General features: G+C 32.0%; 6 protein-coding genes across 13 annotated transcripts; 5 read left to right on the top strand and 1 right to left on the bottom strand.

Moving 5' to 3' along the window:
- The first annotated feature begins 7,021 nt into the window (after positions 1-7,021).
- On the top strand, positions 7,022-8,371 carry LOC137838903 (uncharacterized). Its single transcript, XM_068648112.1, has 5 exons — positions 7,022-7,095; positions 7,190-7,288; positions 7,348-8,044; positions 8,137-8,202; positions 8,306-8,371. The coding sequence occupies exons 1-5, from the start codon at positions 7,022-7,024 to the stop codon at positions 8,369-8,371; spliced, it is 1,002 nt and encodes a 333-aa protein (XP_068504213.1).
- A 2,867-nt stretch (positions 8,372-11,238) lies between these two features.
- Positions 11,239-20,357, top strand: LOC137837990 (LEAF RUST 10 DISEASE-RESISTANCE LOCUS RECEPTOR-LIKE PROTEIN KINASE-like 2.5). The gene is made up of 6 exons (XM_068647187.1): positions 11,239-11,591; positions 12,425-12,487; positions 13,575-13,691; positions 14,795-14,944; positions 16,293-16,331; positions 19,202-20,357. The coding sequence occupies exons 1-6, from the start codon at positions 11,462-11,464 to the stop codon at positions 20,278-20,280; spliced, it is 1,578 nt and encodes a 525-aa protein (XP_068503288.1). The 5' UTR covers positions 11,239-11,461; the 3' UTR covers positions 20,281-20,357.
- A 1,912-nt stretch (positions 20,358-22,269) lies between these two features.
- On the bottom strand, positions 22,270-35,060 carry LOC137837989 (LEAF RUST 10 DISEASE-RESISTANCE LOCUS RECEPTOR-LIKE PROTEIN KINASE-like 1.2). Of its 4 annotated transcripts, none has more exons than XM_068647186.1 (4): positions 34,310-35,060; positions 23,840-23,872; positions 23,464-23,739; positions 22,270-23,370 (listed from the first exon to the last, which is right to left on the bottom strand). In XM_068647186.1, exons 1-4 carry the CDS (start codon positions 35,043-35,045, stop codon positions 22,445-22,447), a joined length of 1,971 nt encoding a protein of 656 aa, XP_068503287.1. In that variant the 5' UTR covers positions 35,046-35,060; the 3' UTR covers positions 22,270-22,444. The 4 variants fall into 4 exon arrangements, with proteins under 4 accessions (XP_068503287.1, XP_068503283.1, XP_068503284.1 ...); XM_068647182.1 differs by lacking the exon at positions 34,310-35,060 and adding an exon at positions 31,212-32,298; XM_068647183.1 differs by lacking the exon at positions 34,310-35,060 and adding an exon at positions 28,550-30,349.
- A 3,535-nt stretch (positions 35,061-38,595) lies between these two features.
- LOC137837987 (LEAF RUST 10 DISEASE-RESISTANCE LOCUS RECEPTOR-LIKE PROTEIN KINASE-like 1.2) lies at positions 38,596-42,986 on the top strand. 5 transcript variants are annotated; one of them, XM_068647180.1, is made up of 6 exons: positions 38,612-38,816; positions 39,881-39,947; positions 40,033-40,237; positions 40,361-41,173; positions 41,295-41,387; positions 41,892-42,986. In XM_068647180.1, the coding sequence occupies exons 3-6, from the start codon at positions 40,069-40,071 to the stop codon at positions 42,698-42,700; spliced, it is 1,884 nt and encodes a 627-aa protein (XP_068503281.1). In that variant the 5' UTR covers positions 38,612-38,816; positions 39,881-39,947; positions 40,033-40,068; the 3' UTR covers positions 42,701-42,986. The 5 variants fall into 5 exon arrangements, with proteins under 5 accessions (XP_068503280.1, XP_068503281.1, XP_068503279.1 ...); XM_068647178.1 differs by having other exon boundaries at positions 38,612-38,888; XM_068647179.1 differs by lacking the exon at positions 39,881-39,947 and having other exon boundaries at positions 38,596-38,816.
- A 7,702-nt stretch (positions 42,987-50,688) lies between these two features.
- LOC137837982 (uncharacterized) lies at positions 50,689-53,375 on the top strand. Its single transcript, XM_068647172.1, has 8 exons — positions 50,689-50,834; positions 51,221-51,289; positions 51,438-51,610; positions 52,285-52,377; positions 52,470-52,569; positions 52,675-52,779; positions 52,919-52,972; positions 53,082-53,375. The coding sequence occupies exons 2-8, from the start codon at positions 51,221-51,223 to the stop codon at positions 53,154-53,156; spliced, it is 669 nt and encodes a 222-aa protein (XP_068503273.1). The 5' UTR covers positions 50,689-50,834; the 3' UTR covers positions 53,157-53,375.
- Positions 53,376-57,763: 4,388 nt separating this feature from the next.
- Positions 57,764-62,455, top strand: LOC137837986 (wall-associated receptor kinase 17-like). The gene is made up of 5 exons (XM_068647176.1): positions 57,764-58,176; positions 59,528-59,825; positions 60,120-60,941; positions 61,056-61,148; positions 61,387-62,455. Exons 2-5 carry the CDS (start codon positions 59,642-59,644, stop codon positions 62,193-62,195), a joined length of 1,908 nt encoding a protein of 635 aa, XP_068503277.1. The 5' UTR covers positions 57,764-58,176; positions 59,528-59,641; the 3' UTR covers positions 62,196-62,455.
- The last annotated feature ends 201 nt before the right edge of the window (positions 62,456-62,656 follow it).

Raw genomic sequence — 62,656 nt, 5'->3', positions numbered from 1 at the left:
CGCACCAAAAAACACGGGGCGGGTTCCCTTTTCTGACCCGCCAACCCACTTAAGCCCGTCCCGCATAACCCGTGGCCCGTGCGGGCTTACGACGGGGCGGGGCGGGCTGACCCGCCAACCCGCTTATGTGAAAACTGATGTGTGTTGTGCATGTGCTGCTCCGCTAGTGCCCTTTTTTTTTCCCCCAAATTCATTCACACACATTCAATTTGAAACCCTAAAAAATACAAACAACAAGCATATGCAACCGCAAAGCTGTCGTCGTGCCTATCTTCCTCCACAAACACCACTGTTTGTTTTCGCCGTCCTCCACCACCCCGCCAGTCGCTGCCATTCTTCCTCCACGAACACCACTGTTTCCGCCGTCCTCTACCGCCAGTCGCTGCCATTCTTCCTCCACGAACACCACTGTTTCCGCCGTCCTCCACCGCCAGTCGCTGCCATTCTTTCTCCACGAACACCACCGTCAGTTTTCGTCGTCCTCCACCGCCAACACCAATCTGCGACCGTCGCCCTCCACCACTATCAGTTTTCGTCGTCCTCCACCGCCAACACCAATCTGCGACTGTCGCCCTCCACCACCGTCTTCCTCCAAGTTCTATCTCTTCCTCCTTAACCTTCCACCATCTGCAACCGCCATTTTTACTCATGAGAATTTTTTTTTTCCATTACTTTTTTTCTGCAGTTTTAGGATTTTAGTCATTCAAGATTTGTGGAGCAACAACTTGTTTGTATTTGTTATTGTATTGGCTTTGTAGGTGACAACTTTCTGCTTTGGGGTAATTTTTAAATTCTACATCATGTTGGTTATGTTGCATTTATCTCTTTGTATCTATGGTTATATTTAGATAGATTCTTATGTTTATGCTATTAATTAATCAGGATCTTAATTTTGAAATTGGAATGGCTGAAGAAGAGGATATTAATATTCCCGAATGTGAAAATGAAATTGAGAAAGATGATTTTGAAAATCAATCTGAAACTGTTGAAGGTGACAAAAAGAAAAGGGATAAGACTACCACCTCTGATTGTTGGAAGTACTTTACTAAGATTGGGGTGGATAAAGATGGAAAAGAAAGGGCAAGGTGCAATAGTTGCAATAGAATATATCTAACTGGTGGAAGAAAATATGGCACTTCTCATTTAAATCGTCATATTATGAAATGTGATAAAAGAAAAACTGAAGATGTGGGTCAAATGATTTTAGATATGCAGGGAAAGTTGAAAGGAAAAAAGATAGATCAAGTTGTACATCGTGAATTGTTGTCTAATCTAGTTATTAGACATAATTTGCCTTATAAATTTGTTGAGTATCCTGAACTTAGGACTTGGATAAGCTACTTGTGTCCTGATGCAATTATGATTTCTAGGAACACTGTTAAGGCTGATATTGGGAGAATGTATATAAAAGAAAAGACAGTGCTTAGGGAATTGCTTGTTTCTATTCCTAGTAGGATATGTTTAACTTCTGATTTATGGACATCTATTAATACTGAAGGTTTCATATCATTGACTGCTCATTTTGTTGACCTAAATTGGAAGTTAAATAGCAAGCTACTCAACTTTTGTCATATGCCGCCCCCCATACAGGTTTTGAGTTGTCGAAGAAAATTTATGATTTTTTACAAGATTGGGGATTAGAGAAAAAAATATTTTCTATCACTTTGGATAATGCTTCTACTAATGATGTTCTCCAAAATACTCTAAGAAGCCAACTTCTTTTACAAAACGGTTTGATATGTGGTGTTGAATTCTTTCATGTTCGTTGTTGTGCACATATATTAAATTTAATTGTTCAAGAAGGACTAAAGGTGCTTGGTGAGGCTTTGAACCAAATTAGAAATAGCATCAAATATGTGAGGGGTTCAGAGAGTAGAATGGTGAAATTCAAACAATGCCTGAAAAAGTTTAGTGATATTGATGCATCATGTGGTTTGTGTCTTGATGTCCCTACAAGGTGGAACTCAACTTACTTGATGCTTCAAAGTGCTCTTAAATAACGTGTTTTTGGAAGTTTGCACTTGGTTGATGAATCTTATAAATATTGCCCTTCAGAGGAAGATTGGCAGAGAGCCGAAAAAATTTGTAAGTTCTTGTTACCCTTTTATGATATCACTACCTTGATTTCTGCTACAAGTTATCCAACTTCCAACTTGTATTTTTTACAAGTTTGGAAAATTCAAAGCTTGTTGATAGAAAATGTGAAAGATGAAGATGCACTAATTAAGAATATGGCTGAATTGATGATAGTCAAATTTCAAAAATATTGGGATGAATATAGTGTTGTACTTGCATTTGGTGCAATTTTAGACCCAAGGATGAAGTTAGAAACATTGAGTTTTTGCTTTGAAAAAATTGATTCATTGACTTGGGAGTTGAAATTGGAAAACATCAAGCAAAAATTATACAAACTTTTTGCCGAATATTCTAGCAAAGGTTTGAGAGCAACAACATCAAATACTCTAAAGCGTAAGCAAGGACAATCTTCATCCCCATCTACTTCTAAACCAAGTCTTTTTTATGTAAGTTGCTTACTTGAATGTACTTCAGTTCATTTTTTAGTTTTTGTTGTACTTGCCCCATGTTACTAACTTATTACATCTATAATAGGAATTAAAAATGCGCAAGCTTCAAGTAGCTAATCAAAGTGGAAAAACACAACTTGACACTTATTTGAATGAGCCAACTTTGGATTTTGATTTTTTGGAGCATATGGATGTGTTAGAGTGGTGGAAAAATAATAGTCAACGTTTTTCGGATCTTGCTTTAATGGCTAGACATTTGTTGAGTATTCCTATAACCACAGTTGCATCAGAATCTGCATTTAGCATTGGTTCTCGAATTCTTAACAAGTATAGGAATTCTCTTTTGCCTGAAAATGTGGAAGCAATTATTTGTACTTCTAGTTGGAAGCACGGATTTTCTGAAGGTAATTTATTTATTTTAACCAATTCTATTGTTATTGTATTATTTTTGGAAGCATGGATTTTTTAGGGTAAATTCATTCTTTCATTGTCATTGTTCAAATGTATGCAGATGATGGAAAAGATTATAATTATCAAAAAGTAGAAGATGAAAGCTCTTCTAAGGTTGCATCTAATGTTCTTGAAGTGGAAGAAGATGACATAATAGCAACTGCATAACAAGTGTTTGATGTGATAACTGCTCTTGATAGTTAATTATTGCTTATTTATTCAGTGTTGTTTTTGAATTCATCAAATCTCTTGTAACTATTGATGATGTGTATTTGTTTTTTGGCCACCTTATACAATCAATTTCAGAATTTGTGAGGTGTATTTGTTTGTCATACTTTCTAGTACACCGCAGGTTGGATTAATTCATAATTTCATATTACATCTATATATAATATTTTATTTATAAAAGTTATGCGGGCCAGCTCGCACGCGGGGCGGGCCTATGCAGGACGGGCCAAAGCGGGGCGGGCCAGCCCGCTTTGCCACCCCTAGTTACTATTCTAACTAATTATTTTGATTTTTAAAAATTGGTTTTTATTTCATGATTTTCTTTGTAGTTTTGATTTTTAAAAGATAAACTATAACATAAAAATATAAAATTGTTATAATTTTGTGTAAATTAGTTTGCAGTGGGTAACACTTCAAGGTTAAACAATTTAAACATTGTATATGAGTTTAATCCTTTGGTAAAATAATTTTTACTCATTTTATTTCCTTTTAAAATGAATTAGATTAGCATAAAATTAAAATATTAAGACACTGAATCAAATCAAGGCAAAGATTAAGAAAAACAAGGACTTAGTTAAGATATGCTTTTGCATTCATGGTAAAAGATTGAACTCGGTCAGATTTTAACATGTTTACGATGGAAACCATATTTTACGATGGAAAATAATTTTTAATTAATAGAATGAACAATTAATTTAAAATCAAATTGAAATCTATTTTTTTATTGTAGTTTTTTAGTTTCAATTAACTAACTTGATAAGTTCTTTTCAATATTATTTTAAAATAGATAAATTAAATTTACGAAATTAGAAAATAAAATTTAAATTTAATTTATCAAATAAAATATACTATTCACAGCACACAAATATCAAAATTACTTTTATAAAATAAAATAATAAAATTTAAATTTACTTGACAAAATAAATATTTTACAGAATTTTTTTTGAAAAATTTAAAATACTTTTTATGTGATTAACATATTTGAATTACTTATTTAAATCATCAACTTTAAATTTTTAAATTTAGTGTCTAAATATATATATATTTTTTAAATTATTTAAGATTTTATTTTGCAACATAACTTTTAGACAACATCATAATTAATACATGTATATATTAAAAATAAAATTATATAATAAATATATTACAGTTTGTTATAAAAATGATCAAATTTTGTCTCTAAATAAAAAATTATCCTTCAAAATAATTATATAAGTTAATTTTGTCATATCAATAAGTGTTAGTACTCAATTAAATAATATGACACAGATAGCTTTTTGAATATATATTTCTTATTTTTAAAATATTTTATTATACATAAAATATGTTATAAAATTATTTTCTACATTATTAATACTAGTGGAAATACATGAACGCGTTAATATTTTTTATTTTTATCATTAACATTTTCAAACTCATAATAATACTACAACAATAAAGAAAAAACGATTTAATATTTTATACAACAATAAAGAAAAAAGAATTTTATATTTTATATTTATTAATAATTCTCAATTTAACGGAACAAAATAAAAGAAAATGAAAAAATGATCAATTTGATAAAGAGGAATAAAAATTTTGTCTGCCTCCAAACAATGAGTTTAAAGGTCTGGTTGCGAAAGGCAGGACAAACAACAGGTTACCATTTCAAATCCAAGTTACGAAGACTCAATCTTCCATAATAGTCATTTTTTCATAATGTAGCAAACTTCTTCCCTGCCTCACGCGAGAAAGATCGTGTCAGAAATCATACACTGTAAATTCTATTGGCGAATTTGGAAAAGCTTCGATGTCATATTAGTGATGAGAAGAATAGGTGATCTGTGAAGAAGGGTGTTATTGGAGTGAAGAAGAATAAGTTGTTTTGCTCCTCGTTCATATGTCCATCCAGATCGCCCATGTCAGACATTCGAAGATGGTCATCCGCCAAATACTATTGATGGAGGTCACAATCACAGATTGAGTCATCTATGAAGAAACAACTTTTGTCATTCACTCATATTTTTTTGCAAAGCAAGAATAAGAAGTCAAATAATAAGAAGGAATAATAACTATGATTTTTAAGAGAGATGAAGACATGAGAAAAAATCTGTTCCACGTCGTACAAAACATTTAATAAATTACTCCACATTCAAAATTTGAAATTAGTAACTACTTTTTACAAAATGATAGAATATTAATTTCAAAACTAAAAGAAAAAAACTGTTTCCAATTAAATATAAGAATAATTAGTTATTTATTAAATACTTAAAAAAATAATGAAATAACTTAACTGTCCAAGATAAAACAATAAAATAAATATTAATATAAGAATAAAATTAATAAAAATTAAAAAAACGTTAAAAAAATATAATAATATAAAAGTATTTATCTTTATTATAATTAAAATTTATAATTTGATTATGGATATAATAATCGAATTCAAGTCACATATAAAAAAACATAATTATAAATGTATTACTAGTTTATATTATGTTTATATTTTGATATGGTTTAATTTTATGTACACAATAATTTTTTTAAAAAAAATTAACTTATAAATTATGTATTAAGTACTTAATATACAAATTTATAAATTTTATTATATAACAAGATTGAATAATAGATAATATAACTATGATAGTTTTTTACTTTTTTTTATAAATTTTTATAGGTATTAAAAAGTGGACTTTTTAAGTCTAATTCCACCTCACAAAATTGATTTATAAGGTAATGTTTACATCCACTTATAAAGAATAAAATGTTCTAATCTCTAGTCGATATTGGATCTCCAACACATCTCACTCATAGCGAGAGTGATAGCTTATGCGTGGGAAAAACTATTGTGGGTGAAAACTGATTTTCTAGGTGAGCAATCAAAGGCCAAATAGTTATCATCCAAAGGAACAGATGCTTTCTGGTGAGTATCAAATTCAAAACTTGAAGAAGAATGTGGTTCGTAAATGGGTTGAGATAACCCTGAAGTATCCCTCTTAATTTAATTTATTCATTGCTGATAAAAAAAAAATCAAATTCAAAACAATCTGACGAAGCAGATGTTAATGAAGTAGCCCCATAACCAGTATCATCCTTGCTAGAACAACTGCTGAAATGGCCGCTGGTTTAAAGATTCTTGTCACCAGCATACGAAGATCCCTTAGCAGCATTTATTTCATGTGGATCATACCATTGAAAATTCTAAAAGTCATCTTCACCATCTGTAATAACAATCTTTGCAAAGTACTTATTGGGTGTAACAATATCATCTAACCAAACTTATTGCTTTCAAAACGTTTTGCCTTATTCAAAGAGAGATCCTCAAGTCACCTCTTATACCCCGTTAGAAGTCAGTGTGTTGCAATTTGTTGACCATACCTTGTTCATGTGTGAAGACTCTTTTAAAAGTGTTTTGACTATAAAAGAAATTCTAAGGGTTTATGAGATTGGTTCTGGACTGAAAATCAACTTTTATAAATCTAAACTACTTGGCATTAACATTGAAAGGAATGCCCTACGCCTCTTTGCAAATACCTTAAATTTTTCTCTCATGGGGGTACCTTTCAAATACTTGGGAATTGTTGTTGGAGGTGACCCAAGAAAGGCTTCCTTCTGGGAACATATCCTTAATAAGCTAAGAGAAATGCTGAATACATGGAAAGGAAGATTCATGTCATTGGCGGGTAGGATTTGCTTGGTGAAATCTGTTCTACTTGTCTTTTTTTAAAGCTCCAGCATTGGTGCATAAAAGAATTATAAGTATCCAAAGAAGCTTTTTGTGGGCGTGGAGAAGAGAGAAGAGAACTATTGCATGGGTGAGTTGGGAGAATTTGTGCAAACCGATGGAGAAAGGGGGTTTGGGGATCAAAGATATTAGGAGGTTTAATCATGCTCTTCTAGCCAAGTGGAAATGGAGGTTAGTGAGTGATGAACGAGGGAAGTGGAAAGACATCCTTGAGTCAAAATACCTAAGGGGAAATCTTTGAAGACCGGTGTGGGCAAATCTTCAGTCATGGTGGTGGAGGGATCTGGCCAAGGTATGCGGAGAGGATGCAGAAGAAGGGTGGTTCCAATCAGCTCTTCAATGGAAAGTTGGCTCAAGAGATAAGGTCAGATTCTGGGAGGACCTACGGATAGGGAGCAATAAGTTGTACAACTTGTTTCCTAGATTGTTTTCCCTATCATTGGACCAGGGTAATAGAGTGGGAGAGATTGGAAGCTGGGAAGGGTCGGAGTGGAGGTGGAGGTTGAGGTGGAGAAGGGAGAGGTTTGTGTGGGAAACTGTACAAGGAGAAGAATTGTATAGGCTTATTTCTGCAGGCTCCATTAAGAGGGAGGATAAGGATAAGCAAATATGGAAAGGTGATGCTATAGGAGGTTTTTCGGTGAAATCAGCCTATGACTGCCTTGGAAATATTGAGGAAGGGCAAGTTAAAGGTATTCTCTATCATCTTTGGTCCACTAAAGCTTTTCCCAATGTTCTAACCACTGCTTGGAGGATTCTATTGGATAAGATGCCAACACGTAGTGGCCTTAGTAGGAGAGGAGTGCTAGTGTCACATATTGGGTGTGAGATGTGCAGGGCTATAGAGAAGACATCTCAACACTTGTTCTTTGAATGTGCCATTGCTCAGCGGGTTTGGTATCTTTGTTTTAGGTGGATAGGCATCCTGGGAGTTCAACATAAGGATCTGAAGGTTCACTTTGAAAGTTTTGATTTGGTTCACTTGAACTCTAAGCAAAATCAGTTGTGGAAGGGAATGTGGGTGGCAATTGTGAATGGTATTTGGGAGCAAAAGAATACGGTTATTTTTAAGCAAGGAGTACTTGATGCGGAGGAAATATTCCAGATGGCTCAACTAAGAGTGTGGCAATGGATGAAACATAGGGACAAAAACTCTTTCTTCTCCTTTCCTGATTGGAACTTAAATCCTATGTTGTGTATCAAAAGTTGTAGGTGAAAGGGTCTCTTATGAAGAAGGAGGGATCAATGTACCTAGTTAACGGGAGGCTTTTAGGTGATGTAGGATGTGCTCTTCGAACTCCCTGAACCATATGCTTGAATCAGAAAGGCAACCTGTGTGTTGTATGGGTCTGCTTTTTAGCATTTGAGATGGTTTATGCAGGGATGGTTTATGAATGTGTTGCAGGTTTTTGCCTCTTTGCTTGATTTTCCAGCAACCAAGAATTGAGCAGGTGGAGCAAAGTGAAGGGAAGGGGAAGGAAAAGAAGGATCTTGATTTTTCATCACATGCTAAATAAACCCAAGCTGAAAAAGCTGATGAAGTTCCTGAGGATCCCAACCTATATAGCCTATCTTTCGCTTGGTTTATTGCTTATGTTCATTTGGTTACGTGGCTTGCTGCTACATAATCTGTTCTAGGTGTAGGACGTGTAGCACATTTTTTTATACAAAGTTGGCTTTTTTAAACTCTACTGATGTTGCTTGGTGGCTGACATGTAACAAAGAGTATTATGAAGCTTTAGGAGGATTTGGATTTATGAGGAAGTTGGGTGTTGGATGTTGGGTGGTGGAATGATGTTATAAGGTCAAAAACCTTGGTCTTCAAGCTACGCTTAAGTATTTGGAGGGGAATTTCCCAACTTCTCTATAGCCAAATCTGGTTGTGGGTGTTGTTTTTGCTGCTGCAGGTCTGGTAGGAGAGGCAGTTTCTATGATGTACTGTTTTTGCTTGTTGTTCCTTGTGGGTTTGTATGTAGCTATGTTATGGTATTAGGAACAGTTTGAAAATGGAGGTGCAAATAGTGGAGGGTACCTCGGTGAACCAATAAAGGATGCTGCATAATTGTGCAGCAGGTCTTTCTTTTGCTTGTTAGTTTGTAAAAGGGTTGGGATACCCCTAAAGTATCCCGATTTATTTAATTTTATTATTTGTTGATAAAAAAACTCATTTTTGTTAATTCTTTCAAATTCAAACTCAAGAACACTGGACAACACAACACTTAGGAGAACAATTTAGGGTCAAACGAAAACAAAAGCCTAATTGGATGCAGAATTACACAACAAAAGCAGTCACTTAATGCCAAGAGGCGTATCTCCCAATTGAATCTCACCAATTACAATAGCAACAAATTGTATTTAAATCTAACCCTAGATTCTTCACTCGCTTCGAAAATTATTAAATTGAAAACAATACGACCACTACAGTTTCGTCGGGTATGAGAAGCAATCAAACCCCTCAGGTAATTAACAAAAAAACCCACTAGAAATTGAAATATCAGAAAACCCTAAAATTTGACCAGTTCGAAACCCTAGACACGTGAATAAGTCCAGAAATTATCAGGAATTGGGAGGAAATATCAAGTGAGTAAGAACCAAAACCAGGAATTTTGGATAATACACAAGGAAATACAACGATCATGTGACCTTGAAAAACCTAATCGAAACCCTAACCTAGAAAACGACAAGGATTGAGAAAAGAGTGACAATTTTGAAATCAAACGGAAGAACATATCGGGAATTAAATGAATTAGGGACTCGATTGAAGAATTAGAAGCAATAACTAAAAGGAGATGGAAGATCGAAAGGGAGATCATCTGCTTCCTCATATTGTTTTGATATTGATGTGTTGGAGAAGATGTGTAGGAGATCCCACATTAACTAGAAATTAAGAGCATTTCATTCTTTAACTGGATGAAAACATCACTATAAGCCGATTTTATGAAGTTGAGTTATTAGGCTTAAATTCTACTTCTTAATATGTATCAAAGTCACTTTGTTAGTTAGGCTTATCAGATCACTCACTATCGGGCCGCGATCAGACCATTCATAATATGTTGTCCCACACACAAGCTATCATTTTCGACGAGAGCGAGGTGTGTTAGAGATCTCACGTCAACTAGAAATTAGAGCATTTCATTCTTTATAAATAAGTGCAAATCTCACTTTATAAATCCGTTTTATGAGATTGAGTTAGGTTTAAATTCATTTTTTAATAATAGATGTCAAGATCAAATTCAACAAAAAATTTAGATAAAATCACATATTTTAATATTACTTCAATGTACTCTACAATTTTTTTTTTTTTTATCAGCAACTTCAATGTACTCTACATAAAAACTCATTTTTAATGAAACAAATGTTGTAATTTTGAGATAAACAATTCTAATAATGATTACCACATTTTACATTATAACTTGTTTATTTAAAATTTAAAATTATTTATATTTTAAAATTGTTTGTAATGTTTTATTTACATACGATATTTATTTACTTATTTAATATGTTTTAAAATATACACCTTACATTATATCAAGTAATGTAAAAAAAACAAATGATAATTCAAATTAACATGTATAATTTTATAACATCTTTTATTATAATTATTTTATGATATTATTATTCTAATTCAAATATATTATATAAAATTAGTTTTTTTTTATATATATATATATATATTATAAAATTTACTTTTATTATAAACATTAAATTTATTCTCAAAAGACTTGTGTTGTACTGTTTGAAAGAATAGCCTATCACCACTGCAATCTAAATGGCAACAGAGAGATTCTGCATATTTTTTTTTGGTAATTTGTTAGGACTCTTTCTTCCTGCACCTCCTTACCTTCTTCTCTCACCTCCATAAATTTTCAAATTTCCAAAAATACCCCTCTATAATATTCTAGATTATGTAATTCGGAAGTCATTTTTTAAATTTGTAATTACCTTCCGGATTACATAACGGTAGCCTTTTTTCAGATACATGATTACTTTTTTCAAATGAGTTTCCAAATTACATAATCCGGAAACTACTTTATGAGGTGATACAAAAAGGAGAAAAATGTATTTTCATGGAGATGAGAGACGAAAATATGATTTGTTAGGTGTGAAGATCAATGCAAGTGCTCCTAATGGTTGTTTTGATATTGGGGGAATGTTTATCCAACGATAATAATAACATGTCAATTAAAATTATTTGTTATTATTTTTAAATTGTTTTGTTTTCATCAAACTAAATTTATATAATAAATATATTATATTTTAAAAATAAATCCCGGATTTGTGTTTACATATGAGAGAAAATTCACGGTACCTTCTAAGACGGATTAACACGTAAACCATGGATCGAAATGCTTGTAAGTTGACTTGGTCGGGGAAACAAAGCTAGAGTGTGGTCCCTTCTTCACTTCTTTCCAGCTGGAGAGCATTTTCTTGAACCTTTCAACTTCATTACACTAAAAAGTAGACATTATTGGATCTACTCGAATTCTGTGCCCATGGAATCCCATTAAAACGTAAGACAGACACTTAGCTGTTTTCTATGTATGCAGATGAACTGAAACTAAACATGTTCCGCACTCTCAATCTCTTCTTTCTGTTCTCTGTAACTGCAACGCTTGTTCTTCCAACTAACTCTGATGTCAACTTCAACACTTCGTCTATGCTTCTGGGTACGTATACATCTATGCAACCACATATATCACAACAAATTTATGTTTTTCTGTTTCCTTCATTCAACTACCCTAAATTATAACCATGGTTATCAAACTTGCGAGTCAACTCGTTGACTCGTCCGAGTTTACGTGCCCATTTTGCCTTACCGAGTTAACTCGGTAGTAAACTCGTTTTTTGAGTAAACTCGGTGGACTCGGCGCAAACTCGGTGAAATCGCAGTGGACTCGCGACTCTGGTCCGAGTTGGCGAGTCCAACTGGGTCTTTTTTAAACCCCCAAAACGGTGTCGTTTGTCGAGTTCTTCTATGGAGTGCGGCGGTAGATCGAGCGGAGCGTGTGGTGGTCGCGGGTTAAAGGTGGTTGCGTTGCGGTGTCGCGGGTTGCAGTGGTGGCGTCGCGGTGGTCGCGGGTTGCAGGTGGTGGCGTCGCGGTGGTCGCGGGTTGCTGCTTAGGTTAGAGATAGGTGGTGTGAAATTAGGTTAGAGAAGGGATTAGGGTTTTGTGCTTTTTTATTGGGCTGCTGCAGAATGAAGGCTGTTTTTTTAATTGTGTTTTTTTTTTAATTGGGCTTGCTGCACATTTATTTTTTGGGCAAAAATTGAATTTAAAGCAGCAGTATATTTTTTAAGGAATGTGTGGGAGGGAGGGGATAAATTCAAGTGAGGTTAATAAAACTGCATCTTCTAATACAAGTAAAAATTTCTAGGAAACTATTAATTTTTTTTTAATATAAAAGTAGACTCTTACGAGTCTACAGAGCTCCCACGAGTCTAGACTCGCGAGTTTGACAACCTTGATTATAACCATATTATTCATGCTAATGCTTGCAGCTCAAAACCACTCAACCGTAAACAAAGTTGGTGATGTCTTCACGGCGTGTGGTGATAGAAAAAGTAAGAGAACCTTTATATCTTAAGTAATTTTAATCATGCATCTTCAATATGTTTATTCTTTTTGCAAATGATACACACTTTGACCTTGTTGATGAGTCCCAGCTCCCAGCTAACAACTGAAAAGAGTGTTGATTCATTGTTTGACAAAATGTTATATACATATAAGATTTAGGAGTAGGATATTTCTCTAAAAAATTACTCTAAAGTTAGTGAAGGTGTAGTACAAAAAGTAGAGCTAAATAATTCTCCAGAATTATGAAAAAAAATGGTTAAAGGTGAGGGAATGAAGGCAAAGTGAGGGAGAATAGTCAAGAAGAAAATAATGTGGATAGGGAAGAAGACATTGCACACCACTTGTTGAGTTTTTCTTACTTTACTTATATGTCCTATTCAATTCAAATTCACTAAATCTAAATAGAAGTAAATTATATTTCACTTTTTTAGAGATATTTAAATGGGTAAACAGTGCATGCAACGGAAGCGTAAGTGATTTTTATTTTATCATTTGCTTTAATAACTAATGGCAATGTAGAAATTAAATTTATTATTTTTATAATAATTTTTTAAAATTTATTAATATTACTTTTGATTGATTATTAATATAATTTCTATCATAATAATATATAAAAAATTAACTCTTTATTTCCTTTTAATGTAAAACTAGTTTTGAATGCAAAACTTGGGATCTTTAGTATTTGAATAGCTTTAAAGATGACAGTGGCTGGCAATTTTATTTTATCTAAAAAGGTAAAAAATAATAATATAATCTTCAAAGTTAGATTTCAGGCTGAAAAAAGTTGTATCTTATTATACTCAATCATGAAAAATCAGTTTGTAAGAAAACTAACATGTACAGAGAAAAGAACAAAATTTTTAGAATAATTAAAACATGGAATTTAAATACTACTTAAAATAGTTGTATATTTTGTTCTTTAAATAATAAAATTTAAAATGAAATAGAAAAGTATACAAAATATTTCATATAAAAAAATTATGAGACTCAATAAGAAAATTCTTTTAAATTTTACTCTTAAAAGTGAATGTTTAAATTTAACTATAAAAATGGGTGTTGAAAAAATGTAAACAGATTGCAGTAGCAGCAGCAGAGTGGATAATGATTCTGCTTACGTGGCGCGAAGACTGGAGACAACTGTTGTTAGTTACCACCAGTCAGCAAACACCACTGCAATTACTAATGCCAGCAGTAAGTAGTCCTATAATTCAGATTATTCTGTCAGTTTTTAATGTTGTCCTAGAATAATTTTAATATATTAAACAATTAATATATTTTAAAATATTAAAAATAGTATAAAAATAATATCAAAAATCCAATAGAAAAATTAATTCATAGATATTGTATTATATTAATGTTTTCGTTCAAAATATATTATATTAACAATCGAAAGTACATATACATTATTGTGGCGGTGTGTTTACATTTTTAAATTTGTTGTACTTTTTTTATTAAATTAATAATATGTATGTTAAATGTATAAATATTATTATAAATTTTAATATATATTTCTATATATTATTTTGTGATAATACATTTGTCTAAAGAAGAAATTAAACAAAAAAAAATAGTATTTATGGTCTATTTTAAAAGATATTTTAAAAAAATCAGAAAACACATTGTGTTTCGACTAGTTGTAAGTAAATTTGTTATAATATAAGTAAATATTCTATTGTAAGTAATTATTTAATTTTAAAAAAGTAGTTATTTTAAAGAATAAAATTGAATTGGGTATAAAAAAAATTGCACCATCTCCTTATAGACATTAATATTTAACAATGTCTCTATACATAAACGGTTTGCTAACTCAAATTTATCTTTGAACATTTAAACTCTCAATTACTAATTTATAAACTATAAATGAGAATAACAAAACTCTTCATACTTTTGATATTATTATATTATATTATAATAGCAATTAGAGTTTAACTAATTTAATTTGCATATTTTTTTCTTGCTAGTGAATTTGTGAATTTTTGCTTTTCTCTTGTTTTATTTTTTGATAATATATTTATTTAAGATTACATTTGACACATTATTTTAATCAGTTTGTAACTTTTCACTAGCCAAGTAGTATTTAACTTATTATTAGTGAAATAAACAAATTCCTTTTACTTGTTAAAATCACTTACTTAAAATGATGTTTTTTAAATAAAATAAATTGGGTAACTTTATTCGAGAAAATCAATGAGTCATGTGAGTTGTTAAATTATTATCTCAAATGTTTTTTTTTGTTGAGGTAGAAAATCACATGAGCTTGTATTAATAATTTTGGACCAAAAACTGCTTAATAGATTGCACTGCTAATCGAAGTTGTACCGGCAACTTAACAACGACAACTTCATCATCACCACCGCCTGTGTCAACACCGCTCGCACCGCCACCTGCACGTCGATCACCATCAATTTCATTATCACCAACACCAGCACCAGTAACACCACCAGGTAAACCCTAAACTCTAATAAAGAAAAGGAAATATTTAATAAAACAAAAAAGAAAGATGAAAATTTAATAAAAGCAGAATTGAAAATATTTAAATTTATTATATGTTTTATATTTAATTATTTTTTTAAAGAATTTAAAATATTGTATAAGAAAATTTGATTTCTATAAGAAATTTAAAAAATTATAGGAAATTAGTTGAATTAATTGAAATTAAATTATTTAAATTTCGTTTAAAAATTTAAAATTTAAAATTCTTCTCTTAAATTCATGTCATTTATTTTCATTTCTTTCTTCTATCTCAATATTTTTACTATAGACATCGGTAAATGTTTTTTTTAGTCTAATCTATGTTTATTTTTTGAATTAAAATATCTGGATTATTTTAATGTTGATGTTAGGGCATATTTATTTTGTAACCAACTTTAGTTAAATTTTCTTTAATTTACTTTTAATGCTTTTTTTTAACTAAACTCAAACATTTTTTAATTTATGTTAATTACGTTATTTTCAACTGATGTCAAATGTCAGTCTCTTTTACATCACTACATTTGGTTTTTGAACAACAAAGGTAAGGTAAAGATTATTTTTCGATTAATGTTAGTTAAAAAAATTTATATATTAATTTAAAAATTATTATATAAATTTGTATTAATTATAGAAAAAGTTTTAGATATAAATAAGTTTTTAATCTCTAAAATATTATATAAGTAGTTGATATAGTGACTAAGTATTTTTATTTCTAAATTTTGAATATTCAATAATTTTATTGTAATGTAGTAAGAATTATTTTTTTTTTAATTTTATTACAGGATATTGTTATTTTTTATTCGATAAAAGCAGACCTTCCTCAAATAATGTCTAAGATTATTTTTGGCAAATTGTGAACTAAAATTCTTTAGTTGATGTCTGTCATGATTATTATTTTTTGCCTACAATCATTCTCTTTTTTTATTAACAACAATTTTTTTTTCAAAATTAATTAAGATTGTTCTCAATATTAAATAGTAATTTTCATTAAAGTTAATTAAGAATTTTATTTTTATTTTTTTAATGAATTTTAATTAAAGTAATATCAATTAAATTTAACTAAAAAACTTTCATTAATATTATGAAATAATTTAATATAAGATTAATTCAAATTTAATTTATTTAAATATTTTAGAAATTATGAAATTCCTTGTCATATTTATGATAAGTTGTAATGTAATAATTATCTTCCTTTTATCAGTTATTTATTGTTGTAAAATATGATATTTTCCTCTCGTATATAATCTTTCAATACTCATGTTACAACACTTTAAGAAATAATTTTTATTGTCACTATGCTCTTTTTTTATTGTTGCGCAGGTAACCGTGACCACACATGGACAATTATAATTATTATAGGTAATAGATGCATTATCCTTTTATATCTCCTAATTTATTGTTTTATAAATTACATTCATGATAAATTTTTAATCCACTTAAACTCTAAATCTTAAATCTTAAACCACCGCATAAGAGATTGTCGTACATAAGAGATTGTCGTGTTATGGACAACTAACCCACTCAAAGTTGCACCAACCATATATTCTTAAGTTACTATCTTCACATAAAATAATTTCTCCTTCAAGGTTTTCTTTCAAATATCAAACAGCTAGCAATATAGCATATTAATGCTCTTGTCTTGGTTGTTGTAGAAATTGAGAAAGAGTATGCACACAATATGACAGTTATGTTATTGTAAAGCAAAGATAAATAATTCATTCCACCAATCATTTTAAAACAAATATATAGATAGATCTTAGACTGATAGATGATTTTATGGTTGTTCCAACAAATGACAAGGTTATTAGCATAGACAAGAACTACAACAAATCTGATTTCTATACACATAAATCATTAAGGGATTGAATAAACCAACTTGGTAAACCAACATCTAGGAGCTTGTTTCAATATGTAAAGAGATTTTCTAAGTTTGCACACCATTCTAGGTTTTTGAACAATAAAATCAAATGATAATTTTATGCACACTTCTTTCTAGAACACCTTGTGCAAGAATCATTATGCACACCCATTTGTTGTAGTTAACACATTAGATGGTGTACGATTTATCAAATAATCTATAGTTAAAACACACTTTCCCCAAAAGTTAATAGGAAGTTACCATGAAAATGCAAACTACAAACCACATCTAAAATATGATGATGTTTTCTTTAATCCTTCAATTTTGTTTTGATGTTCTAATGCAAGATGTTTAAAAAATTAATTCCATGATCAAGAAAATAACTCTTCATGCAACTGAATTACGTCCCATTATCACTCCTAAATACATTTATTGTTTGTTGTATTGTTTTTCTACACATGCAAAGAAATTTAGTGATCTTTGTGAGACTTCCCTTTTATTAACAAGTAAATAAATTTAAATAACTCGTGAAAAATCATCAACTATTGTTAGGAAAAAAAACACCACATGAAGAAGGAGTTTTATATGGCCCCAACAAATCACAATGAACCAGTTTAAATGTCATGTTTGTTTTGTGATTAGTTAAAGGAAAAATTTTCATAGTTTGCTTGTTCTAAGACATACATCACAAGCCTTATTCAAAAATTCACAATTTTTTCTTCCGCTAATACTATTAATTAACTATGTGATTTTCAATAAAGGATGTCCCTAGCGCCTATGCTAGAGGTTTGCATGGTTCACTTTATCAACTCTAAAAACCCATGATCCTTGAATTCCATGAAAAAAATAGAGTCCCCTTCCTTCATTCACTCGCTCTAATCAATATCATTGAAGTGCAATCTTACATAAACACTATCTATTTGTGAATTGTGAGATAGATATTCAATTACAATTCAACTTGAGAACATATAAAGCATTTGTAAGTTTTTTGCCGCCATCCAACACCACATCCTCTTCTTTGGTTGCAAAAGTGTTCTATTCATCTAAAAGTCCTAAGAGACAATGTTGAATATCATGTAGCTCACACATACTCTTCAAAATTCTTATCATATGATTAGATGTTCCAATGTCAATTATCCACCGAAAAGTGCTATATGCACTTGTCATCTTCTCACTCAAGTTTGTCTTATGAGTATTTAACATTTGTACTAATACTTGTCATTGTTCAATTGTCATTTTAATAAGACATTGTTGTTTGCATCAGAGAAGGGTGTGTTTGTGCCCATACTATGGCAATATATGCAACATTAGCACAACATACCATTCCTCCATCTCTAACGATCTTTCCTCTGATTAGATAACTTTCCATCTACAAATCCCATTTTCTTCTAGCACATAATGAAGTCCTCATTGCACATTCCCAATCTTCATAATTCTCTCCTAAGGTTGCACCCAGACAATTACATTTCCTAAATTATCACTCAAGTTGAGATCATATGTGAGAGAACTCTCCTTCGTTTATCAACGGAATGGTTCATATCCATGTCACTTTTAAATTGTCTCCCTTTTAATTTGCATGTTTTGATACCATAATAAATATGAGAGAAAATTATGTTTCTTAATTTATTCAAGAGTTGCCTTTGATATTTAGTAAAAAAATACTATCAAAATCTAAAATCAAATCCAAATCAATATTAAAAAGATCTTACCCAGATTTTGAATGAATAAAAGATGGTTAATGATAAAAAAAAATCTACTCTGATATATACAAAAAAATTTAGCTAAAGTTTAGAATGAAAATCTAGATAAATTACATAACAATTATCATATCAAACCCAAAAGGAACATTTATATGTGTGTGTACATTTATAATTAACCTTAGTATTCTTTGAAATAGGAAATTGACCTTTTAAATAAGTCAACAGAGAATTAACCAAGTGTATTTTTATTGTTAACTTATCAATGATAATTGTAATGAAGTCTTACTAACCATTCTAAAATTTATGCTAGTGGAAGAACAATCTCACAAAAGAACTTGTTGTGCTTGTCATGCATGGACACATAACATAATAAACAAACTCACCTTAGCTTAACTTTAGTCTATTAGAAAAGGGCAATAAGATTGGAAAATGAGGTAGTGGTTATATAGGTTGAGACAACAATACCATGCATCTTATAAACTATCTTAAAATTCAAGTTATTGTGTGTAAGATATAGTGATTGAGTCTAATAGGTTCACCATTCAACTTATGTGGTGGAGATTTATAAGGCATTTTATCATAAACAAGCATAACGTAAACTTTCACAAAATAAGATCAGCATGCTATAAAAGGATATTTATGGTTTTTTAATATTCTATATTTCTTAACAGGTGTTGTAGGTGTGGTAATTGGAGGGTTTTTCTTCATACTATATTGTTTTAGACGTAAATCTTCAAGTAGACTGGTCAAAATTTGTTTTACCACAAACAATGATTCAGATATTGAAGCATTCTTAAGAAATCATGCGGCTGTAACACAAACAAGATACAAATTTTCAGAAGTGAAAAAAATGACCAACTCATTCAAGGTCAAACTTGGTCAAGGTGGTTTTGGTGTAGTATATGAAGGAAAGTTGCTCACAGGTAGCCGTGTGGCTGTAAAATTACTAAATGCATCCAAAAGAAATGGTGAAGAATTTATCAATGAGGTTGTCAGCATCAGTAGAACATCTCATGTTAATATTGTCACACTTCTTGGATTTTGTTTGGAAGGCCGAAAAAAAGCTCTCATCTACGAGTTTATGGCCAATGGTTCTTTGGATAAATTTATCTACAAAAGAGGGCCATCAACAATTGCATCTTTGAGCTGGGAGAATTTATATCAAATTTCAATAGGAATAGCTCGAGGGTTGGAGTACTTGCATAGAGGTTGCAATACTAAAATTTTACATTTCGACATCAAGCCACATAATATTCTTTTAGATGATAATTTGTGTCCTAAAATATCAGATTTTGGACTAGCAAAGTTGTGTCCCAGGAATGAAAGCATTATTTCCATGTCAGATGCTAGAGGAACAATGGGATATCTTGCTCCAGAGATGTGGAGCAGAAATTTTGGAGGAGTTTCGCAAAAGTCTGATGTGTATAGTTATGGAATGATGCTACTAGAGTTGGTAGGAGGAAGGAAGAATATTAATGTGGAAGCTAGTCGTACAAGTGAGATATACTTTCCACATTTGGCATACAAGAGACTTGAGTCGGATAATGATGTCAGACCGAATGAAATGATAAATATAGAAGGAAATGAAATTGCAAAGAGGATGACAATAGTGGGGTTATGGTGCATTCAAACACTACCGAATGATAGACCTACAATGAGTAGAGTGGTCGAAATGTTGGAAGGTAACATGTATTCTTTGGAAATGCCTCCAAAACCTTTGCTTTCTTCTCCTACTAGATCAGAAACATAATCTTCCTCATGAATTAATATTATTATATTTTGGTAAAAAATTTCTAGTTATATTGTAAAGAGGAGATATTCAACGTATTTTGTTTAGTGTTTTTTGTTTTATTTTGAAAAGCAAATGGATCCTATATATGTGTTAAACTGCCACTACACTAATTGCTAAAGCTTAACTAATTGTGCATTATAACTTTCTTTTAACAAGCTAAATTGAAATAACTGATAAAAAAAGGCTCAACATAATGACAACTTGAAAAATATATAGCTGAAAAATGAAAATTATATAAACTAATGAAACTAAAGATGACTCCAAACCTTGAAATGAGATTTGTGGAGTGAATAGGAGAACAAGATTAGACAATTAGTGAGAATTATTTCTTCAACTTTTTCTCTTTTCTTTTAATGAATTGTATTTGTCCTCTATAATATTTAGTTATTTCTCTTCATAATCAGTAGTTTTTTTTTCTTGAATTTTCAAATGTTTGTGATTGAGATTGGAGTTTTAAATAATAATATTTAAAAAATTATAAAATAATATGAAATATTTAATTTAGAAAAAGAAATTGGACTCGATAAAAAGATTAGTAACTCTTATAAAAACAGTTAAATTACTTTTTTAATTTATTTGAAAAATTAATTTCATTGCTCTACTTTTAAAAGGGTTGAATTTAATCTATTACTTTTTTAAAAGTTTAATATTATCATTTATGCTAGATCAAGTTCATGGAATTTTTCTTTGTCACGGCTCAAAAATACACATAGTATAATTTATTAATTTTCACTATAAAATTTAAATTCTTTGAAACTATAATTTGTATTTTTTTTAATTCTATACATATTAATACTAATTATGAAAAGGTCAAAACAAATCATCATTACTATGTTAATATATATACTAATTATTATCTTCATTTGAATAAAAAATATTTTTTCAATATTAATTTAATATAATATACCAATATTATATGTAAAATATTAATTTTTAGAATTTGATTAATTTTTTTAGAATTCAAACATTATATTTTTTAAATTACTTAAAAAAATTATAGTGATAGATTTTACACAATCACCATGCGTGGTTTTGATTTTTTAAAAATAAACTATAACGTAAAAATATAAAATTGTTATAATTTTGCGTAAATTAGTTGGCTGTGGGTATATGAACACTTCAAGGTTAAACAATTTAAAGATTGTATATGAATTTAATCCTTAAGTAAAATAATTTTTACTCATTTTTTTTCTTTTAAAATGAACTAGATTAGCATAAAATTAAAATATTAAGACACTGATTGATTATGTTCGTGAAAAAAAAACAGTTCCAAACTATTGATCATTAGCTTAACAATGTTCTTTTAATAGTAAGTTTGGAGGAAGGATACAAAATTATAAATACTGTATAAGTAATTTTTTTTAAAAAGTTTATTCACGTTTTTTTTTTACTTGAATGCGTGTTTGAAATCCTGATAGTGGGGATGACGAAATAATGGATCAATATTTAAACTTAAATAAATTTTAGATATTTAATATATTATTCATTTTTATTTTGAATATTTAATATATTATTTTTCAAATTAAGTAATCAATTAATTCTAAAAATTACTGAAAAAGACATTTATATTTTACTGCTAATATTATGTTATCTCTTTAAATTTGTCTTTGAAATATTTTTGAAATTTTCTGTTGACTTCTTAATTTATTTATTTTATCATAATAATTCAGATATTTTTCCATCATATAATATTGCATATCAAATAGGTAACAAAAATGACTTGATGTATTTAGCTTTTCAATACTATAAGTCATATAATATATGTTTGAACTTATTAGATATCTAATTTTAAAATATGAAATATTTAAATCTTATATTAATACCAATAACTTATTTAAGTCTAGTTAAATGGTTTTCATACAAAGACTCAAATAAAAAATGGTGCTATGAGTGTAGGGAATATTTTTTTAACTAAACCAAAACAATTTAATTATATATATAGCTCTATTTATTAAAAAGATGAAATTTCATAACCAAAGCAGCTTTGCAATCTATATATATACATCTCAATCTTTAAAAGTTATCCTCATTAGAAGATGACAAAATGAAGGCTGTAACTGGGTGGATGCTGGCACTGTGATGCTAACTCTGCTGACATAAATTTTGGTGTTGTTTTTGTTTATCAGCAAGAAGTATTTGGTGTTGTTGTGTTGCTCACGGCTTTAGAATCAGGTGATGGTGGAGGAGGGTCATCCTTCAGCAACACAACATCATCAGAAGTGCTTGAGATATCCATTACCTCAGGCTGACTTCTGTTTTTGCCATCACTCTGAATATCCTTGAGAGTCTCCACCACTTCTTCCATAGAAGGTCTCATGTCTTTGGAACTCTGCAAGCACTGAAATGCTAACTCAGCCACACCACTTATCATTTTCCTCACCTTGAAATCTGATTCAAAACCAAGGTTTCGGTCCACAAGCTCTTGCAGTGTCTGATTGTGAATCTTGTTAATGGCCATGTTGGCCAAATTGATTTCATGTCTATGCCTTGTGATGTCAACAGCAGGCAGTGATGATATCAGCTCAACCAGCACCACTCCAAAGCTATACACATCACTTTTGTTGGTAAGCTGGTAACACTCGTGGTACTCTGGATCCACATAACCTGGAGTCCCTTGTGGAGCTGTTGAAACATGGGTGGCTTGGTGTGGGAAAAGACGCGAGAGTCCAAAATCTGCCACTTTCACACAGAAGTTACTTTCAAGTAGAATGTTGTTGGTTTTAACATCTCTGTGGATGATACCTTTGAGATGAAGAAACTTCAGTGCACTTGCAGTCTCCACAGCTATATTCATTCTAATATGCCAAGGGAGTGTTCCAGGTTTAGATAGATGACCATGAAGATGATCTGCAACAGTTCCATTAGAAATGTACTCATACACAAGCAGAAGTTCACGACTGTGGCGAGAGGTGCATCCGAATAACTTCACAAGATTTGGATGATCTATGCGAGTGAGGATTTTAATTTCATTCATGAACTGTGCAACTATCCTGTAGTTGTTCTCATACAACCTCTTCACTGCAACAGAACGCCCATCTCGCAGTTTGCCTAGAGAACAAACATCAGAAGGCAACAACCTTTGTTAATGGTCATTCAAGGCACAAAAACGACAGATAAACATCATAAGCTGCATGTTCTTACCAAAATACACTGTCCCAAAGCCACCTTCTCCTAGTTCCTTAGTTGAGTCAAAGTAATTCGTGGCCACTTCTAGTTCTTCATAGGAGAAGAGGTGAACTCCAGGTATAATGCTTTGAGTGTAGCTTTGACTTCCCTTCTCAGTGTCCTTTGAAGATGGATCAGAAGAGAGGCTCCGAGATTGTATATATGACATTACATAACTATTCTTCCTTCTACGAATAAAAAGATAGACGCAAATGCCCACTATAAGTGCTCCCGCTGCAGCTGAACCAACACCTAAAGAACAAGCATAGCAAATTTCAATTAATATATAACTATTTATGAAATAAATGTGAAAAAAATAAAGAAAAAAATGAAAGAAAACTGGACCTATTACCTATAGCGATTTTCCTTCCCACGTTCTGAGTGCCTGCAGCAGATACAGTGGAGAGCAGAGATGGGTTAGCATTGCGGCAATTCAAGGATGATAATATGGTAAACATAAACACACAAACACATACATATAATTTCACCAAATGACTCAAGAAGAAAGTACGCGCTAAGAGTTATTGCATGGTAAAATAGCATGACATCCTTATGAGAGGCAAAATGGGAATTACCAATATCTGTATACTGCACTAGTATGAGACAATTTAGAAGTTAGCCATACATATTTGTTTTCCGGTTCAAATTTATGATGACTAGTTTCTAACTGAGTATAGCATTGGTCCGTTTTCTTAAAGTCCAAGTATAAAGAATACTCAACTTCAGTATACTTTCTGCATATTTTGATGATAAGCATTTATAATGGCTGATAATGATATCATCACATGAGACAATGACATGACTATACGTGGCTGAATCTGTTCATGAGACCGTTAATAATTATATCAAAAGAACTGCACTCTTGTTTTGTTACTGTGTCTACAACATACACATTTTTCTCGTGGCTATTAGTGTGGTTAGAGACATTTATGTAAACCAAATACATAAATAAAGTGTGAAACCATCATCATCTGATCTATGATCTATGAAGATACTTTAACTGTGCATCACACAGGTAAAAGAAAAGACAAAATTCTGGTATACTTCTTTGGCTAGCATATTCTGAAGTAGCATTGTAGAATAGAAATGCATCTCTACCCAAAAGAGGCGAATGGGGGAAATAAAACATGAAAGGAATAGACGCGTCACACATATATGAATAAACAACAAAAATATGATCACAATATTTCGAAATGTATTATTACCACTACCACAAGTTTTTAAGTAGGACTTATCCTTGCAGAAGCAGAGAAACTGTTTGCCATCAAATCCACAACGTCCACCACTTTTTTCACAATATTGGCAATCAGGCGCCGTCCAATTTAAAAGAAACCCCATCTTCAAAATCTCAATGTAATTCATTCTCAATAAGCTAGTGAAATTAACAGCATCGTTCGTGTTGAATGGCGCATTAACCATAAACTGACACTCGTTCAAGGAATAGTTTTTGTGCTCTAGTGCCTCCTTATGAAAAACCGCAAAAGAATAATGTGAAGCATTTTTAGCACAATCCACTTTGTAAGTGGGGTAATCTACGGGTTCTGTGGTACAATTGTAGAAGAAAGAGAGATTCCAATTGTCTGAACTATAGGTAAATGGAGTTTGATCAAAGCTGTAATTATATAAGGGAACAGGACAATTCTCCTCATAGGCAGCTATGTTGGCCACAGAAAATGAGGAGTTAGAATAAGAGATATTTTTTACTAGAAAATCGTGAGTAGAAGTTCTGAGAATTGGATTCTTGTCCACGCAAGTGATCTCAAAGTGGGGATAGCCACAAAATGACTCTTGTTCATAAGGAATCCAGAAAGGATACTTAATGGATGGGCCATTTCCACAACTTTTAGGAGTGCAGGCCTTAAATTTTGGATTGGAAGATAGAACAGTGGTAGCCAAGAAGAAAATTGTGGTAATAATACATAGTTGAGGCTTAATGTAATGGAAGGAGATTGGAAGGATCATTTGGTTCTGGAGATTTGAAAAGAATGAAGAGGAGGAGAAGAGAAGAGCAATAGTGTGGAATCTAAGTCAGGCATTTAGAGGAACTTCAAAGTCGTTGGTAGGTGAGTACTGTGGAAATTCTTACAAGAAAACATGCTACTATTTTATAATGGGGGGTTTATGGTTGAAACTTGAAAATATAGATGAAACAAAACAAAAAAGTTCAAGCAATAGATAACCAGTCATTGGCTCGTTTACAAACATGAGGAAGTAGGTTAACACCCTATCTTTGCTTTCCTAAACAGGTGAATAGCAGTTTTGTGAACTTGTTGAGGGTGTTTTTGTAGTTTCATAGGTGGCCTTGTCCATACCACATTACAACTAGTCAAAAGTTGAACACCCACAAAGGAAAGTAGGTGAGTACCTTCCAATGGAAGATTGCAGACTCCATTTTTTTGTAGTTATATAATAAGCATCAACCAAATGGAATACCACAGAGGATGAAAACCACATCATCCACAGCAATGGTGACATCAGTATGACACTGCAGGTAGATAAATAAATCTACAGGCATACATATCTATCAATCGTTCATGAATTCCATATACATGCAATAAATTATTTAATCAATCAATCAATGGCTAAGTTAGAGGTTTTTAAACATTATAATACAAATCAACACTTTTGTCCTATGATAGGCACTTCAGTAGAAGAAATTAGAAAAGCACTATGGAATGCACAGTACTGTGGTTGTGCTATCTGCATAGATATTACTGTTAAATCTGAATGCAACCGTATGTGTATAGCTCCATTTGAATAGATAGCAATTTAGATATACAGTCATGTATGCAAATATTGCATGGTTATGATTAAAAGTTACGAAAGCACTGAAGAGTAATATTTGAAAATTAATATTTTTTGACTAAGAGGGGTAAACCAAAATAGTGGATGACTTTTAATCAAAGTCATATTTTAGGAAAAATAAGAATAAGTGGAGAAATCAAAGTCTGTTTCGCAATACTTTAAAAATCTCAAAAGTAGAAGAAAAGCAGAAAATGATGTCCATGATGGTGAAAGACGTGTTGGACCACTAAGAAGGAAAAGATCAGCACTTGCATACAAATGCAATAAAAAACTCTGCAGAAAATTAAAATCACAAATATACCCTTAATATATATATATATATATATATATTACTTCATAACTAATTATAATAACACAGATATCTAAGTTAATAAAATAATTTCCAGACATTATATCATTATAACAAATTTATCAAGTAGTTATTATGTATAAAATAAAAGTTGTAAGAATATCAGTATTCATTTAATTTTTAAATCATCACTTAACCGAGATGAGCTTTGGTTTTTATTTAAAAAAATATTAAATTAGAAATTATATTAATAATGAAAAAGTTTTCCACTTCTTAATTATTGGTGGTACATGCACATGCATCCGTGAAATGATAGGAAAAGCAGAAAAAAGATGGATCATACTTTTTTTGTCGTGTATGATGTTAAGTAAGGATCTAATCATTTTAGACCACAACTACAAAATATATCTAATGTGTCTGCCAAGAGTTTTACAGTAAAAACCAACATATATATATATATATATATATATATATATATCTTATCTTTACACTGTGAATCATATATCAGTAATAATTTCATAAGTACATAAAAGTTTGCCTATCTTAAGAAGGCTACACCAAAATCTTGTCTTCAGTTATGCTCTTTTCCATGTCTTTTGTTAATAATTATATATCTTACAATGATATATGCACTATATGCATGGCAGTATAATAAGTTTGAATTTATTCGGCAAACAATTTTTAAATATATGAACTGTAAGAACTATGAAATAAAAACTATAAGGGAACTATTAAAGAATCATGAATGATGGTTAAAAACAAATGGGACTCTAATTCATAGAGAAATTACTTGATAATTTCATTCAATGGTTAGAAAGAAAAATTTCAGGAAATGGTACTAAAAGTCAAAGGTGATACATATTTAGAGAGGGGATTGAATTGACGCGTATGGAAAAAGGAAGAAGGAGTGAGAATGGAAAAAGAAAGTAATAAATAGCTGGAGAGAAAACAGAGGGATGATTTTAATTTGGTTATTGACCGAGTCAAAACTGGAGAATGGAAATGAAGGTGTGAAGAAGGAAGCATCTCAGCGTGACTTGGAAAAATGTGCAGTCAACAACTCTTGTTTTTCTCATAGTCATCAGGTCAACAACGTAATTCTCATCGAAATCCTCAGAGATTATTCAGTATACTTGAATTATTAATAATTATTTTCATTATGATTATAATGGCTAATTTCAATCTTTACAGTACTGTTTATTATTAATTCATATCTATGAAGCAACACGTGCTTTGTTTTTGTATATTAAAGTACTTCTTTTATTAAAAAAATCATCATGGTCTGCAAAACGCATGATTTTTACTGCATAATCCAACTGGCTATTGCGATGAAGCATCACATAATTTTGCTTCTAAACAAACACTGCTAGACAGAATCCTGTTATTCCTAAATAACAAAGCTCATATATGTTTTATCCAACCCAATCCAATAATCTGTATTTGCAGGAAGCAACACAAGTTTAACAGCACAATATTATGATATTAAAATGACAAAAGATTTCGAAAATAATAATAATGTATGTAAAATACTCTTTCTTATGATTTTTAATTAAAGAAACCTCTTTTAAATTCGTTTCATAAACAAGAATCGAAGTGAAATTGATGTGATTGGAGTGTGTTGTGGTTTTTGGGTGTATGAATCCATGCAAGAAACCCCAAGCTTTATGGGACTTGGTGGAGAAAGAAACCGCGGGAGGAAGGATATAAGTAATTGTAAGAGAAAGATGATAATTTGTTAAAGAAAAGGAATTTTAAAAAAAAAAGAAAAAATGAAGTGTTGATTGGTAAGTGGATGGTGGAGATGGAAAAATTGAGGATGAGAGTAAGAGTGGGTTGGTCCAATTGCAGGTGTTCCCAGACTGCACTCAATTTGTTGTGCTTATTGTTGCATGAAAGTGGGAAGTGAGTTGCTAAAAACATGATTTTGTATGTAAGATATGAGAGGAATAGAGAAGATACAAGACTTACTTCTTTTGGGAGAACAGTGTTGATCTGGGCAATAGTATTCGCATGAAACTACATGTCCATCGTAACCATCCATCCCGCAGTTACTTTCGTTGCATCTTGTGCAATGTTGAGGAACATCATAGTAGACCTCAAACCCATCATTCAAAGCTTGTTGCAGAACTCCAGCTCCATCATCACTATCATCATAATGATTCAGAGGAGCCGCACTGGGCAACCTCAAACTTCTCTTGCACTGCTTAAGCAGTGGGTATTTCTCGAGCATCTCATCCTCCTTGTATGCCTCCTCAAAATAATACACACCATCCTCCCCGCACGTCCATTTGCGTTTTGAAGGGAATTTCGGGATGTCAAGAGGACAACCATGGAAGAATACGGTGACGTTGTGCACTGAAGCGTAATACTGTAACAGAGTGCTGTTCAAGTTCTCGTAATTCTTCAAAAATTCAGGAGAACAAACATCTTTGACAGTGTCTGTTGGTACCAGTGTCATGGTGTGAGTGGTGTGGTCGATATCCTTCACCGTCAAATTTTGATGTTCATAACGATCATATTCATAAGGATCATAGCAGATGAGCTGGGATGATGGGTGGGCGCCTTTACATTGAGACGCTGGACTCTCTTCCCAGAAAGGATCCAGGATGGCGGTGGCGGAAACGTTTATGCTGCACATGTATGACTGTGGAGCACAAGGCGGTGGCGGTGGCGGTGATTGAGAGTGGGAGTATGGGAAAGCGATGAAGAGGAAGAAAGAGAGGGTGAGTGTGGTGTGGATCTCATTCATTATCGTAGTTCTTCTCATTTCCCTCTCTCAGAGAAATGAAGGGTATAGAAGAAGCAGTTCTTCACACCGTCATACATACCAATTATCCAAACACTCCTCTCACGAAACTACCTTCTTCTTTCTTCTTACTTTCTTCTTACTTTCTTCACTTCCAAACAAAATACATTTCACTATTCCCCAAACACGACCCGGTCTCTCCCTCTCTCCCTCATTCAAAGAATTCGGTCAACGCTTATTCGAATCATTTCTACTCAATTTTTTTATTACATTTCTCTATAAATTTCTATACTATCATCTCATCTTAATATTTTCTGTTCCAAAGACTACGAATTACACATCACCTACGCCTAATTTCTGTTTCTTACTTTAGTTCTAACCTCAGTTAGAAAATTAGGTTTTTCTTCGTAAATCCGTTTGTTCTAGGTCTCTGCTCTGTTTTGAAGTTGTCCAATTTTATGAAATTTGTGACGTTTTATTAAAGCTGTGACCCACACCCTCTGTCAAGACCATTCTAATTTTGCTTATTCGTATAAATATAAATGCATGAGATGCTGTTTATAAGCAGTTTGATGCATGTGAAAGGGCATGGTCGTTCTTTATGATGGAAACTTTACGTTAAGAGGTCATTCATCAACCAATCACTCAAATCTCAACCATTATACACGCAATGAAGAAAGATATATATAGGTCATTGACCAAGAAGGAACATTTACACGCCTATTCAAGAGCAGTTGTAGGAAAATCAGAATCAGAACACACCATTTCATCAATCAAATTGAGACCATAATGCTGCTTCACTTTTCAGAGTCAACCTCAAGCCTCAAACCCATAATTTTCAAGTCACACCTTTCATACAAAGAATCCACCTCTGGGATTAAGAGAAACACCCCCATGTAGGTGTTGGCAACTAAGACTTTTCAGTTGTTATTTAATGTTTCTGCAGTTTTTTTTTTTCTATTTTGCTTGTAAGATGTTGGTATATAAACACATCAGCGTTCATCATAAAGGGAAGAGTTACATGTTGCAAAAATTTGTGTTAGTTGTTATTCAAGTAGCATGAGAAAACACATTGTATATCATTCTTCCTACTTAACAAATTATTACTTTGGGTGTTGATTTACAATGCCCACTTCTTTGTTGATGCTGCCCCCACAATGGATCATCCAAATTTATATGGGACAAAGCAATGGAATCACTTATTTGGAATCAAGCATTCAACTGCAAAGAAGTGGTTCATTGGAGAAGTATAATAAAAAAGTAGTACAGCTTGTTAGGTAACTGTGCCTGTCATCTTTCCATGAAAATACCAAGTTTTAACATCTAATCACCAAAAGGCCACATTCCATTACCTTACTGTTATATGCAGACTTTTAAAAACTTCTACTCATTATTATCACTTTGTTAATATTTAAAAGTCAGCGTAAGCCAAACACGCCCTTAGGGAACAGAAATATGGCATTATAAAATTTGACACGTTATCTCATAACGCAGTCTTCAATAGTTGGATCTATATTATAAAATTTTGAACAGAATGAAGGAAAAAAAATCAAAGGGAACTGTTCTGACAAAACAACTCTTCCTTACACGCAAACCAAATTAACAGATCCATTCCATGTCTAGAATGTGAAGCTCTCTACCTGCCTAAACCAGAGTGGATGAATAACTTGTTTGATTCCACGTTTCAGTTATGATTTTATTTAAGAAGCTGATTTTAATAACTCTATGGCCTTTCACATCCTAAACGCGATTTTTCAGTTCTCAACTTGTTTCTAGACAAGCACATAGGGTATTTGGATCCTTAAAAAAGTTGAATACCAGCATCCAAAAGAAAATGATTGTAGTAGGAGTATTAATCAAAACAAGAGAAGGAAGAAAACATACTCGGAGCATGTGGAGACTCTGGAGACTGTTTTGGAATAATTTGAGAGTAAGGGGGTAACTGTGACTTTGCTGGTGTTACTCTAGGTGTTGCTGCTGGAGACCTTGCTAGGATTTTGTTACAAGAATCATCATCAGGTTGATGATTAAGGCAGAGACAAATAAATGCATCCATAGATGCATTGTGTCCACATCTCCCACCAGATCTTGAGCAACCATCACATTGATTTTCATTCACACCACTCCATTCAACCTCAAATCCTTTTTGCAGAACATTTCCCACAAGCGAATCACCCTTCACAGCCTCTCTTAGAGCAGAAACAGTGATGCTATTCTTGCACCCCAGACTCAATAAATTAACCACTTCAGTACTCAACACAAAGTATGCATCTCGAAGACCACCCTCTACGGGGCAATTAAATGCTATTGCTTCTCCGATATTCACACTACCAGACGTATATCCAAGAGAACCGCAGTCATATAGCAAAGTGTACTCATCATCATTAGAAGTGTACCTAAAGAAACCAGGATCCAACTTCACATTGACATAATCATTAGTACAAGGGTCAGCCCATAAATCCAACCTTGCAATCTCCAAAACCTTAGATGTTTGATTCATGTCAATGACTTGGAATGTCTGTGACATGATGTCAATTGTCACGTTGTCTTGTTGGCAATCAAGCTTGAACTTTGGATGCCCACAATACTCCTGCTGGTCCTTACTCCAAAATGGGTAGCTAATATCGTTGAATTTCCCACAGCTAAAAGGTTCACATGCTGTGTACCCTTCAGCATCACTAGACACATATGTTGGGAGCAAGAGTGAGAAGAATAAAAGGGTGCTGATGAGGGAAGAAGGAGGTGGAACAGGAGGATGAGGCATGACAGAAATCTCAGAGGGATCTTAATTTGCAGGGGAACAATGTGAGAGGCCTTGTTTGTTGGTGAGGCAAATGATCAAGTACAGAACAACAACCTATATATCCAAGTCAAACTAAATGACGTATAACTAGTTTGATGTCTTCCATAAAAATGGTGTTGACAACTTGGAAGTAAAACATTAAAAGGAAACACTGTGATCCTTAATTTTGATTCTGTAAACATGTTACCAGTAAGATTTATTCACTGGCTGCGGTGTCTTTGTCACGTTAGTGATGTCATGGTTAGATTTTTTTATCAACTTTATTCAATGCATAAGACTAACTTAACCATGGGGAATGATCAACTAGAAGTAAATGCACAAGATATTTAATAAAACAAGACTTAGATACATGTATGTAAATGCTTGCAGTGTTATTTTCTAACTATGAGTTTTATCTTTGATAATCTATATTATTAAAAATCATTATTAAAGTTTAGCAAATCTTAAAATAATGGCTCTATGCAGGGTTGAACTGACCGAAATAAATAATGATATTTAGTTTGCTGGAAAAGTGTTGTCAAAAACTAAGTGCCCAACAAGCAAACTGATATTACATTAATTAAAGTTAAGACTAAAACACTCTACCAACCCCCTTTTAATATTACTAATCTTTTTCCCTTTATTACCACTGCATATGGGATAAGGTTTTAAGAGAATGAGTCTCTCTCTCCTTCTACTTTTTCCCTTTTGATGCTAAGAGTTTATTTAATACATGTTTATATTATGTTCTGAAAGAAGACATTTTTCTATAGAAGGGAAAGGAATCAAGAAATACTGATGCAGAGTTAGGTAAAGGGGATTAAAATATAGCAATGTTTGTGTCTACACAATTTTTATTACTATGTCAGCGAAAGAACCAAAATCTGTAGACTAAATAATTATTTTCTCATTCAAGAGATATGGTTGTCCTCTGACTAGTTAAACCACAACAAATGAAAACTTATTTTTATAGTATTTTACATTGCAGGTTGTAACTATGGAATTTGCATGGCTTCTGATTTCTAACTAGTTAGCCATAGGGCTGTTTCTTCCATCATTCCATCAATATCAAAAAATACAACTTTATTCTCTAAATCACTTCTGAATTAAATTTTTCGAAACCCTAAATCCTAAATCTTTTCGGACATTTTTTTGAATTTTGTTAGTATATTCCAGAAAATGTTTTCTGGAAATTTCAATTTGTAGAATGAAACGGAGTAGATGAGATATTTTGATCCTTTTACTCATTTGTTGGGGGTGCAGGAAGAACTTTGTGGGGGTGCAGAAAGAACTTTGTGGAGATGCAGAAAGAAACCCCTAGTCATAGTAGATGGCCAGCCTAGTACTCCTAAAAACACCTGAGCCCAAGCCCAAATACAGTTCCTTATTCCCAACCCATATACCCAATCAGGTACATTTTTTTACTAGATATAAGATTAATAATTTGAAATACAGAGCTAACTATTAATGATAAACAATTCAGTTTAAAAATAATTCATCACACAATTAATAAATCAAATTTAAAAAATTGCGTTATCTGATAATTTTTAAATAATGTAATTAATCATGTATCATATTCTAAAAATTAGTAAGTAATTTTAATAATGTTGATGGGGCAAATGTTTGGTAAGCTTGGAGTCACAGTTTTCAACTCAAATTCAAAGTTTAGAGTTAGCCCAAATATCATATTCCCTGTAGGAATAATTAATATTAAAATTTTAAAAAATATGTAAACATCTTTTTGGTGTAATGGTCTCGTAATGTCAGTATAAAAAAATTATATAGTCTAAAAACTCATTTTTCTTTTTACTTTTAACCGTTATATTCCGAACAATTCACAATATTATTTTTTCTTCTATTTGTAATCATTGTAATTCGAAACAACTAACTATTGTGCTGTGAACATCTCAAAATACTATATTTCAAGAACTCGTATTTTGAACAAAACGAAGTAGTAAAAGTAAACCTGCATAAGTAGTATAATTTACACTAAATTAACACAAAAAATATATCAAATAAAGCATGCAAAATAACCACCAAATATAACCTAGTTGTGAGTATAATAATGTTTCAAATCTTAATAAACAAATAATTAAAGTGTGTGTATCTAATAAGCAAGCAGATTTGTGAAGATGTGATCATGTGATGAGTTTGATCAATAAAAGAATCCACAATTTGTTTAAAGAACCTTAAAGTGTACCTTTTCTGCAACTTTTGGCAACAGTTCTGCCATCTCTGCATAAGCAACTTGATTGCTTAGTGGAAGGGTCAAACAGGCAATAGCCACCAGACTCCTCACACACTGCACAATCCTCACCTCTCCTCCAATCAACCACAAATCCTTTCTTCATGGCATCACCGAAATCACTGATCAAATTACTAACATCGATCTCTTCTTCCTTCACTGTCACCACAACATGCTCCTCACACTCTCTCACCCAACCGTATCCATTTTTAACTTCCTCCCCAGCCACAAACACATAAGACTGATTCTTATCATGTTGCAGACACACTATGTGCTCAACAGATGAAGGGTAAGAGCTGCAGTTGAAATAGAAACTCAGATTCAAATCCAAGGAGCTCAAAGAAAAAGGGAGGTTTTGTAGGGAAACATTGTGCCGTGCCCTAGGACATGGTTGTTCCAATATATCTATGTCAAGAAGTGTGATTGAATGATCATCATAGTTTATCTCTGAGACTCTATATGTGTCAGTTGGAAAACGAATGATGGCATGGTCATCCAAGCATTCAAGACCAAATTCAGGGTAGCCACAAAACTCTACAACGTTGGTGCTGGATTTCTTCCAAAAGGGGTAACTAATGGAGATAGTGCCACACTTAGAAGGAGCACATGCTGTTGATGTGGTGCTATAAGTTTGAGCATGGCATGACACAATGATGAACACTGCAAAGAGGGAGTAATAGGGTTTTGGCATGGCTTAGGATATTGATTATGAATGAGAATGATAGTTGTATATATAGCTGTAAATTTTCTTGAATGTGATGAACAGTCAAAGAAAATTTAGTTAAAGAAAAAATTCAGAAGAGTCAAATTGTTTATTTAGAAATGAAATGAATGAGTGGGAAAAGAATCTACAGGAGGAAGATGACGTATATTATAACTCTTGCTACTTTATATACACGGCTATATATTAATAAGAAATGTCTACTTGTTCTTTTTTATGATTATTTTTTATCGCAGTAAGCTAGTTGTAATAGTCTTCTCTTCGTAATAATAGGGTGGTTTGATGCATTACGATTCATAAGACCCTTTAACTAGACGCCCCAAGTTTCAACCTAAGAAATCTGTTTCAACCAAAGATGAAATCTGCTGAAATAGTACGATTTTTTTTTTTCATAAAAGTATTATGTGACATATCATTATGAAATTTGATATTTAGTACGGAAACTAATTTTACTAGAATAATTGTTGAGAATGGACATATTTGAAAAAAAAATACGATAAGTAGTATTAGTGACTTCAATTCACTACAAAAATTTCACAAAAAATTGTTAAAGATAACATGATTTTGGTTTAATGAAACTTTGAAAAAATCGTGTTTATTGAACGTGAGCACGACTTTGTTTAACATTAATCCATATTGTTAAAGTTCTTTTTCTAAAAGGTGAAATCATTAATTATTTATGTGTTTTACACTAAAGTTGTCATACTCTTTAAAACTTAAGTTCAATTTGAATAAAATCTAACTATATCGTCTAGATTGTCTTATGTATAATGTTGAACAAACATACTAGACCATTAAATGTTTAGACAGTCTACAATAACAAACAAATTAGATGATCCTTATCTTCTATATATTAGACGTTATAATTATCTTCTTTTTGTCTTTATATATCCTTATATTTTTATGCTATGATTATATTAATCAAATCATACAATTTTTGCTTTTGTAATCTTTCAATGAATATGTTTACAAAAACTAATTTAAATGTTTAAAAAAGATATAAAGATATATGAACATAATAAACAAAACAAATTTTCTTTTTACTTAACAACTATAATTACAAATATTAATTTAATAAATATGTTTAAAAAAATATAAACCTTAGATATATTCCAGAAACAAATGAACAAAGTGATTTCACAAATGTCTTTTTCTATGCAGAATCTCTTTGACTTTATACGCAAATTATTTACAATTAATGAAATCATTATACCCTTAAAACTTTACCTTTTTTTAAAAAAAGAAACTTAACACTGATTAACATTAAAGAAAATCATAGTGTATCCTAATGATTTATGTAAAAATTGTATTAAATCAAAGTCATGTTCGGAAATAATGACTTCTTTCTTAAGAATAAAGTCATGCTATTCAAACATGACTTACAAATTTATGTAATTTTTAAATATATACATTTAAAAAATTTGATGCAAAATTACGTTATTCATATAAAAATTCCGAAATAGTACTAAAAGTTTATGATGAATGGTTCCACGAGAATGGAATATGTTTAAACTTTGAAGTCCTTTTGGGTTGAGAAAAATGTTTGAGATGGGGATATTAAGAGCATGTTAAATAATATAAAATTGAGAAACACGTGTCTGCCACGTTCCTTTAATATTATTATAAAGGTCCTACATGGCTTTTTAGTCAATGGAAGTATATGTATTCATTTCATGGGCCTGTCACGTGCCTCTCACGTGCCTGTCACACGAAAGAGGGACACTATTAATACCAAATGTATTCATTATTATTATTATAATAAAATAGGTTTAAATATAACTTTGGCCACTATTTTATTTCCACAAATTTTAACATCTTAATTTTTCATTATATATAAATTTGATTCTTGATTTTTTTTAAACAATTTTAATTATGCCTAACTTTTGAAACCAAAATAATTAAAAAATTTAAATAAAAATTTCGAGTTCTTAAAATATTAAGAGAAAAAATTACAATTAAGCAGATATCAAATTGCAATTTGTAGTCAATGGTATTTAACAAATTAATCATTCTGTGGGCGGGTAACATAAACCATCTATTAGTACATTTATTAAATTATTAATACAAAATAATAATAATAATATTTTTTTCACACTAGGTTTATTAAACTCTAGATCTAAACTTTAAACATAAAAAAAAACAATTAATATTTTTAAAAATAATGAAAATGCTGCAATTAGAATATGGATGCAAAATGGGATGCAAGTTATTTAAAAAGATTAAAACTATTTTGTTACGTTCATATAAAAGTGAAAGAAGAAGGTATGTGAGGAAGAATTTGTCTTATTTAAGTTATTTAAATTTAACTTGTTTTATTAATTACGTCAACAAATTCAGAAATGAAAATGAGTTTAATTATTTAAATGAATCAAATTCAAGTTTTAAAAAAGTAAAACCTTAATGGTCCATGAAATAAAACTTATTTTTTAAACAAATTATATATGGAGAAGATCTTAATCACTTTTTTTCATTTTTCATTTTTCATTTTATTTCTATAAAACTCATGCTGGGATAAAATTAAAAAATGGAAAAAAGAAAACAAATGGAGACTATATCAAATTCGTGGAAAAAATAAATAAATTTTCAAAAGTAATTTAAATTAAAAAAAAAGGAACTGAAAATTTAAACAAAAACAACAAACGAATTTTATATTTAATACGTAGTTATAAAGAAAAAAACTAAGAATTATTTAATTAGAATAATTATGACCAACAATAATAAAATTTTATTTTATGATATTATTATGAACAAATGAATTCTATTTACTGAAAACTGAATTATAAAGGTATATATAATAGTACATAATATTTGAACTTCACATATTGCTGTTTGTAGATTATCATTTTTGTAAAATATTAAATCTGTAAAGTTGTATAATAATTAAAGAAACTCAATTTAAACAATTTAACGATTTTAAATTGAATAAAAAACCCCACTTGTTTACATTCTCAAATATCTTGATAACTAAGGTCCTTCTGTAATAGAACACACCCCTCAGTTTGGCTATTTCTTTCTACACCTACATATTTTCTTTCGGCACTTCCATAATTTTTATAATTTCAAAAACATCTTTCTGTAAATAAGTGAAATGATTGAAGAAGTTTATAAATAAATTGAAGATGAGAAGAAAAAATTAATTATTACAACATCTCGTTAACAATACAAATCAAATGACAACAAAAAATGTTAAATACTTAATAGAACATTTTTTTTTTTTTAAAAAAAACTTAATTTAAAATACATAAATTTATAAAATATTTAAAATTTAATTTATATATATACATATATTTCAATTCCATACACTAGTTTACAATCTTGTAAAAATATCCATAATGAGACTGTGTTTTCATAAAAACTTCACATAAATATATTCATACATAAATTTAAGGTATATTTGAATGTATTTATTTCAAGAAAAAGATAAAAAAAAATGAAAATTATTTTTCTATAAACACAAGGATATGATTTCATTATCTATTTTCAGAATGTAATATACTCAAAATATCTTTTCATAAGAAATAGACATTTGTGAGACTTTTCCATGTTTTCTGAAGACTCATTCGTGTTCTGCTGCTTCCTTCTTCCTTCCTTTTTCTCATCTTTCATTTCCACTGCTGTTTACGCTTACATGTTCCTCACAGAGGGAGTGTAGAGACTTTGCACGTCACTAAGGTTGCTTTGCATGTTGTGGTGCTGACTGCATCACTTCTTCTCAATGTCAGAGCATTCTAGTTACTAAAGGTTAATTCCTTCAACCTTCCAAAAGTTGTTGAGGGCACCTTGTCTTTCTTGAATTTGCTTGTTTTAAACTAGGTAAGAACTAAGAAACCTTGTCTTGGTACTGCATACTCCATAATTGTGATGAATTCTTTTGTAAGATGATAGTTTTCCAAGTCAACACAAGGATATACAAAAAACTACTTAAACATGAGAATAGTAGGCATAGGAAAATCAATGTTATCATCTGTTTTCTGAATAATGTTTGCAAGGAATGAATTCCTTACTAGTTAAATCTCCTTATTTAGTAACTTTTATTTCAAAATATGCTTTTAACTGGGGGGGAAAAGTGACCAGATATTGCTGTTTTAAGGGAAGGTACACAGCATGAGTCCTAAAGAAGGAATTCCTTTATTTAATTGGTAACTTGTTCCTATTGAAAGTTTGTTTTAATTACTCATGTGGTTCTTGTACTTGCACAATTTTCATGCTTTAGTTCCTACAGGGAAAACTACTTGGCTTAGTCCCTCCCTACACATACTCTTCTGCCATTCAAAGGGAATAAAATGGATTAAAAAGATTGTGTATAGGGACTAAAACAAGTTAAAAGGTGTTTCCAAGTGTAGGGACTCAAAAGTAAAGATTGTGCAGACATAGGGAGTAAATGAGTAACTAAGCATATTTGATTTAAACATGTCTTCTACTGAATATTTTGCCTGCAGTGATTGTTTTTCTGATTACATGATAGATGCTCTCCTTGGCCACAGTAATGTTTTCTTCTGATGGTGTGTGTTAAAGAAAATTCTCCTCTTTGGCAAATTTGACCATAATTAAGAAATTATACAACTCAGGGCTTTGATGAAGATAAGCAGTTTAATGCATATATTACTTCAGTTATTAAAGACCAATGAGTTTATTAGAATGCCCTGCTGGTTTTTTGTGTGGATCAAGTATATTAGCACTTTAATGCATGTTTTACTTCAGCCAATAAACCTTTTCTTCACCAATGAGTTTATTAGAAGCTTCTGCTTGTGTTTTCTGATGGATTAAGTGTGGTGTTAGTCCCTCTAATTATGTCTGTCTTTTAGGTACCAAGAATTGTTCCTCCACACCTAGCTAAATCATAGACTTAAATATGTTTTCTTCCCACACCAAGTATGAACACAATTAGACTTTATAGAATTCAATATACAAAGTAATTTGCAATTCTGATAAGCCTGCTTTTTCCTCACTCACTCAGCATCCCAATGGCCCTCTGACGTTTATTAATTGCCTTATGAGAATGAGGTGTAATCTCTTTGAGTGCTGCTTCACTGGCACTTCTGACACATTTCCAAAGCAGAGTAAATGGAAAATCTTGCCTTACAAGAAACTTGCAAAAGTCACAGATAACTTCAATCAATCTCATTGTCTTGGAAAAAGAAGCTTTGCCACTGAATATTACGGTAAGTGACTAAGCTATGGCCATTTATATGAACAACATAAATACAAACTTGAACGCCAAGTTGAAACATCCTCAAGTTTTGTTATGCACAAAAAATTTCTTCTGTTTATTTCCCTTGTTTTAGGAAAACTTGAGGATGGGCGTGAGATTACAATCCAGTGCTTCAACGAAGACAAGCACCACATATTGCAACAGTTTATCAATGAAACTACTATCCTAAACTACTTGCCTCACAAAAATATTGTGTCAATTTATGGGTCTGCTTCTCATCACGAGGAATCTATGCTAGTCCATGAATACTTATCCAATGGAAATCTTGCTGCTCATCTTAAAAGTGAAGATGAAAACAGCACACTTCCTTGGCTGACACGATTAGACGTAGCAATTGATATTGCAAATGCATTGGACTATCTTCACTTTTATGGCATCATCCACCGCAATGTGAAGTCCAGAAATATTCTCCTAGATGTGAACTTTTCTGCTAAACTTGCAAACCTTCATTTATCATGCAAGCTTCCTGATGGAGTTCCTGTGTATGCTGCCCATGTTACTAATGATATAGTTGGAACATGTGGTTATATCGACCCAGATTATTTGACAAAAGGCCAGCTTAGTGTAAAAAATGATGTTTATAGCTTTGGGGTGGTGTTGTGTGAGCTTCTATCATCAAAGCTGGCAAAATACTGTTTTCTGAATGAGGAGGACAATCTTGCTATGCTTTTAAGAAGAAAAACTGAAAAGCAAGAGGTGGTGGAGGTGTTGGATCCAAGACTTGCCTTCCAATCTAACCTTAAGATCAAGAGGATGATGACTGCTACAGCTGAACTTGCAGTTTTGTGCATGCAGTGTCCACAAGAGTTAAGGCCAAACATGGAACAGGTGCTAGAGATTCTCAATGGCATAAAGGAAGGGAGAGATGAAACAAACACAACAAAAGGTATAATAAAGTCATTTTTTGTCCTGTTTCCTTACTCATGGTTTCTAGCTTCTGTGTGTTTTTGGTGAAACAGACTGAGGATAAAAGCTTTTATTCATGTGTGATAATCCATACATCTCAGCTTTGAAAATCTTCCACCATGCTGAACTTGAAGAAGCTACTAACAATTTTGATACTTGCCTTGGAAAGGGAGGCTATGGCACCGTGTACTATGGTGAGAACCTAATCAGTCCCCATAATTCAAATCAGTGTTTCATAGCTATTTAACCTAAACACTGACACGAACATTGATACAACACGGCGGATATACGTATAATCTCTAAAATGTAGGATATAGAGACACAAATCTTTATATTATATAATTATGAATTATATAAATTAACAATAAATATTTACATGCACAAGTATCTTTTAGGTTTTTTTAGCAGAAAGATGTTTTTTCTGGTTGATCAAAAGGATTTGTTTCTTATTTTTATAATCATAATAAAAATTTATCCAATAAGTTTGAGTTTTTAAAAAATTAATGTATATCTCCTTTTTAAAATTGTGTTAGAATCGTGCTAGAATGGTTAGAAATCCAACAATATACGAATGTCGTACGAGTGTTGGTGTCCCATAGGTGTGTCCAACAGCACGCCATTTGAGAGAGTGTCCGAGCCTCGTAAACAAGTCATGTGCATATATCTGTTTCTTTTCTGATTGTGTGCCATTGTATTAGGAAAACTTAAGGATGGACGAGAGGTTGCAATAAAATGTTTCCATGACGAGAGTGAGACAGAAAAGATCATTAAGCAATTCATGAAAGAAACTGAGATCTTGGTTTTGTTGCACCATACAAATCTGGTTCTACTTTATGGCCGCACTTCTCGCCATAGCAACAAACACATGCTAGTGTACGAGTACATCTCCAATGGCACTCTTTCTAAACATCTTCATGACTCTTCCTGTGGTAAACTACCATGGCATACTAGATTGAACATTGCCATCGAAACTGCAACTGCCTTGGTATATCTCCATGACTCAGGTATCATCCACCGAGATGTGAAAGGGAGTAACATTCTGTTGGATGAAAATTTTACTGTTAAAGTTGCAGATTTTGGATTCTCACGGTCTCTTCCAGATTATGTCACTCACGTTTCCACTATTCCAGTAGGAACTCGTGCTTACATAGATCCTGACTACTATGAATCGGGAAGAGTGAGTGACAAAAGTGATGTCTATAGTTTTGGGGTGGTCTTGTTTGAACTTATATCTTCCAACCCCCCAAGTTTAATGGAAGGCACAGATTACGTTACTCTTGCACAATTTGCAAAGAGGAAAATCTTGAACAAGGAATTAAACGCGGTAGTGGATCCAAGTTTTTGGTTTGGTGTTGACAGAAACATGATGGAAATGATAACAGCAGTGGCAGAGTTAGCATTTCAGTGTGTGCAGTGTCCCAAGGAACTCAGACCATCAATGAAACAGGTGCTAGAGACCCTTGAGGGCATTAGGAAAGGAACATGGGGATTCAACCAGATAACATAGTCTTTGTTCCTTCAGCCAACAAGCCTGATTCTTCCAAACCATTCATTTGATTTTGGTTGAAAAGATATGGAGTTTTGCCTTAGTATAGTAATTTGAGGTTAGCCATGCATCTTGCAAATGATGTGCATGTAAAGGAGTATTTAGGGTGTCTATGCTCTAGCTTGATTACTTTTTTTAGGCACATTGAAAGTGTATCCTCGTCTCACTGAATTCATGTTCAATACATTACTGTAGTTTCACCATGTATATATTCCCACATATATTATACTTTCAATCATGTTTTCCATCTTTTGTTACCATAATCAGAGGGTCTTCATGCAAAGCCATATTTGAATTCAGGAGCATCTCACAACTTCACATTAATAGAAAAGGTTCTAAAAAATGCGACCATGACATAAAATGCAGAATGAAAGAAAAACAAGAAAAGCAAAGGCAAAGTCATGTTTGTTTGCGAGTGTTTTAAATGATCCTCACCTGAATTATGACTCTTTAAGACATCCAAATAAATTTGTCTTTTTTTGGAGAAGAATATGAAAGAGACAAGAAAATATGCAGGATGTAAGTCCTTAACTTAAGGAGGGAAATAGAGCTTAAAGGATGAAAGAATGAGTCAATCAAAGATACTCAAACAAATTGTTGGGTATTGCGAACAGAGATAAAGTTGTTGGACATTCCAGAATTGTTGAGAAAATTATGGTAACAGAGAGGTACTCCAAGAGCAATTGGAGAGAGAAGAACATACTCTTGAAGGTGCTTTGCTAGCCATGATCAAACATGTTAGGAAATGGAAAAAGAAAAACTGCATGAAGAATCATTCAGCTAGTGATAGCAGTGCTCATAATTACAACAAAGGAAAGGGTGAAAATAAAAGTTTGTCAGCATTGTGGGAAAATGGATCAACCTCAATTCAAATGTTGGAGGAGACCTGATGCTACTTGATGCAATCAAATGGGCCATGAAGTATTCAAATGCAAGAGAAAAAATCAGCAGCAAAAGGTAGAAGCTAAGGTTGTTGATCAAGAGGAGGAGGACCAACTATTTGTGGCCAATTGTTTCTTGAGCAGTAAACCAAGAAAATGTCAACAAACCAATCACATGACTTTTGACAAGGCACTCTTTAGATATTTGAAGCAAGAAAATGTCAACAAAAGTTAAAATTGGAAAAAGGTGATTATATCTCAGTAAAGGAAAGGAAACAATATCAATTATATTAAGAGCAATGATGTTATGATGATCTTTTTGATGACGGAAAATAATGGATGGTTGAAATGTTGTTGTTTTTATTTTCTATATTTATTTATTTTTTTTCATTTTTTTTTTCTTATTTTTAAGCATTAAGTCTAGCATTTGCATTAGTTTTCTTTTAGGATTTTGCATTTAGGGTAGACATTTCAATATTATTTGTGTGTTCACTATTAATTAATAATAATTGACTTTGATTTTTTTATAATTATGTCCTGTATTTTTTTACTTGAAATTAACAGAATTACGTCATCAATAATAATAAAAATAAATATTAATTTATGTTTATAGATTCAACTTTTATGTTGTTGTAGAGTTTTTTTATTATTTTCTTCATTCTTAAAAAAAATTTAAACTAAACATTTTTAATTTATTACTTTTTTATTTTTATTTTGTAAAAAATAATTTCTTTTATTCATTAATTATATTTCTAACTATTTTAAACATTAAAAACAATTATTTTTTAATACATTCAAAATTAAAATTATAAAAAAATTAATTTATTATTTATTTATTTATTTTTGAAATGGTGCTAGATAGGAAAATAAAAAATAAAAAGGTGCTAGATAAGGAAATAAAAACAAAAGGGTATTAGATGGAGAAATAAAAGTGTAAATGGTACTAGATAAGGAATTGAGTCAGGATACATGAGTTATGTGTATTAGAGAATCATAAAATCTGTTTCTTAAATCAATTTTAAAATTCTACAATTGTGGATAGTTAAAGTAAATGTCCATCAACACCCTTTTGTTTGACTCATTCTTTTCAAATGGACACAACAAATATCTTATTTAATAAAAAAAAATATCAATTTAAATTAAAAGTAACATTTTATTTATTTATTTATTATCGGCAATAAAAAATAAATAAATAGGAACCACTTCAGGGGTGGTTCAACCCTTGTACATATACCAGCCTAAAACCTTCAGACTTACTAAACAAGCCAACCTCAATTAATTAACCTCATGCAAACCTAAGGTTCTAAACACCAGTCAGAAAAAGAAAACGAGGCTGACATACAATTAATAGAAACCCACAACCAGACATTTACTTGTACCAAAGAAAAAACTTCAAAGGCATCCTCACACCTCTTTTAAAAATTATGTTATTCCTGTGCTTCCATAATTCGCTCACTACCCGAACCCAAATTGTGTTCCAGACATTATTAACCGGTTTCTGAAGCGCAGCTCAACCTAAATTGATCAAAGTTACTCTTTGGCTCAATATGGGACGCTACCAGAACCCCAAGCCACCTATAACATAAACTCCAAACTCGCCTAGCAAAGATACAGTCGAAGAATAAATGGCAACAAGACTCTTCCTCCAGCCCACACAAACCACACAACGAGCTATCCACCAAAACCCCTCTTCTACTCAGATTTACCTTTGTAGCAAGCTTGTTTTCCAACAACCTCCAAGCCAAAAGTGTTGCAGAGGGAACTGGCTCTTCCACAAATTACAAAAAATTGCCGAAGAAATTGACTCTTCATCCTTTCTCACAAGATTATAGGCAGAATTAACCGAAAAAGTTTGGGAATCCCCTTCCTTCCAAATCCATCCGTCCACCTCTCCCGAAACAACTCGAGCCTTGAGCAGAAGCTGACGCAACTGCTCCGCCATCGGCTTCTCCCACTCAAAAAACAGTCTTCTCCAAGATAAGTGCCAGACCCAATCACCGTTCGACCAAGAGCCAAGCTCTGACAACTTAGCATTATTGGTAGAACTGATAGAAAACAATCTAGGGAAGGAACTCTTCAAAGACTCGCCGTTCAACCAACTATCCTTCCAAAAAAATATATCCTTCCCTTCCCCTACTTTTCACCTGAAGTCGTCTGCGAAGTTTCTTCCCCAACCCTTTGAGAACCACACCTCTTTCAAATCTTTCCACCAGAGAGAACACCTCCTACCTTTTCCTTCCTCTCCTAAACTTCTCTAACCTCCAGATTTAGACACAAGAATCTCCTTCCAAAGGCCTCTCTCGGTCGACCCCAACCTCCAAATCCACTTCCCCAATAAAGCCAGGTTGAACAATTTTACATCAATTTTCCCCAACCCCCCATACCTGCGAGGCTTACATACCTGACTCCAAGAAGCCCATGCCATCTTCCTTCCTTCTACACCCCACCCTTATACCAATATATCCACTCTTTTGCTAAAGTGGTCCACAAAATATTATCAAATATCTTTAATTTTTTATTTAATAGAGAAAAAGATCTTTAAAAAAAAGTAACTAATCAATCTCTCCACTCTCCTGTTAAATAATACCAAATAAAATAAATTTTAAAATTAAAAAACTGTTTTATTAACTTTTAAAATTATAAAATATCCAAATAACCAAAATAAATTAATAAAATAAAATATTAAGTAAGGATAAAATAGAAACAAATTTAGAGCAGTTAAAGTGGGGAATCCCCTTTATATCAAAACTAGCGGGAACACATGCGCTCTCACACCTGTGTATCCGCATTTTTTATTTTTGTTTTTAATGTATATCTGTATTTTATTTTTATTATTATGGATCAAATATTTTATTTCTATCAGTGTATTTTTATTTCTATCATTATTGTGTATTTTATTATTATTATTATTATGTATCAACATTTTTTATTTCAACAGATTTGTCTATTCATCAAATCTAGAGTAGTTTGATTTTTCAATATGTATGATCTTTGACCATAAATAATGATATTTCTTTAGAGTTTGACTATTTGATTGATTTTTAATACATAATATACAATTTATTTTTAACATTTTTTTAATTCTATTTTTTAATGTATTTTTTTAATGAAATGATTACCTAATAGTATAAGAAAAATGAATGCAACAGTATATTTTGAGTGGTTTACTTTGGTTAATTAACCGTAAAATTGATTATTAAAAGAGTAAAGAAAGATAAAGGGGATTAAGAAGTGTATCTTTGAGGATTAACGCTCAACTTTCAATAAAAAATCATATTTTTTAAATAAAAACTTCTACATATGATATGATTCCATTTATACCTATTTGAATATTTTTTACTTTTTATCAAATGCAACAACAGTTTTACTCTCTAAATTAAGCTATTCAAATTAACCTAAATTAATGTGGTTTTTATATTGGATGTTACTATTACGAAGTGGACTTTAAGCTTAACTCAACCCCATAAAACCGGCTCATAGGGTTGAGGTTTGCACCCACTTATATAAAATGAAAGGCTCTAATCTCTAGTCGATGTGAGATCTCCAACAGTTACTTTGTTTTAGAATGAAATTTTCTTTTTAAACTTTGAAATTGTTAAGAAGTATTGATCTATTCAAATATTCTTATCACATATTTTTCTTATATTTTTAATGATTTTTTAATTTTATATCTATTTTTTTTTACTTTTATATTGTGATATAGTAAAAAAAAACAAATATGTTTATCTAAATTAATGTTAGATAAACTAGCGGGAACACAGGCACTCTCGCGCCAATGTATCCACATTTTTTATTTTTGTTTTTAATGTATATCTGTATTTTATTTTTATTATTATGGATCCAATATTTTATTTCTATCATTATTGTGTATTTTAATTTTTTTTATTAATGTTATTATTATTATATATCGACATTTTTTATTTTTACGGATTTTTCTATTCATCAAATTTAGAGTAGTTTGAATTTTCAATATGTATGATCTTGGATCATAAATAATGATATTTCTTTATAGTTTGACTACTTGATTGGTATTTAATACATAAAATACAATTTATTTTTATCATTTTTTTTAATTCTTTTTCGAATTTTTTTAATGAAATTATTACCTAATAGTATAAGAAAAATGAATGCAACAATATATTGTGAATGGTTTACTTTGATTTAATTAGCAGTAAAAATGATTATTAAAAGAGCAGAGAAAGATAAAGGGGATTAAGAAGTGTATATTTGCGGATTAACACTTAGCTTTCAATAAAAAATCATATTTTTTTAAATAAAAAATTTCACATATATGATTCCATTTATACCTATTTGAATATTTTTAACTTTTTATCAAATGAAACAACAATTTTATTCTCTAAATAAAGTTATTCAAATAAACCTAAATTAGTGTGGTTTTTATATTGAATGTTGCTTGAAACGTTTTAGAATGAAATTTTATTTTTAAACTTTGAAATTGTTAAGAAGTATTAATTTATTAAAATATTCTTATCACATATTTTTCTCATATTTTTAATGATTTTTTAATTTTATATCTATTCTTTTATTTTTATATTGTGATATCATAAAAAAATAAACAAATATGTTTATCTTAATTAATATTAGATAAATTACTTTAATGAATTTTGCAACTAAAACAAATTATTTTATTTTAATTATTTTATTACTTTATTTATCTTAATTAGTATTTCAAACTAACAGAAACTTAGGTCTTAATTAATAAATTTTGTTAGTGATTATAGTAATATTTAACTTTTTAAATCAAATATATAGACTAATCATATAGATACTCATTTTGTTTTAACATAGATTGTGAAAATTATGTCATAAAATATATTTTTTAAATGCATATTGATTGAAAATTATTAAAACTCATTAAATTTAGTAAAATTATGTTTATTCTGATTTACACAATAATTTTAAAAGATCTCCCATTAAATTATTTTCACAACATAAAAAAAAAAATCAGATCTTCATAAAGAAAATTATAAACCAAAATAAGATAATGCATAAAATAAAAAATTGAAAAATTTTACATACTATTTTTATTGTTCAAATTTGAATTAGAGTGATGATGAAAAAACATTATTATATGGTTACAGAGGTGGAATTAGAGTATGAGAAGTTATCACTTTCCATTTGTTTTATAATTTAGTATAAAGCAAAGCAAAAAAGTTAAAAGTGTTTGAATTATAATGTAGTGCAATATTGAGAAAATACAGGTTTTATGTTATCAAATTACAATGTATTGAGAAGACTAAAAAAACCAAAAAATTATTATATGCAGAAGAAAATCACAAAAAATATTAGTTTTAAAAACAAATAAGAAATATTAAATGATCATAAAAATAATAATTAATATGTATTTAACTTTAATGCTTTATAATTAAGATATAAAAATTTGAGGTATATGTATTAGATTTGTTGCACTTTTTTTATACCCATTGATCTACTATTTTGCAACCAACTTTCTCTCAAAATTGTAACAATATCCTTTTTTGTGGAAAAATTATATTATACAAAGAAAGAAACTGTAAATGATGTTAAACTAATGATCAAAAAACGAATTCAATCTCATTATGTTGCTCAAGAAGGTCTTCGACATATACTAAATATTTTAGAAAAAATAAGAAATGACAACAATGTCCATAATATAATAATATAATTAAATATTTATATAAGGATAAAATAATAAAAGAATTAAGAGCACTTAAAGAGGGAAATCCCCTTTATATATACTAGGGGAACACAGGCACGTAAGTGTTTGTGTATCTAATTGATCAAAGCACCAGTAGATATACAAACTTTGCCCGCAAAGCTGGGCTTAGGATTCATACAAAAATTTAAAAAAAATTAAGAAAGCAATAGAAACAAAAATGTTCAAATCCTATAACAATGAGACATGTCTCTGCTTTGGAAGTGTGAGAAGGAGGAAGCAATGGTGGTTGTTGTTGTCCAGTGGTGATTGAAGAGGGACTAAGATGGGTGAGAGTAGGAGAAAAACATGGAGCATGAAAGAAGAATGTTCAAAATGTGTCAAAATTTATGAGCATTTGTTTTCTTTGGATATAACTGGTGAAAACTACTCCTTCGTAAGAAAGTGGATGTAAATGATGACGGTGAAAACTACTGAAGAAAGTGGTAACCGCTCAGTAATAATCAAATTGTTCACGTTTGGCGGCTCAATGACCATAATACAATAATAAAATTAAATATTAATATAAGGATAAAATGGGAAAAAAATTAAGAGCAGTTAAGAGGGGAATAAAAAATGACACAATGACCATAATACAATAATAAAATTAAATATTAATATAAGGATAAAATAGGAAAAAAAATTAAAAGCAGTCAAGGGGAATCCCCTTTATATATAGGTATAGAAGTATATATATATATATATATATATATATATATATATATATATATATATATATATATATTATACATATATTATAAAATTATAGATTATAGGTTATAGATATAGATTTTACTTGACTCATTATTTTCAAATGGACACAACAAATATCTTATTTAATAAAAAAGAATATCAGTATAAATTAGAAAATTAACCTAGCAATATCTCCATTATCCTGCAAAAGTGGTTTACAAAATATTAACAATTATTTAATAGAGAAGAAGATCTTTAAATCAGAAACTAATCCATCTCTTCACTCTCCTGTCAGTTAAATGATAACAAATAAAGGTATAGATATATAGGTATAGATTAATTAATTAATATTTTAATTAAAAAAAGTAATGTTTCTTAATTCCATAATTTTTTTATGTTAATTTATTAAATATTTTAGTATAATATTGAAATAATTAGTTTATTAATTTAAATACAATATTAAAATTATTTTTATTATATAAATTAATTAATATAATTTTAATATAATTATAAATAAATAATTAAAAAAATATAATTTTAATTCTTTTTTATTTTTTCCATTACTTTCCCACTTTCTTTTCTTTTATCACTGAAAAAAATATTTTAATTATTTATCAAAAATTAGTATAACTGGTATATAAATTAAATTACAAAGGTTTTTTTTTTATCTTTCCCCCGCAAATTGTTAACCTCTTCAAAGAAAGAGGAAGAAGAAGCAGCAGCAGCATACATAATTTCTATCAGGTCAGATTATCTCTCTGCTACATGCAAGGCGCCTGACATTGTTGCGTTTCTCAATTTTCTTGTTCTAAACTATATTGCACTGGTATATTCTCGATGACTCTAACGAGAAACTTTGACGAAATTTGGAAACCAAAGCGCAAAAACGAAAACGAAAATCACCTCGTTTTCGTTTTCGTTTGGGGTTTGGGGTTTTTTTTAGGGTTTAGGGTTTTTGTTTGCGTTCTCTCTGTTTTTTTTGTCATAAGTCATTGAGTTTAATTTTATCAGTTGAATGAAATGTAACTTTAATGCGTGCCAAATGTTATGGTCATACTATAGGAACTGTGATTACTGAGATCTTTTCTAGGATAAGATTGGAGTGATTTGTTAAGTTTTTTTTTTTAATTTTCTTGCAGATTTTATATGTTTATATTTTGATTATTTCATTATTGAGAAATTAACTGACTGATTGCATTAACTTGTTTCCAGATGGTCTGTACAGGTTCAATGCACTTCTCTCACGGAGTAGTTGGGCTCAACCGTAGTTTTCATCCTCAGGTATGCTGGCTGATATTTAGATAATTTTCTACGATTGGTTTTCCTCTCCAAATTAAATGACAGAATGGGAGGGGAATTGGTCGATTATATACACCCTCCTTTTTATTTATGATGATTTTATCTAAAGATATTTCCTTTGAAATTACAGAAGCAATATTCGGCTCTCCATCTAACTAGACTACATGCCCCAATAAGGCAGAAGCAATATTCGGCTCTCCATCTTACTAGACTACATGCCCCAATAAGGCACGTGTCTTCCAAATGTATTTTCGTATGTCGGTCCGCCTTAACTCCCCTCATGAAATACTTTATTATAACAAGGTCAGCTTCCCCTTCCTTAATCTAGAAAGGTTCCCAATTCAGTGGATATGTATGCTCATACCTGTATATGGTTTCTCACTTGACCTTTTGCTTTTACTAGCTTGTAGCAGTGTCACATGTATATACAATTATGCTTATGCTTATGCTTAATCAGAGAAATTCTAACAACAGACTTATTTCCTACTTTCTAACAAATTTGAAGTAATGAGAATCTCAGGGAGAGTGTATGTCCAGAATAATATGTTGGAAAGTGTGTTCCTATCATTCTTCATACTTATATATAATATTGTGGTAAATCATTATATGTTCTTTTATTACTTGCTTTTTTTTTTCACTCTAGTTTAAACCACTTGTTTTCAGTCTTTTAGTGCCTGGCAGTTAAACTGCCTTCCTACCCCGTCTCTGTTTTTTGTCTCTATTTATTTAGCTTTTTGACATGTTCTGCAGTATGTCAACCTGTTAAATGATCTGGTTCTCCCTCTTAATTTTTTATTTAATACATTACTCTACGGATAGATTATTTACTTTTATACATTTATTCAGGTATATGATCCTTTACAAGGAAATATTTTGGTTCAATTGATCCCAGTAGAAGATTTTATATTGTCTTACAGAACTGTTATATCAGCTCACCACTATTGGTGTCATATAATTATTTGTTCCATTTGTTTCAGGGTATTAAATCTAGTAGTGCTACCTAAGTCGCCGGTGGTGAAGACGTTGCTTTCGGACTTTGTGATAATTTTATCTGGTTACTGCTTATTACGGTATTGATATAATTTTATTACTTTCTTAAGTGTTTTGGGTCCTGCATATTGGTTAAATTATAATGTTATAAGGTTGTATTTTTCTTTTTCAGCTTAATTCAACATGCAGAAACAAAGAACTCCGCAAGAAAATCTTATTGGCGTATCAAGATTTACATTGATATCAGTCACTTGGATTTTAGCAAAATTAGGGTGAACATTATTTGATTACATGCTTAAAAACCTGTTTTATGACTCTTATATGCATTTTTTTTAATGTGAAAGCTGATGTTTTCTAGGTACCTTTTTTTCTTGCAGAATATTATAGCTGATATGCGCAAGGTTTTGTCCAAAAATCCTCAAATAGGATCGCAAAAATTGCATAGAATGGTCATTTTGGAGAATATTAATCCTGATCTTAGGGTTTGTGTCCGTTTTATTAATTTGTTTACATGCAAAATTTTATGTTTTTTTGCAATGTCTCAAGAAACATATTTCTTCATAAGTTTTTTTTTAACTATTTTTTCTCAGCGTACATTCTCTTACTATTGGTCTCTTGCAGATACTAATATCTTGCTTTGTGAAAACTCGTTATGAAGAGTACCACTGCGTTAAGGTAAAATGCTGCCTTCCACTTGTTTATGATAAAATGTCAGGAAGCATGCCTTTAATTCTACCATAACTTCATAATAATTTTTTGTAACATCTTTTATATGTAAAAATAGGAGGCAATCCTTTTGGATCTTCTCGAAGTTATCCGTCATCATGGAGCCAGGCTAGCCAACTTCCATCAGAAATAAAAAGTCATTTTTAAAATTAATAGTATACGGTGAATAACACGAGATATGTGTTTATATTTCGAAAGTATGTGAATAAAAGTTCTAAACAAAACTTGACAAAGGTATTCTGTTTCTGTTTCAGCTATTTTAGATATCCTCTAACAATAGTCAACCAAGCAATTCCAGATTTTATATGTTTGGAAATGGAAACGGATATGATAACCGCGAATTGCTTTGGAATATCTTTTCTGTTCTTTGCCATGCAATTTCCTACAATCATCACACTATAAATATAATGATAGACAGAAAATATCATTTTATTTTGCATTAGATTAATAACTTATTAGAAATTCAAAAATATAAAAAAATATGCATTTTTTTAATGGAATGAATAGATTGTGAATCATAAAGTTATATTTGATATTTTTTCTATTTTTATTTTAGTTACAGTGTGTAGTGATTTATCCTATATCCTATTTTCACTTTTAAAATAAGTACTATAAGCAATAAGTATAAGTAATATAAGAAAATATAAATAATTGTTTAACTAAGCTATTTATAAAACACATCATTTTCATGCTAGGAAGATGCGACTTAGAAAACTATTGAAAACTTCGTCATCTTCCTTTCTTCGGGCAATCTACTAAAACTTTCCTGTGGTTCTCCCGGTCTTCGTGCTATTCCTTCGACTCTCAATGGGGGAGATACTTGTAGAAGACACTCGGGTGTGTAACGTGATAATGATGTACCCCTTATTTCTTGGAATGTGTGCTATTTATATTATTTTAATGAGCTTACCTTATTGGGTTCGAATAATGGAATGGATCACCCTTATGGTTGTATTACCTAATTCTTCATGGTAGTTTAACTTCACTGGTCTTGGTTTGAGCGTTAATGGTTAAACATGTCGATCGGTCAGGCCGTCCGTGGGGTCTCGGTCAGCCTGGTCCCGTCCCATACTAGTACACTTGCCCTCAGTCTCGATGATGGATGTATTCGCGGAGTCTTTAATGGTGGGTGTCGGTTAGTTCCTCTTGGGTGTGTGACTATTGGACTTCCCGAGGTGTGATGTGACCTCAGGCGGCGTGACATGACCCGCATTAATGAGGGGTTTTTTTGGGCGCGAGGCATTGTTGATCGTTGGATCCAGGAGATCTAACGGTTGAGATCATTTCGTCGTTTCGTATTCTAAGGTCATTAGGCCCTATAAATAGTGGTCCCAACAGTGTCGAGACACTGTGCTTTTTCTTTGTGAGTTCTCTGATAGCCGAGTGATCTTTCGCCCCTTGTTCGGATAATCGAGTGCTCTATCGCCTTCTTGATTTGCCTCAGTCTTCGGCTCTGTTTAAGGTTAGTTATGTCAACCTTGTCTCAACCCACGTCCTTTTCTGATCCTCCCTCTCCTTCTCTCGTTCGTCTGTCTTCTTCGTCATCTTCTTCTTCTGGGTCCTTCAAAACTGACTCCTTGTCGGTCGGGGGGGCCGAGGTGCCACTCCAGGTGGAGGTTGTCAGGGGGGATGATCCGGCCAATGTTGTTGATCGATCGAACTCTCCCCTGTTGGGTGTTCCTCTGGTGGACCTTAGTTGAGTGGACTCTAAGGTAGTTGGGATCTTGTCCTTTTATAAGACCGAGCCTTTTGTATCCAATTTTTTGGATAAATGTCCAGTTTTAAAGGCGAGCGGGCATTCTAGCTTCCTTAGCATTGTGCCTTGCTCGTCCACCGAGAGTGTCTGCATGGGGAGACCAGGTACCGGTTCCCCCTTTTTCTACATGTATTTGTGTCTCTTCTTGGACCTACATGTTTCTCTTCCCTTTGATGAGTTTACAATGGACGTCCTTCGGACGCTCATGACCGAAGCTTACTAGACAATGTTGTTGTTGTCTCTCTAGAAAGAGATGGTCGAGATGAAGAGGAAGGCAGAAGAAGTTGCCCAGAAGAACGAACAAGAAATGCAGGCTCTCCGAAGGGAGAACAAAGAGATGAAGAAGAAACTGATGGAGAGAGGACCATCTGCTGGACCGATTAATATTGTCGGCAAGTCCTACACCTCCCCTCCCAACCCGAGACCGGTGGAGGAGACAAGGGACAAGGTCTCCACCCATGAGATGGATGGTGAATCCTGTCTCAACAAGTCGGTCAGGACGACCGTCTCGATGGACTCGGCCCGCCGACACCCCCTTCACCAATGCTGTTATTGAAGCTCCACTGCCGGACAAGTGGAAAGGTTTCAACAAAGACCGATATGATGGGTCCATTGACCCGGACGAGCATATGGATGCCTACACTACCCACATGAGTCTCTACACCTCAGACGATGCAATGTTGTGCCGAGTGTTCCCTACATTTCTAAAGGGAGTGTTCCCTACATTTCTAAAGGGAGCAACCCTCAGTTGGTTTACCAAGCTCCCACCCAACTCCATTGATAGCTTCGCCACACTTGTGGTGAAGTTTGAGACTCAGTTTTCTACCAGCAGGTCGCACCACTTAACCTCCATTGTCCTGGTAGGCATCTGCCAAGAGAAGGGAGAGTCACTAAGAACCTTTGTTGATAGGTTCAGCAAAGTGGCAATGAGTATTTGAAATTTCAGCCCGGACGTTGTCATGCACCATATGTTGACAGCCCTGCGTCCAGGACCGTTTGCTGATAATTTGTGTATACAGCTAGCCACCAGCTTGGACGACCTCAGGAAGAAAGCTGTTAAGTTCATGTAGTTGGAGGAACTCAGGGTGTTTCGCAACCAGGCCTGTGTCGAGGCCAGCGAAGAGAAGAGCAAGGATGAGAAGGACCGCCAAGGCCGATCAGGTCAACGAGGCGACAAACGCAGAGATAATCGGGACTGAGGGAGCCGGTTCTTAAGATACACCCCCTGACAGCCGAGAGGGGAAGAATCATGGACGAGACACTCAATGCCGAGTTGATCCCTCCTCCCAGGAAGGTGGCCAACCCTAACAACGCCGACCGAAAAAACAGTGTCTGTATCATCAGAATAGCAGGCACACCACTGAGGAATGTCAGGCTTTGAAGGACAAGATTGAGGAGTTCGTTCAAGCTGGACACCTACGCCGTTTCGTCAGGGGTGGCTGAGATACAAGGCACTCCCCACGCAGAGATTAGTCCTCCAAGAGAAGACACTCACCTCCGTAGACCAGAGATGACCAAGATCGCAGGTAAGACCGCCGGTCTCGGAGAGACGACCCTCTTCGCAGGGATGATTTGCCTCGGGAGGCCAAAAGAAGAAGAAACCGCGAGGTTATCAACACCATTAGCCGGCAGCTTCGCCGGTGGAGGGAGTACAAACAACGCTTGAAAGAAACACCTTCGGGCAGTACACCAGGTGAACGGCGGTGACATTTGGACCGAGGATGTCACCCATCACCTTCACAGATGACGACTTTAAAGGTGTAGATATTGGGTATACCAATCACATGACTTTTGACAAGGCACTCTTTAGATATTTGAAGCAAGAAAATGTCAACAAATATTGCTTAATCAAAGATGTTGTTGGTCAGATATTTTCAAGGTAAAAATGAAAGGAAAAAGTTTTTCTCTAAATCCATTGGAGGAGGAGCAAGTTGTTTTCTCTCTCAAGGAAAACCTTACAGAAATATGGCACAAGAGGCTCGAACATTATCATCATTAAGTGTTCTTTGCAGTTGAGCGGAAAAGAGTTAGCACTTGATGTTCTTGAGCTTATACAGCAGGATAGATAACCAATCGTTGAGCATTGGTTTTAAAAAGACCTTGTCTTATGCCACTCTTTATATTAAGAGCAATGATGTTCTGATGGTTTCACACTTTATCTTGATGATCTTTTGGTGACAGGAAATAATGCATGGTTGGCTTCATGTTGATGAGATGAGAATTACTTCATGTTGTTTTATTCTTAGATCAAGAGTTTTTTAATGATGTTTTAGAAGCAAGAGAGTGTCTCAATCCAGTGCTAAAGCACAATTCATAGTAATAACATTTTTTGTCAATCAAGCTTTGTGGTTGGGAAAGATTTTAATGGATTTGAATATAAAACAGAAAGAAAACACCAAATTTTTTATTGAGAACCAAGTTACTATTGTTATTTACTATAATCTTGTGTTTCATGGGAAAATTTAGCATTTTAACATTAAGTTGTTTTTCTCAAGAGAATTACAAGCAGGAGAATTCATAATTAATTTGGCACAAATTTATATCAAAATATAGATTTTTCCGAGTTTCATTTTTATCCAGTGTGGAGTATAAAGAACTTTGTATTCTTGGTCAATTGAAAATTGTATTTTATTAGAAAATTTGTCTTTTTCATTGACTCGGTACTACTTCATGAAGGATAACAGCTAACAATATATTTCTGTAGATACTTTTTTTTCTTTACGCGTTTTATTAAATAAAATTTACCTATAATTTTATAGGTAAAACTATAAATAAAATTTATAGTTTTAAATAAATTTTAATTAATAAATTTATATTTTTCTTTAGTAGTATTATGAATATAATTGAATTGAGTTTCTTTAAACAAAATTTTAATTTTAATTTTGTAAACAAAAATGATAATAAAAAAAACTTTATTAAAATGGTAGTTCAATTTTTTTTTCAAAAATACTATAATTATATGTCATTTAACCGACAAATACTTTGGTCATAAGAAAAACACTTTTAGTAGAAAAGTCATCCTTAATAAATGCATTCGAGTATCAATTTTTTAGTGTTGTGCTGCAATTCCTAATTCCTTCCTTGCATTTTCTGCAGCTTCTCTCTTCTCTACTTTTCAGTGCCCTTTTTGTTCATCTTAACTGAACTACAACACAAATTATCCTTGATCCTAAAGTTCTCAACTTCATAGAACAACACTCATTCAAGAATGGCCTTGTTACCTTGGTGAATTTCTTTTCCTAGATTACTTGTTGCTGGCTAAGTTGAGACTTTCTGAGTCACTACACCTCAATCACTATCTCAGTGGCAGATAATTCTTTGAAAGGGGCACACAATTTATCCCCCAAAAACTGTTGGGGGCACCTTGTCTTTCTTGGGATTGTTTGTTCTGCATTAGGTAAGAACTGAGAAACCTACTCTCTGTTTTACATATAATATACTTAATTGTGTTGAATTCTTTTGTGGAAATGTGTTGTTCATCTCATTCAACCAAAAGTAAAATCTCAGCACACAAACATACGCATAAAAACTATCTGTACATGAGAATAGTATGTATAGGAAAACTTGTATTTATGTAATTCTTTCGGTTTATTAGTGTTTACAAGGAATACATTTTGGACGTCCTTGTAGTACATACTCCATTGTAGTTTAACTGTGTGTGAAGTCTTAAATGGTGTACTTTTGTATCCGACACACGACACTTTATATAATCATGAATATTTAGATTATATATATAATACTGGAATTTTTTATTTACTCTCTTATTATATCTTCAAATAAGGTGGAATCTTTTTGAAGTTGTTAATTTGTATTTAAATGAATTTTGACTAAAATGTCTTTTTCAAATGATGATGGTCAATAAGAAGATGAAATATCTGAACTGAATTATATCCTCTTTTATTTTGTAGACTTTAGATACATAAAATAAATTCATTTTTATATTAGGTAACAATATATTTAGATTGTATATTTGACTAATCTTGTTTGTAGATGATTTTGAACATATAAAAATAATTGATTGTAAATTTAAATAACTCATAATGATTAATATATGTGTTCCTCTATCTGACATTTTCAATTACACATGTCGTAGTATCCATATTGTGCTAATCCTACTTGAATTAGTTAAGTCCTAATTAGTTAACTTTCTTACTTTTGTTTTAACTTTTTTTAATCAGGAGAGAAATAACCATTCAATCAGGTGTTATCACCAACCACCTGCATGAATTAGTACAAAGTTGTTATAGCTTAATCTGGTATCTTAAACCCAAGTCATAAGTATGCAACTATGTTAAATACAAAGAGAGAAAGTTGTTTTATAGCTTATAGTGGCCTTGTCCGGTTGAAGTGGGATTTTCTTCTAAAGAAAATTACTGTAGTTTCTGCCAAAAAAACAGGTATTGTTAGGAAGGAATATGTGCTTCAGGAGTAATAATAAAAGTTTTCTTTTCAAGGAGTAATTTTCTGTAATGATCTAAAACCTATTCTCTTAAATTTAACTGTACTTTTTTGGTAACTTCTTACTCTTATTCCACCTAAATTTCTTATATGGGTCAAGTCATATGAAGTTGATCAACTAGTAGCAGTCGTATATCCACAAAGAGTTGTTGTTGTTGTTGTATATCCACAAAGAGAGTCATTGGCGTAATAGGATGTTACCAGCTGGAACAACCCCTTTTATTTTAGCTGATCCTCACATTTTTCATCTTGTTCCACTAAATTCCAATTCTTTGATCTTATTTGAACAGGAATTAGACGTCATAGAGTTTAATATGCAGAGAAAATTTCATTTCTGAGCAGTCACCTTTTACCTCACTCACCCTCAGCATCCCAACGACCCTGCAACTCTTGGTAATTACCTCATGAGATTTAGGTGTGATCTCTTTGAGTGCTGCTTCACTAGCACATCTTCTGACACATTTCCAAAGCACAGAAGCCTGAAGTGGCGAGTCTTTCCCTACAAGGAAATTGCAAAAGCCACAAATAATTTTGATCAATGTCTTGAAAAGGGAGTAGGAAAGAAAGGCTTTATCGATCAGTACCACGGTAAGAGACTGTTCCATAACCTTCTAAATACATAATAGTATCAATAGATGATAAGACTCATGATAACAAGAGATTCTCACCATTCAAATAACCACTAACTAATAAGTGTAAATCTACCATATCTGAAAAGCAAAATATAAACATTGTTTTGAAGAGAGGGGTTTTTGACAATTTGCTGTGACCAGAACAAGTATCAATGTATAACTTCAATTTTGATTAACATGAAAAGCAGTTAAAGGACTATATCTCATGTTTTTGCTCAACATTTTCTTATGATTATTTATATTGTTTTAGGAACACTTGAGGATGGACGCGAGATTACAGTCCAGCGCTTTAAAGAAGACAAACGCTACATATTGCAACAGTTTATCAATGAAACTGTTATCCTAAATTACTTACCCCACAAAAATATTGTGTCAATTTACGGGTGCACTTCTCATCACGAGGAACCTCTGCTAGTGCATGAACACCTATCCAATGGAAATCTTGATGCACATTTTGTAAGTGAAAGGAACGAAAACATTGCACTACCTTGGCTTAAAAGATTAGATATAGCCATTGATATTGCAAATGCATTGGACTATCTTCACTATTACGGCATCATCCACCGCAATGTGAAGTCCAGCAATATTCTCCTAGATGTGAACTTTTCTGCTAAGCTTGCTAACCTTCATTTATCATGCAAACTTCCAGATGGAGTTCCTGTTGACACCATTCATGTTACTAGTGATAGAGTAGGTTCAGGTGGTTATATAGATCCAGAGTATTTGACAAAAGGCCGGCTTAGTGTAAAAATTGATGTTTATAGCTTTGGAGTGGTGTTGTGTGAGCTTCTATCATCAAAGCTGGCAAAATACTGGACTCTCAACGAGGAGAATAATTTTGGTACCCTTTTAAGTAGAAAAATTGAAAATAAAACTTTGGTGGAGCTGTTTGATCCAAGACTTGGGTTCCAATCAAACCTTCATATCAAGCAGGTGATGACTGCTACAGCAGAGCTTGCAGTTCTCTGCATGAAATGTCCACAAGAATCGAGACCAAACATGGAACAGGTGATAGAGATTCTCAGTCTGATAAAGCAAGGGAGATATGGAACAAACTCTCACTCAACCAAATGTACAATATTATATCCCTTTTCCTCTCTCATGGTTTTCTGGCTTCTGTGTGTTTTTGTGTTTACAGACTGAGGATTAGAGGTTTTATTAACGTCTTATAATCCATACATTTCAGCTTTGAAAATCTTCCACCATGCTGAACTTGAAGAAGCTACCAACAATTTTGGCACTTGCCTTGGAAAGGGAGGGTATGGCAGCGTATACTATGGTGAGAGGCTAATTAGTCCACATACTTTAAATCATAGCTCCCTAAGAAATGTGCATAGAGAAGTTAGGATATGCACAGACAGTAAAAACAGTTTTACATTGTCATCTCATCAGACATCACAATATGTTATAAGTTTGTTGACTTCAATAACAAACATCTTAACAGTCATGTCAATGGTTATTTCTGATTAACTGACCATGTAAACACCTTTTGTTCTGATGACATGCCATTGTAACAGGAAAACTTAAAGATGGGCTAGAGGTTGCAATAAAATGTTTCCATGACGAGAATGAGACAGAAGAGACCATAAAGCAATTCATGAAAGAATCTGAGATCTTAGGTCTCTTGCACCATCAAAATCTGGTCTCACTTTATGGCCGCACTTCTCGCCATCGCAAGAAACACATGCTAGTGTATGAGTATATCTCCAATGGCACTCTTTCGAAACATCTTCATGAGTCTTCCAGTGTCAAACTACCATGGCAAACTAGATTGAATATTGCCATTGAAACTGCAACTGCCTTAGAATTTCTTCATGACTCAAGTATCATCCACCGTGATGTGAAAGGGAGTAACATTCTCCTGGATGAAAATTTTACTGTTAAAGTTGCTGATTTTGGATTCTCACGGTCTCTTCCAGATCATGTTACTCATGTTACAACTATTCCAGTAGGAACTCGTGCTTACATAGATCCTGACTACTACATATCTGGAAGGGTCAGTAACAAAAGTGATGTCTATAGTTTTGGAGTGGTCTTGTTTGAACTCATATCATCAATCCACCCAACTTTAGTTGCAGGCACAGATAATGAGACTCTTGCACAGTTTGCAAAGAGAAAAATCTTGAACAATGAATTAAATGAGATAGTTGATCCATCCTTTTTGTGTGGTTCTGATGATAACACTTTGGAAATGGTAACAGCAGTGGCAGAGTTAGCATTTCAGTGTGTGCAGTGTCCCAGGGAGTTCAGACCATCCATCAAACAGGTGCTAGAGACTCTGGAGGGCATAAGGAAAGGAAAATGGGGATTCAACCAGATAACATAGTCTTCATTCACACTCACTCACTGCAAATTCTTATATGATTCTGGTGATTATCAATTATACAGTAACTTAACTTAACAAACCTGCTTTTGGGCTTCACTTTAGATCATTCTTTCACTTTCACCATTCATTATTTGTATCCCACAATAGGCATCTTGTTTTCTTCTCACTGTTCTCTTTTTTCTTTTTCTTTACTTGGTTATTTAACTGTAGTTACACCATTTATATAAAGAACAAAGAATTCCCTTTATTCTCCTCAAAAACCTTGTCAATTCCTTTCTTCCAAAAGCATGGTTCCTTTAATTTCAATATTGCATAACATGCTAGATTAGACATTAGAGTTTATGAATAAAAACAAAAAGTATTAAGTTTTTGGAGGCATAAACAATTAAGATGCATTTAAGGAATAATTAACATGAGAGTGCAAATTTTGATTTCAAAGAATGCACAAATAAAGTTTAAAA

This window comes from Phaseolus vulgaris, chromosome 4 (genome assembly GCF_000499845.2).
Source record: "Phaseolus vulgaris cultivar G19833 chromosome 4, P. vulgaris v2.0, whole genome shotgun sequence".
NCBI classification, from domain to species: Eukaryota; Viridiplantae; Streptophyta; class Magnoliopsida; order Fabales; family Fabaceae; genus Phaseolus; species Phaseolus vulgaris.
The sequence above is the reverse complement of the archived record's forward strand: the minus strand, read 5'-3'. Positions and strand labels throughout refer to the sequence as shown.

Excerpts from the sequence above, each read along its gene's own strand:
- LOC137838903 (XM_068648112.1), top strand. The coding sequence starts at position 7,022 with ATGGAGAAAGGGGGTTTGGGGATCAAAGATATTAGGAGGTTTAATCAT. Across the intron at positions 7,096-7,189 it reads CTAGCCAAGTGGAAATGGAG|TCATGGTGGTGGAGGGATCT; the intron begins GTTAGTGAGTGA and ends GCAAATCTTCAG. Across the intron at positions 7,289-7,347 it reads AAGTTGGCTCAAGAGATAAG|ATTGTTTTCCCTATCATTGG; the intron begins GTCAGATTCTGG and ends CTTGTTTCCTAG.
- LOC137837990 (XM_068647187.1), top strand. The coding sequence starts at position 11,462 with ATGTATGCAGATGAACTGAAACTAAACATGTTCCGCACTCTCAATCTC. Across the intron at positions 13,692-14,794 it reads TGCAATTACTAATGCCAGCA|ATTGCACTGCTAATCGAAGT; the intron begins GTAAGTAGTCCT and ends ACTGCTTAATAG. Across the intron at positions 16,332-19,201 it reads GACAATTATAATTATTATAG|GTGTTGTAGGTGTGGTAATT; the intron begins GTAATAGATGCA and ends ATTTCTTAACAG.
- LOC137837989 (XM_068647182.1), bottom strand. The coding sequence starts at position 32,091 with ATGCCTCATCCTCCTGTTCCACCTCCTTCTTCCCTCATCAGCACCCTT. Across the intron at positions 23,740-23,839 it reads GGGAAGGAAAATCGCTATAG|GTGTTGGTTCAGCTGCAGCG; the intron begins GTAATAGGTCCA and ends CTTGTTCTTTAG. Across the intron at positions 23,371-23,463 it reads CTTTGGGACAGTGTATTTTG|GCAAACTGCGAGATGGGCGT; the intron begins GTAAGAACATGC and ends TTTGTTCTCTAG.
- LOC137837987 (XM_068647179.1), top strand. The coding sequence starts at position 40,069 with ATGAGAATGAGGTGTAATCTCTTTGAGTGCTGCTTCACTGGCACTTCT. Across the intron at positions 40,238-40,360 it reads CTTTGCCACTGAATATTACG|GAAAACTTGAGGATGGGCGT; the intron begins GTAAGTGACTAA and ends CCCTTGTTTTAG. Across the intron at positions 41,388-41,891 it reads CTATGGCACCGTGTACTATG|GAAAACTTAAGGATGGACGA; the intron begins GTGAGAACCTAA and ends CCATTGTATTAG.
- LOC137837982 (XM_068647172.1), top strand. The coding sequence starts at position 51,221 with ATGGTCTGTACAGGTTCAATGCACTTCTCTCACGGAGTAGTTGGGCTC. Across the intron at positions 52,570-52,674 it reads TGGATTTTAGCAAAATTAGG|AATATTATAGCTGATATGCG; the intron begins GTGAACATTATT and ends TTTTTCTTGCAG. Across the intron at positions 52,780-52,918 it reads ATATTAATCCTGATCTTAGG|ATACTAATATCTTGCTTTGT; the intron begins GTTTGTGTCCGT and ends GGTCTCTTGCAG.
- LOC137837986 (XM_068647176.1), top strand. The coding sequence starts at position 59,642 with ATGAGATTTAGGTGTGATCTCTTTGAGTGCTGCTTCACTAGCACATCT. Across the intron at positions 59,826-60,119 it reads CTTTATCGATCAGTACCACG|GAACACTTGAGGATGGACGC; the intron begins GTAAGAGACTGT and ends ATATTGTTTTAG. Across the intron at positions 61,149-61,386 it reads GTATGGCAGCGTATACTATG|GAAAACTTAAAGATGGGCTA; the intron begins GTGAGAGGCTAA and ends CCATTGTAACAG.